Source organism: Rattus norvegicus, chromosome 3 (assembly GCF_036323735.1).
Source record: "Rattus norvegicus strain BN/NHsdMcwi chromosome 3, GRCr8, whole genome shotgun sequence".
Taxonomy (NCBI): domain Eukaryota; kingdom Metazoa; phylum Chordata; class Mammalia; order Rodentia; family Muridae; genus Rattus; species Rattus norvegicus.
The window spans coordinates 81,962,629-82,016,435 of record NC_086021.1 but is presented as its reverse complement, the minus strand read 5'-3'; the positions used below and the strand labels follow the sequence as shown (position 1 = coordinate 82,016,435).

The following is a 53,807-nucleotide window of genomic DNA, read 5'->3' as shown; positions in this document are numbered from 1 at the left end:
AAGCGCAAGGCCCTGGGTTCGGTCCCCAGCTCCGAAACAAGAACCAAAAAAAAAAAAAAAAAAAAAAAAAATGCAGAACGGGTGCTCTCCACCCATAATGTTAAGAGCAAGTGTAATAATGTAATGATCCAATATGGTAGCCCTTATAATGCCTGTCTCTGAAAATACTCGGAGACCAGGAACTTATGCCTCTCTTATATGTGGTGTTATAGACAGTAGGATATTAAAAATATCATCATAGAATCTTCCTTTGGCGTTCATGCAGGAAGACGTCAAGTGTGTACAACTGAATCATGAAGAATTTTGACACAGTGTGTACTCTCTTGGTGCAAGCTTCTGGCTTTGGGAGTTTGGCTAAACCAAAGCTACACAAACCTACACAGACTGTGCTTCTTTAAACATCATTACAAATGCATCATTCCTCTGCCATCTTCCTTCTTGTCTACTATCTATAACTTTTTAAAAAATATTTATTTTGGGCTGGAAAGATGGCTCAGCAGTGAAGAGCATTGACTGCTCTTCCAGAGGTCCTGAGTTCAAATCCCAGCAACCACATGGTGGCTCACAACCATCTGTAATAAGATCCGATGCCCTCTTCTGGTGTGTCTGAAGACAGCTACAGTGCACTGATACATAATAAATAAATAAATAAATAAATAAATAAATAAATAAATAAATAAACAAACAAACTTTTAAAAATATTCATTTTATTATATGTGTGACACACACATGCATGCATGAATAAAGGTGTCTATGAAGGCCAGAGGCTATGACTTCCTAGAGCTGGAGTTACAGACCATTGTGAGCTACCCAAAGTGGGAATACCAACATTCATTCATTCATTCATTCATTCAGCCCTGGCTGTCCTGGAACTTGCTCTGTAAACTAGACTGGCCTCAGACTCACAGATCTGCCTGCCTCTGTCTCTCAAGTGTTGAAATTAAAGGCCTGCACCACCATATGCAGACAAAATTCAACACCTCTCCTACCTTTTCTTAACTTTCTAACACGTTCTCAGTCACTGAGTCTTCTGCCAGGCACCCCCCAAAACACTGAGCATGGAGTGTAAACATGAATATGTGAGCATCCTTTCCAGCCCATCATTTCTCCTACAAGGTATTTGTTTTTATGACGTGGCTTCGCTATACAGACCAAGTTCACCTGGGACTCTCTATGCAGCCAAGCCTGGTGTCAAACTCTCAATGCCCCTTCCTCAACTTCTGGGATACTAAGATTACAGGCATGTACTACTTTACCAGCCCATACAAAGTACTTCTGAACTTGTTTAAGAGTTAAGTAGTCATCAGCTGGAGATGTGGGAGCTCGGTTATAGCACTCACCTAACATGCTTGAAGCCCTAATTCAGTCCCAGCACCATACATACTGGGAGTGGTAACACAACACCTGTAGTCCCAAACTTAGAGGTAGATGCAGGACAGTGAGGCATTCAACAGCACCCTGAGCTCTAGGGAGTTCAAGACCAGCCTGGACTCCATGAGACTGTATTTAAAAGAAAGGGAAGAAAAAGTACACATTACAGTAAATGAATACCTGTGCCACCATTGCTGTCTTCAGACGCACCAGAAGAGGGCATCAGATCCCATTACAGATGGTTGTGAGCCACCATGTGGCTGCTGGGAACTGAACTCGGGACCTCTGGAAGAGCAGACAGTGTTCCTAACCACTAAGCCATCTCTCCAGCCCTCAACTTATCTTTTAAATAATAATTTAAATATAAGTCACTGCCCATTCTACATACATGCCGAGTACTGTGTTCTGTATCTACATGATTGCTTTATGCCTTGGCCTGAATGGAATGCTGAATATTTTGAAACTGCAATTTTAAAATATTTTTACAATTATTTTAATGAAAACTAATAAATTAGCTGTCGGTATATGAAATTTTTAGATGTCTTAGATAGTAGATGAAAGCATATTTGAAGGGCTGGAGAGATGGCTCGGTGGTTAAGAGCAGTGACTGCTCTTGCAGAGGTCCTAAATTCAATTCCCAGCAACCACATGGTGGCTCACAACCATCTGTAATGGCCTCCTCTGGTGTGTCTGAAGACAGCTACAGTGTACTCCTATATAAATAAAATAAATAAATCTAAAAAAATCTGAAAAAACATAGTGGCATGTACCCATAGGACATCTAGTCCTGGGGTTCAGGTAGGTGGGTCCCTTGAGACCAGGATTTTTGAGAACAGCTTTGCTAACATAGGCATGGTCCTATTTCCCATCAAACATTTCCAAAGATAAAGCCGTGGCCTGGTTCCCTTAACTCTTAACAAAGGAACTTACTAGACAGACACAACCCATTACCACCACCAGTTACACTGTTAGCCATGCACAGAGCCCCATGCTGAGCTTGGGGGTTTTAATCTGATACCACAATTAAACATTTAGGAGTATATTAAATTATTAATAAATTTATTTTCTCCTCATACCAAACCTAGGGCACTAAAGTGACCACTTGGTGCCCATTTGTCATCTTTAACTGTTGAACTAAAAAGTGATTTTAAATATAAAATCTGTATTTAAAAAAATATGAATTATATAAGAAGCTACTTAAAATGATACAGTGATTCCCAAGTGGTTAGGGGGAAATGGACAGATTTGTGAAAGAGTGCCTGTCTTTGAGTTTTGCAATTAAGCTTTGTTTTGTATATGCAGTGTTATAGATCATAAAATCCTTGAGGAAGACAGTGGCAAAATCACCTCGTGGGAGGAAAATGTTACCTAAATGGCCTCTTGCTTCCCTGCCCTGAACCTGGGCAAGTTCACCCCTCCTTAGGCAACCTGGTGGACCCCGGCTCCTGGGATGCTAAGGACCAGCCTCTGCTAGGTCCAGGTTCCTGAGAGAGGGGTGTTTGGGAGAAAGGGCGCTATAAAAAAATTCTTAGGTCTTCCAACCAAGTCAGAAATGGTTAGAAAAATTCTAAAAGTAATTCTTGGGTTGTCTGATCTAAATCAGAAAGCCAGAAAAAGGAGCTGTGTTCGCTCTTCAGACAGTCTTCTCTGAATGGCTACTAGAGAACATTAACTAAAAGAGCTATGTCGGCTCTCTACGTAATTTAGAAAAAAAAAATTCTTGAAGAGTTGTTTTTGCTCTCCAGGGACCTTCAGAGGGCTCAGCTCTTGCTAGAGAAAATTTTAAAAACTGCTATTGCCTTTGGCTACCTCAACTCCTGCAGACCAAAAGCCCAGTTTTTTACTTACATATCAATTCAGTTATTTATTCCAGGTTCCCTTCTGATTATCCTGTGAAACAGCATCCAGTGACCCTCAGCCCCTTAATTCTTAAGGAGACAGAAAACACACACTTCCTTTTAACGTTGCAAAGGAATTCAGAGATCTGCCTGCCTCTGCTAAGCACAGACTAGCTGGGTGGGACCCAGTCCTGAAATTATCATTTCTACCACCCCTGTGTTTGGACTCCCTGTGTCCCAGGCTGACCTTGAACTCAGGAATCTGCCTGCCTTTGTGTCTTTCTGACAAGCTGGCCCATTCATGCAGCTGTCTCTGTTCCATTAGATTCGTGAAACCCCTCATATAATTCATATCGCATCCTAATTTTTGCATAGTTGAGAAATTATATATTTTTGAGCCCATGTTCTTAGAGTTCTTTTCCACAGCATTAAGGGAGGTTGAAGGTCCCAGTGTTTACCATTTTGCTGAGACATTAGTCACACCCTCACCTCCTGGATTCTTGCTGTCTCAGATTACCATGGAGTCATTAACGTTAACAGGACATTCCTTGGAGGAACGAGAGAATGTGTACAATATTATACAACAAGCCTTATGCCCACAGCAGCCATTGACACTTGTGGAGGCCCACACCTGCTGGCCCTGTCCCAGGTACAGGAACCATGTCATTCTGTTTCCACCAAGGCCATGCTGGACTCGGCACCGGGAGGTCACCACATTGAACTTAGTGTAGACAGCCATTGTAGAACCCCTGGACTCATGCGATCTTCCTGTCTCAGCCTCCCAAGTAGCTAGAACTACAGGCATGCGCCATCGCTCCCAGACCGAAGCTAGAACTACGGGCATGCGCCATTGCTCCCAGTGCCTCCTGCTTTTGAAAAAAAAAAAAATCTAAGCAAACCTAAAGAACAAAAGGAAGGCTTGTGGCACAGTAGTACACAGAATGCCAACAAAGCATATTCCTTTTCCTTTTATTTCATTCTCTTGTGCCAGATATCAAAGCAAGGAACCGCATGAAGCCTCACGTACTTCACGCCATCCACAGAACACTGAAAGCAGCCATAAACTGTCTCCCTTTTCAAGTTCCCCATTCCGCAGAGTATGCAGGGCCCTTTAGGAATGTTGTGGTTTAGTAAGTTCACTCGGATGTGAGTTCCCTCCTTGAGGGAAATGTCAGTCATGCTGAGAGGTTTGTCATAGAAGTCAGAAAAGAGATCATCCAGGTAAAGCTGGGAACGCGAGATGGCGTCCATCACTCTCCTATCTGCAAAATAGAAACCAGAAATGTGGTAGAAGTCCAAATAACTCTGCACCCCAAACTGTTTTTAAAGGCGTCAATCCAAACCGTCCATCAGGAAACAAATGGGCTTTAAACATGTTAACAGACGGTTACTATGTAGGCAGCTACCCATGCCGGTACAGGGAGAAGAATGCGTTCCCAAACACCCTTCAGTAGACTTTCTCCCTCTCCCTCTTCCTCTCCCTCCCCGTCTCCCTCTCCCTCCCCTTCTCCCCCTCCCCGTCTCCCTCTCCCTCCCCTTCTCCCCCTCCCCGTCCCCCTCCTCCCCCTCTCTTCCCCCTCCCCCTCTCTTTCCCCTCCCCCTCCCTCTGAAGATTTTATTATTTTTTTATTCACTTTTTGTCCCAATCACAGCCCTCCCTCCCTTCTCTCCTCCCTCTTCTATCATTACAAAACCCTCTCCCCATTACCCTCTCCTCTTCTCCTCAGAGGAGGGGAAGCCCCTCCCTTGAGTACCACCCCACTCCGGGGCATCTAGTCCCAGCAGGACTAAGTACATCCTCTCCCGCTGAGACCCAACCACGCAGTCCAAGGAGAACGACTCTGAGATCCCATCATACACCCATCAGAATGGCTAAGATTAAAAACTCAAGTGACTGCACTTGCTGGCGAGGATGTGCAGCCTGGACAGCGGAAGTGCAAACTTGTACAACTACTCTGGAAATCGATTTGGCGGTGTCTCAGAAACTTGGAATAGTTCTAGCCAGGACTCAGCTACTCCTAGTCAGATACCCAAAAGATGCCTGGGCATATCATAGGAATCCTTGCTCAACTATGTTCATGGCAGCTTTATTCATGACAGACAGAAACGGAAAACAACCTAGACGCCCCACCACTGAAGAATGGAGAAGGAAAATGTGGTCCATCTACCCAATGGAATACTAATCAGCTATTAAAAACCAAGACATCATGAAATTTGCAGACGCACTTCTTTCAAAGAGAATATTCCTCAGTCTGTAGAACATGGCAAAGGTTGTCGTTTCTTCCCTTTCAAATCCTCCTTTTGACACTGATGTGACACAAATGTCTACGAACAAATATGAGAAGATGTTATAACTTAACTACAGTTTATCGAGTATTTCATAGGCGATTTGAATTCTCAAGCGTGCAATTCATAGAGTTTTTTTTTAAATAAAGCTAAACTACACAATTGAGGAAAAGACATATTTGCAAGTACAAAATCCAGAGATTAAAATCATACAGTGACATGTCTCTTCCCACACTGTACCCAGCCTGTCTGGGCCTTGTATGCTTAGGAGCTCTGGTGTGCAGGCTTATGCATGTTTCCAGAACTAATTCCATAGCATACACAGTTGTTTAAACCACGTCTTAGAGATCATTGCGTGCCCAGAGGTACCCACTGGTCATGGTTTGGTCCTCCTCTGTTGTACTCATGGTCCTCTCGGTATGTTTCCAATATTTTGCTATTAGGAACTAAAGAACCTGTCCCTTGATCACTGTGCATATGTCTCAGTATACCTACAGCGGGACTTCCTGCAAATGGAAGGCCAAAAAAATGAGCTCATGGACAAGATTATGTTTCAATGACTGCCATTTTATACTCCTGCCTACAGTCAACGGAACTGCAAAAACCACCAGTTACAGTGGCTCAGGGGTGATTTTATTTAGAATACAATTTCCTTTCTCCACTTCCTAATCCCCCTTCCCCAGGACTACAGACAGAAGTTAACAAAAGAAAGTCTACAAATGTAAATTATCATGGCCAGGAGACTCTTTCGCCTGCTCCGTTTGTAGATACATCTGGAGTTGTTCTGGCTGGCGGTTAACTAACTTAAAGTCCTGTGAAAGGCAGAAAGTGAGCTGCAAAAAGCTAAAGTGAGCTGCACTGACCTACCATGCAAGATGGCAAAGTGGATTTTTATTGTTCTTTTTAAGGAAGTGTGCAGCTAGGAAGTTATATCTAAACATATAAAAATTAATTAATACCACCTGTTTGGGCACTAGACACTTCAGACATCTTACTGCCTGCAGATTTCTTATCTGCCACTCCCGAAAGCTATCTATTAGAAGTCATTGATTTTCCTTCCACAAAAGCGAAGGCATATTTTGTTAGTGGCCCTCGTTTCATTCCCAATCCATAACTGTAAGCGGGGTAGTATGGAGCCTTTGCTAAGAACCACTAAGGAGGTGCTGGGAAAGTGGGAGGGGAAAGTTTTCCTAGCTGCTTCACCCTAGTAAGACTGACCATAATATGTATATGTGTGTATGTATATATGTGTGTATGTGTGTATGTATATATGTATATGTGAATATGTGTATAGGTATATATGTGTATACATGCAAATGTGTATATGCATACATATATAGACATATGTACACACACACATATATATGTATATACACACACACACACACACACACACACACACACACACACACACACACACATACACACACACACACACACAGCCTGCTTCTATAATCATAAAATGAGATGGGAGACAGGAAGGAGAAGGGAGTCAGGGAAGGAAGGGAGGGAGGAAGAGGGGAAAGATTCACTCCTACTACATTTTAATTCATAATCGCTGGAGCTTTCAGGTGTATCTGTTACTCACCGAAGGCACCATCCAGGTAGATGAAGAGCTCAAAAACACTGAAAGCTATAGTTGTGTGGGCCGGGAAAACAATAGCCTTTTCCCTTCCTTTGGGATTCTGTTCATCCATAAAATGGAACTACAATAAACAAACATATAGTAAAAAAAAATAATAGTAGTACAAAGCATGGAGGGTAGCTTTTTGGAGAAACAAACTCTATAATCCTACCCAAACCAAACCACAGCCACCCACCCTGCCTCTGTTAAGCTTCATTATGGAGACCCAAGCACGGTCTATCAGCTTTCTCACGTGAGGATTGAAGCCTAGATTAGTCTCTCCAGAGTGCTCCTGCAGTAAACCCTTTCCTTTCAGCCTAACCCATCAGAAACCCCCAGCCTTCACCAGCTTTCCCAGTCACCAAAATGGCTACCATCAAGAAAAACATCTCAGCTTGTTAAATGACGGATGCTGATCCGAAGTTGGAGACGTCTGAATACACATTCTGAACAGAACCCTCATAATGAGGTGATGGATACAATTGAGGAACCCTTATGAAAAGGAATTTGGTGTTTTTGAAAGTCTTAGTCGTCTTACATAGACCATATGTAATATGTTCATCTCAACTGGAGAGGGCTGAATAGGTGACCCTTTCGTCCTGTATTTTTTAAGATGCAGTGCGTGTGGGGTGCTGTGCAAGCCACAGTGTATGCACGAATCAGTCCTCTCTTTCTACCATGGGTCCTGGGGAATTGAACGCAGGTTACCAGGTTTGAGCAGCAAGCTCTCTGGTCATTGAGCCATCTCAGGGACCCTTGTCTGTTATTTACAGCAAGTGGTTGTCTTTTCTCCTTTTGGGAATCCCCAACACACCACACTGTAAACCCCTACGAGGGGCAATGCACGCTGGACAGTGATCAACTCGGGATTAATGAATTAACCCGCAGCCTTAAACTTACACTGTTTCTTTACTGTGAGCACATCCCTTTTGTTAGCATTTCTTCTAGGCTCCACCCAACAGTTACCTAGCAACAGCCAGGTGTGAGCCTGGCTTGCTATAAAAGGACTTGTTTGGCCTCTTTCTCTCTCGGTCCCTCTCCCTCTCTCCCTACCCCTCCCTCTTCCTTTCTCTCTCTGTGGGCTCTTTCTCTCTCCCTGTTCACCTCTATCCCCTCTCTCTTCCAGTCTCTTCCCTTCTGTCCCTCTCTGTCCCCTTTCTTTCCCACACTCCCTTCTTAGGGCTGGTACCTCAGAGTGAGGATGCCTCAGCATGGGCCTGCTAAGGCACTCCCTCCTGCTGCCGCTTGACAAAACACATCACCTCTCTCCTAACCATTTCGAGAAATACAATACATTGTTAATTATATTCATTATGCTGTGCCACAGGCCACCAGAACTAAAATGTCCTATTCTTTCCAACAATAACATTGTTCCCATGGACTGAGCCCCTTCTGACACCCGTCTACTCCCGACTTCTGAGATGAGTTTCTCTCTCTCTTCCTTCCTTTCCTCCTTTCTTTTGGTGGGTGTATGTGTGTTTGTGTGTGCACGCGCATGCACACATGGGGGTACAATGTCACATGTGTATGGATGCATGTGGAAGCCGCAGGTCAACCGTAAGGGTTTTCCTCTGTCACTCTCTATTACTTATCTATTTATTTATTTTTGAGATAGTTTCTCACTCAACATGGAGCTCACTGACATGGTGAGGTTACCAGCAGGCCAGCAAGCCTCAGGGCTTGTCCTCTGTGCCGTCTCCTTCGTCCTGGAATCACAGGTCACACTGCCACACTGGTCGCTGCGGTTCAGATCCGCACATGTGCACATCAAGTGCCTTATAGATAGGGACATCCCACATCCCACTTTAAAAATGTAAAAGGTATACCAGCCCGCAGCTTCCCTAGTGATTCTGTGTCACATGCTCTGTTCTAATGTGTCCTCCATCACCGCCCTCTCCCTCCCACCTTCATTTCACCCCTCATGTTACGCCCTCTTCCACTCTCCTGCCACATTTATCCTGCTCCCTCTGTCTTCCTCACAATCTCTTCCTCCCCTTTCGTGGTTTTCATGACCTGCACATAAACACACGATGCACACACACACACACACACACACACACACACATCCCCCTCTAAAGCTCAATTCTACATATGAGAGAAAATATGCCATATTTGTCTGACTCTGGCTTATTTCACTGAAATCTTTCAGTTTCATCCATTTTCCTAAAGATAGCATAATTTCACTTTCCTTCCTGTCACCTAACCGTTGGCTTTAATCCTATCGAATAATCACTAGGTGTCACAGGTCGGTAAGGATAAACAATATAAATAAATATATAACAATATAAATTTTCTAGTTTTTTACTTTCTAAAGATTTATTTATTTTTATTATGTGTGTACGTGAGAGCGCCTGCATGTATTGTATGCACCATGCGTGTGCAGTGCATCGGAACCTCTGGAGCTGGAGTTTCAGCCAATCATGAGCCGCCACGCAGGAGAAACCACATCCGGGTCCTAGCAGAGCACCCAGCTCTCTAACGTTCTAGACATTTCTCCATCCCCAGCCAACCACTCCTAAAGGGGTTTAACACAAAATGAAGCCTATTTGGTTATTGATAATGTTAATTAGAAAAACCAAATATGATATTTAATATAAAATATAGATCCAGGGCTGCTGAGATGGCTCATTGAAGAAGGGCGCTTGCCTCAGTTCCGACCACCTGGTATTGTGAGGGGAAAACTGAGTCCCACGATTTGTCCTCTGACTTCAACATGCACACTGGCATGTATGTGTGTACTTGTATGCACGCACACACGCGCACACACACACACACACACACACACACAGCACTGAATAAATAAAGGCAAAAAAATAGCTAAAATCTCAACTTTTAAAAATTAAGTATGAATAGAATTTCTTAAAAATAAAATCTAAACGGGGGCAATGTGGCACATGCCTTTGATCTCAGCACTCAGGAGGCAGAGGCAGGAAGACGTCTTGAGTTCAAGGCCAGCCCAGTCTCCAGAGCAACCTCCAGGACAGTCAGGGCTACACAGAGAAACCCTTTCTCAAAAATAAATAAATAAACAAACAAACAAACAAACAAACAAACAAAAGCATACAACATCGGAACTTACAGGTTGCTGTGAATGCAACACTGAGGGACTTTTTACTTGGAGAGACTCCAGCATATACCTAAATTCACTAGGAATAGTGATTTGTCTGTATTGGAGTACACACGGTTAGAACCCGAGTTGTTTAGGTTGGTTTTCTTATTCTGAAGAACGACCACTCCAGAGTGAATCTCTACACAACCGAGGCTCTTTTTTTCCCCTGCCTTTGATGAAAGGCACAAACCTATTATGAGTATTTTTTTTAAAAAACTCCATAGTAACTGTGCAGTTAGTGAAGCCCTGGGTGTGTCTTACCCGCATGGCTTCCCCTCGAATCCCAGCATGCACTGACAGAGAGCACTGGCGTGTGGTTCTGATGCTCTCCATGACAACGCACAGCACGGCCTTCCTGCTGCTCCTTGATTGGCGGATCAAACTGTGGTCAAAGTTAATTTTTCTAGAATAAAGAAAAAGATGCAGGCATAAGACGCCCTAATACGTGCTCATACAGAATTGAAGGCACCCTTTGTGGTATTCAGGGCCCATCTTAACTGCGGGTGTGAATCGAGGTAGGAACCATGAAGCAGGAAATTAGAAGTTATAAGCAAAACCGCCTGACTAATTTGCCTCTCCCTTCTTTGTTTTGTGGAACTGGAGACTGAACCCAGGGCCCTGTGCATCCAGGCAAACACTCTATCACTGAGCCACCTCCCTGCCACCCACCCCGTCTTTATTTCCATTTTAGTTTGAGACAGAATCTCAATAATTTCCACAGATGGACTTGCAGTCACTATTTAGTGAATTTTTTTTAAATCAAACAACTGAAAATATTTATCAAGTAGTTTTTGATTAGGTAAAGGTAGTAACTAGCTGCTAACATATAGTCTTCCACATGAATATATGTATGTAATATATACATATAAACACATACATACATATACTATATATACATACATATACTATATATACATACATACACACACATATATACATATATTATATACATACATACACATTATATATGCATACATGCATATACTATATATACATACATACATACATATAATATATGTATGTCTTAAGCTTTCTTTGCAGCGTAGGTTAAATCATCTACAAGAACAGTGCAGTGTATCAGGACCGTTGTACCGACCGTGCAGTAATTTCCTTGAGTAATGTTGATATTTCCACCTCATGTTTGGTCACTACACCAAAGGAAGCTTTGACCGCGATGCAATCAGATCCAGTAACATTAATCCCAACGTCATTCACAATATGGTTGCTTCGCCTTCCATAGAGGGAAACATCTGACTCGTCTTCATAATTCAGTAACTGATAAGATGAAATACCTTAGGAGAGGAAACAATGTTTTTCAAACGTCTCAAGTTCGTCTTACACACACTTTAGGTATTATCATGTTAGCATGACTGAAAAAGATTCTTTGACCCAGATATTAATTAGACAGCATTTCAAACTATATGGAAAGTAGATTTTCAGGCAATTTTACTACAAAGAGAAATGACAGAATACTTTAGCAGGAGCTCAAATTCTCTGTTCATACAACAGAATACATATACATCAACAAAGATCTACTGCGTAGTTGAAAGAAAGGCGAATATTCGTAACCTGTGACCAGTTATCACGCCTGCTTTATAATCTAGTTTTAAAAATTTATTTCAGGGTTCAGAGGCGGTTCAGTTGGCAAAGTGCATGTTTGTAAGCAGGAAATTCAAGTTCAATTTCCCAGTACCCCTATTCAAAAACAAAACAAAACAAAACAAAACAAAACAAAAGCAAAACAGAGCTTACCTATGGTAATAATAAACTGTAAAGTAATTCAAATTACTTTCATTTATTTGGTCATGTGAAATGGGTAAGACCCAATAATTTTCTAGATTATACAGGTCAAATTCGTTTTTCTAAGCCCCTTTAGTGAAAAACAACTTATAATTGGTTTTAAAATTAAGCAATAAGCGATTTGAAACCATAAAGACTTAAGCATTGTTCTCCTTAACGATATTACTACTACATAAAAGTTGATTTTATTATTAATGTAATTAATGTGTGTATTATTAATGTAATTAATCCATACAACCCCTGCTAAGTTATTAATGATATAACCCCATCAAAAGCCACTCCCAAACATTTAAACTTACCGGCTGAAATGTCTCGGTCTCCCAGGAGAATATCTTTCAGTGTGAAGGGTGTGGATGTGAATTTGCATCTAGGAAACAGAAAACACCGCTTCTTTTTTACCACCAGACTCAGGGGTTGGTACTTGTCAGCTTCGCTGAGGCTCGGGACAGGGATTAATCTCCCTCCGTCTCCAACTTGCTTGACGAAGCTCTTGGTAGCAGCAGCGAACATATTAATATCAAGATGTCATCAGCTGCGACCCTCGGCCAACGAACCCATTTCTGAAGAAGGGAATCAGTCACCAAACTGAGCCTTGCTTGATGTTGAACACAATTAATTACACAGGCTAGAACTATAAAGTGCACGCTCACCAAGTAGTTTACCGGTGTGCAATTCACAACAGCGCCTCCCTTCATGAACTCAGGTAATGAATAATAGAGGGCCCTGTAAATGATACACAGAAAGCAAGTCTAACTTGGAATGGCAGTCTTCAGAGCTAAAATATATATAGAAAACAAACTCAAACATACTGCCAACATCCTTGAGGAGATCACAGTTGAGAGGGCTTTCCCACAAGCATTAAGCCAGCTGGAAGGAAGTCCTACAGGAAACAATGGAATTGGGCTCTAACATTAGGCCTGGATATGATCTGCAGTGGCCATCATCCAAGAGGACTTCCTTCACAAGTCTAGCAGGTGAATTTTGGCAACAGAAAAGTGCTTTTTGAACCTTCACAGTGTACAGATCCTTACACCAGCATTTCTCTCATCCTGGATTTTGTATCCTTATAAAACTATGTGTTTAATACCAAATATCAACTCACAGGCTAGAGAGAAACAATTGGATGCAGATCTCTATAGGATATTGAAGGCTTTTAGTTACTATTAAGTTACATATTAAAAACTGCTATGGAGGTCTCTGACTCTGAAACTAATGGCTCAGACCACATCCCCTGAGGAGTCCTGCCGAACTGACGTCCTTTCTGTTGCTCACTGCTATCCAATTACTCAACCTATAAAAATATTTATATAAAGTTTTGGCTTATTTTCAAGGAATTTTTGTGTACCCATTTAAATTAAATTCTAGAAACAAACCTGTACTGTGTTGTATGGCCATAGGTGGTTGATATATTTTGAGTGTCTCTGTGGTTGTTACAATATAATATTCATTAACACATAAGTGTAATAACATTATTGGATAGTAACCCAGAACTAAAAGAGAAAACAGGCTTAATCTAAGCCTCAATAGAATTCAATTTGGTTCGATTCTGGATATTTTGTTCTTGCTTCCAAGTGTATGTATGAGAATACAACCAAAACAAAATTTCATCACAGAACCAACTACTTTTGTATATCAACCTAAACATTTTATTAAAAAAAGCTTTTAGGAGTCTTTCTGTGAGAACATTTCCAGAATTCAATTCTAGAGCATCAAGTAAACACAGGAGCCATTGTGCGAGTAGTTCACAAACCTCAAAGACTCTCTGTGGTACTGTCTGACACACCCACAACACACTCTGAAGGTGCAACATTCCAGGTTGACATCCTCACTCCCCGGTGCACAGGTCATTCAGAAGAGCAATCCTGGAAACTGGAGTAAATATCCTTGCTGTCCACCTCCAGCATCTCCTTGGGGATCCTACAAGCTCCCAAAGCAGAGGTTCTAAACCTGTGAGTTGCGACCCCCTAGGGTTGCACTAGAGTAGCAAAACTACAGAAATGAAGTAGCAACGAAATAATATTACGGTTGGCGGGGGTGGGGTGTCACCACAATATGAGGAACTGTATTAAAGGGTCACAACATTAGGAAGGATGAGAACCACTACCCTAAGCCTGCAGGCCACAAGAGCCTGCCAGGCAGCAGCGAGCTCAGGGATGCAGGACTCTTAAAACTATCCTCATCCCAGGATAGCCTGCCTACCCAAGATACCCTAGCCGGCCCTCTGCGGGTCTCAAGTTTCGGGGCCAAAATCGGAAAATTTCTTAGCAATTTAGCATTCGAATTTTCAAATCTTTTAAAAAGTAGTTCAACCCTTAATCTTTCTTCCTTGCTCCTCAAACATGCTAGGCTCGTAGCCTACTACAAGCTTTCTCTCCGAGAAGGAAGCCGCCTCCCTCTAAGGACAAAGGACTGAGGCTCTGCACCACTAAAGGCGGGAGGGGAAACTCGCGGAACCAACGCGGGGTGCAGGCCGGAGTTTGGAAGAGCCAGGACCCGCATGGAGGCGGTGCCTAGATAGATGAGGGGCGGGGCCGGGCGGTCAGAAGCTTTGGAAGCGGAGCGGGGGCGCCTGCAGGAGCTGGGAAGAGCCAGGACTGGCGGAGAAGGCGGGACCAGGCCACAGGAGGGGCTGAGAAGCTCTGGTAGCCCAATTAGGGCGCAGGCCATAGCTGGAAAAGACAGACTTGGCAAGGGGGCGGGGCCCGGGGAACCGGGAAAGGGCCGAGAACTGTGGCAAAGTGGAGCAGGAGCATCCGGGGGCGGAGCATGGCAGGGAGGGGCGGGGCAGAGAGGCCCGGCAGAGAGGGGGTGTGGCCGGCTCTTCCGCGCCGAGGCCCCGCCTCTCCTTCCCTCTCCTCCTGTCCTTTTGCAGGAGGGAAGCAGGCAGCGATCCGAGGGGCGTCCAAGCGGTAGCGCGGGCACGCTCCTCTCGGGAACTGGCCGACGTGGAGAGGGAGGACCCAGATTCTCACTGCTCCGGATTGCTGTGGCCAGCCGTCCCTTCTCGCCATGTCCCACAGCAGGCATCGTGCCGAGGCCCCGCCGCTGCAGCGCGAGGACAGCGGGACCTTCAGGTCAGCGCTGGGCCGTCGAGGCCGCAGGCCCAAGACGGGTGGGCAGCGGGGCAGGGGCGGGGAGCCGGCTGTCGGGCAGCATTCTGGGTAAAGCTCTCTCCCCCCCCCGGCCTGGCTCTGGGCCCGCCCTCCGGGCCCTGGGGGTCTGCCGCGCGCCCCGCCCCTCCCGTGACCGTAGGCTACTATCCGATCGGGAGGAATTGAACAAGGGTGCCTCGCAGACCCGGGTGTAGACTTGATCGAGCCTGCAGCGTTCAAGCCCACCCGGTTTCTTTCAGCATCCCTCCCACCGCTCTCAAGTTCTCTCTACAGACCTCTCTACTCTCCTCTGTGGGCTGCAGCACCCGGGGACAGGTGCGCGCCCAGGCCTTGCAACTGACCCTGGCTTCTGGCAAGCCACAGAACCATTTGTGACTGTCAAAACTGACAAGTGGATGCTTTTGCTTCCCTTTCAGCTTTGACATGCAAAGCATACGTTTTTCTGGTTTTTGCAGTTTGGGCAAGATGATAACAGCTAAGCCTGGGAAAACACCGATTCAGGTATTGCACGAGTACGGCATGAAGACCAAGAACATTCCAGTTTATGAATGTGAAAGATCCGATGTGCAAGTACACGTGCCCACTTTCACCTTCAGAGTAACCGTTGGTGACATAACTTGCACAGGTCTGTATGCAGTTAATTCCCCATGACCATGTGGATTGGAGGTCCTGGTTTTGTGTTGCTTTTCAGTAAGGAAAGTGCCCTTTTAATTAAGACGGCTGTAGGGGCATACTCTGAAGACAAGAGACTCCAGGAGCAACTTCATTTGTTTCGCTCCCTAGTTTTGTCTCGCTAAGATAAAAGGAAACTCAGAAACTCCAAGCATACCACACACACACTTTTCCCTATACCTGGGGAGCCTGCTAAAGTTCCTCTTAAGAATTAAAAACTGGAAATATTCTTGGAGCTCCGATAGCTAAGTCCGTGGGTGCTATCGCCTTTCAAAGTTACAAAGTTACCAATGCAGAGGCTAGTAGGCATGGAGTCAGAATTTTCCGAGGTTCTCTTTTTATGCACACACCTCGAACTTTGTATTCTTGGTACCACGCTTGAGTCCGGGTCCGTGGAAAATCAGGGAAAAGTAGAAGACTCCCATACTGTATCCCTCCAAGCTGCAGTGCACAGTGGCTTCTAGTTCTAGATACTATGTAGGTATTTTGTATAAAATTGTTTTCCCCTTTTACTCATGAAGTAGCAACTTCAAAGACCTTTTAATAAGCCACATGCCCAAGGTCACACAACAATGAAGTTTTAAAGTTCAGATTCATGCCTTCTTTCAGTCTGAGCCTGAGAAAGTGTTTCCCGGAGTTGCCATTTGTAAATGTGGACACTATTTTCCTATATACCCAATTAATTGAAAACATAAAAAAATTATTAAATAGTTTAATTTGTAGATGTATAAAGAAAAAGTTAGGAAAAGCTCAAGTTCCACTGTCTGCTAGTCTGAGTATAGCATAGATTCAAATGTGGGGATCTAGGGTTGCCTCTATTCATTGAAGTCACTTGAAAAGAACTGAAGCTTTTTTAGTTTTTGCTTGTGTGAAGATAGGTGGTTAGAGGTGCACTGAAGATTTCCTTATAGAAACCCACAGGGTTAGGATTGAGTTCCTGCTGTAGCTGGTCGTTTCCGGATATTTGAGAGGAATGTTCAAGAAAAGAAAAGGCCATTCTCCTCCTCAGTGCATTTGGGTTACAGATGAACAACCTATTTCAACCATTCTGCCTTAGATCTCCTCTCCCACAACCCTGTCTTCCTGCGGTAACTTCTTGGCCTTCCCGGCTTCAATTACTATCGAAAGAGGAATTCTGAAATCTTTGTCTTCAGCCAAGAACAGAACATATCCGCCTGGGTGCTTTCTGGGCTTCTTTGCTTGAGCATATCAGGAAAAGGCGTCTCAGACTACTGTCCCAAACTCAGCCATCTTTTCACTTAAACTCAGTTTTTTTTCTTACATTCTTTTTTTTTTTTCTTTCTGGGAGGCACCACAGTCAGTTGGCCAATAGAAGCTTGAGGTTGTCTTCCTGACTCGGTCCTGTCCCCCTTTCCCCTGTCCTTGTGTCTCTGTTGCCATAAACCCCTATCTTCTGGAAAACCGTGGAGTCAGTTTCTCTCTTTCTCTTGCTGCCTGTGCTCCAGAGCAGCAGTTTTCAACCTTCCTAAGGCTGCAACCTTTTAATTCAGTTCCTCATGTTGTCCCTTAGAATTATTTTGTTACTACTTTATAACTTATGAAATTGCATACTTAATTTTGTTGCTACTTCATAGTTTTGCTACTGGTGTGAATTACAATGTAAATATCTCACCCCTGGGGGGGGGGGGTTGAGAACCTCTGGTCTAGACCATTGTTATCTTTCTCTTGGACTAAGGTTCCTATCTTATAACTGCCCTTTCAACTTGGAATCTTGTGGCATCCACTCTGTGCGACAGCTAATGTCCTTAGTTGTGAAGCAGAGACTTACTATGTAGCTCAAGCTGACCTTGATTTTTCTTTTAATCCTCCTGCCTCCGCCTCCCAAACTCTGGGCTTATAGGTATGCACCCCCATTGCCTAACTCAGAATGGTTTTCCTAGCATTCTAATTTGTCTCCCTCTTTTTTTAAAACAAAATTTATTTACAGTCCATTTAGTGATCCCCACATCGCCCAAACTTTTAAAATAAGCCCCAACTTGCTAGCATGATTTACAACCTTCTTACAATGTCAGCAAGGAGCCTCAATACCACACGGGCACTTGGTAGGAATGCAGAGCATCAGGCCCTTGCCAGATGGTGGGATTAGAGTATATGCTTCAAAAAGAAAAACTTCCCTGGCAGTCCTTGTACACACAAAGGATCGCAAAGGACAGATTTATAATGCGAGTCACCACCCCTTCTTCTGTACCCCTGCATCTCAGAATCCCTTCCATCGAGCCCACAGGCTTTATTCATTCTCAGCTCCTTGGGGCCCTGAGAACACTGTGTACTGTGTTGCAGGTCCTCTGCTCAAGGTGTTGGTTGCTTAGCTCTTCCTCACTTGATTTGTCTTCTAGTTGTCCATATCATTCCCCTTTCTCCATGAAAACTTCCTGAGTATCTCCAAAAGGAGCTAAGTGGCTTTTTGGGGGGGGGCAGTGTCTGGTGGGGGCTCAAGCTAGCCCCCAAGTCTCAATCCTCCTGCCTCAGCCTTCTGAATAGGTGCAATTGCATGGCCACAGATGGCAAGCTTCTGATCTTGTTGCCACCTTACAGCTTGAACTGAGACTGGTTATAATATGTTCTTTGTATTTCAGCTATCTGTTAGCAGACATTGGGCTCTCGGCCCTAGAGAACAAGAGATTCTTTTAGTCTTGTGCCACATCCTAAGTGTCTGTTTTAGTAGATAAGAGAGTATCGAGCCCCGTGTCCTGATACTTCAGGGTCACACTTGAAAATATTTTTCCATGAGTTTGGGGATTTGGACTCAGAAGGAGACAATGGACTTCGCCATGTACCTTATGTAGCAGCTGAAATGAAGATGATGCCAGTCTTCCTGCGTCCTCCCCTGATCTACCCATGTTAGCTATACACACTGTGGGGAGGACTTGGGATACAAGCTTTACCTTACCCTTCTCTGTCTCACTCAGTGTGTAATCTTGCCTGCTCAGCTCAAACAGGGACTCTGTAGCTTCTCTAAGGAAAGCCTGCTGGAGAAGAATTTCTTATTTGTCTAGGAATAAACGAAGAACAAAATGCTGAGTTCTGTTTCTTTAGGAGATATGATAGGGTCTGGCTTATTCCCATTTTATATAATACATATATATGGTATAGAAATAGTGTTTTATACGGGTGTACATAAACTCAAATATGTAGTACTTTTAAAATTGGCTTTATGTGTCAATTTCACGTGTTGATAGTTTTACTAATACAATTGCACGTTTTGGTGGATGGTTTCAGTATCGAGTGAGCATGCGTCTAGTGACTTTGTTTTGCATTATGAGAACAGCTGTCTCATATGAGAATGAGACGTATGAGAAACCTATACGTCTTCACAGAGACTGAGAACTTTCCTTCCGTTTTAATTCAGGTGAAGGGACGAGTAAGAAGCTGGCGAAGCACAGAGCTGCAGAGGCTGCCATAAACATTTTGAAAGCCAATGCAAGTATTTGGTGAGCTAAATTTCTTTGTATTCGCAGCTCAGAGGTTTCATGGCTGAGGTAAGATGAAAAATTTTAATATGCTCTCGAAAGCGACAGAGCAAACAATCGTTAGTATCTTCACTCTAAAATTCCATGTCTGTGACAGCCTGCCATCCCTTATAGACAATTTAAGCCTATTAATCTGGTCGTTAACTGTGGAAGGTAGGCTGTCATGAGCTAGGTTTTGCTGGATGACGGAGAGCAGTTAGTATTTGTGGCAGATATTAATATTCTTAGTATGGATAATTTTAATCACACTAAGGTGTAAAATGGGAAAAGTCAGTAAAAGTAGTACTTTCTTTTCTTTTCTTCTTCTTTTTTTTTTTTATTTGTTTTTGGTTTCTGAGACAGTTTATTAGTGTAGCCTTGGCTGTCCTAGAACCAGCTCTAAAGACCAGGCTAGCCTCCAACTCACAGAGGTCCACCTGCCTCTGCCTCCTGAATGCTGGTATTAAAAGCCTGTGCCACCACTACCTGGCCAACTTTTTTTTCTAGCCTAGCTGGCCTCAAATTCATTAAGTAGCCCAGGCTGGACTCCAGCTAACAGTTCTCCTTGAGGCTAGCATTAAAAGCATGTGTTGCTCTATTTAGCTGAAAGTACTCTTAGGCATTCTCATTTGGGAAAAAGGATCAAGGTGCATCTTTCCTGTATCAAAGCCAGGCGGATGTTAAGTGGGGCAGTATTTCCGGATAGTTCCAGATGGAAATGTCTGCTATTGTCAGTGCTTTTAGAAAGAGTATTGGTCCTGCAGCATCATGCGTCTCATAAATGGAGCCTTTGGCTTCCACTGGGCACACTGTGGAACATGGCTTGCCTTCAGCTTCTCTTACACACACCCAGAGATGCCTGGAGTTTAGTCTTGTGTGATCTTCCATAGTTGGTGTTATTGTTCTCTAACCATAGTGAGACTTAGACTTTAGGGGTGTATTTAGGCTCCATGCTGTTGCTCTCTCTTCCCCAGTCACTCTCCAGCCCTCGGGTAACTTTCAAATACCGAGTGACATACTTACTTTTAAGGTAAGTGGTTGCGCCAGGCCAGCCTTGGACCTCCCAGGTGCTTATCTCCCTGTGGTCCTGAATATCCGTGACTTACACTGGCTTTCAGTCATGCTTCCGATAGCTCAGCTTTCGAGCTCTTCCACTGGTTGGCGACCTTGCTGTTCTGTGTAGGCCAGAGGTCATGCCAGGGCGTTGGGTACATTTGTAGAAATCAGCACACAGCACGTTCTCGCTGTGTGTGGGCACTTCACTTTGTCACCATGGAACGTTCCTAGGCGTTTGTAACGGTAAGCAAGCTTCGCTGTGTATCTGTGCTTCTTGGCAGGTAAGATGAGAATCGGTAAGCTGTAGTCAGGCCTACAGCGGCCTGATTTAATACAGAGGCTTCCTCGCGCCTCCGTCCCCATTATTTGCATAGCTTCGGCATGCAGCATTGTAAGTGAAGACTTGTCTACTTCGTCAGCCTGGGTCAGACGTGCCAGTCAGAGGCGATGGTAGCAGCCGCGTCTCCTGTCATGGCGGGAGTGTCACGCCACGGCTTCAGTTGTTTAGGTGCTTGACAGCTTCTTCAAAACTAGGCACTGGTTTCCCAAGAAACAAGTCATTTCCAAGTCCCTTGAAGAAACTGTTCTCTTTCCCCGGATTATAATCCCCCTCCCACACACATGTTAAACCAGAGTCATATGGGACGTGTTCTCTCTGCAAGATACATCGAAATCTTAGAGGATTATATGGCGAGCAGATGACGGGACGGATTTTTCTTGCCTGGCTCTCTGAATGAAAATGCATTTATAACCTTTGTTACCACACCGCTCGGCTAACTTTCCTGGCTAACTGTTGTCTTCGTTTCTTTGTTTTGTTTTTGGTAAAAATCAGTTTTAATAGTAATGTACTTTATACATTCACACACACACACACACTTAAAACTTCAATCATGCATCTGTATGACTCCTACCCCTGTCTCCCTCCTTCCTCCTTGTCCAACCCTCCTCTCCATCCCAAATTTCTGATCTCTTCTTTAATTAGTATCACTCCATGTACTTTCCCTGGGACTGTTTTTAGGTTTATCTTTATGTGTGTGCGTGTTTTGTCTGCATATGCATATGTGTACTGCGTGTATGCCTAGTGCCCACACAGGACAGAAGGATGTATTTAATCCCCTGAAACTGCTGTTATGGGTGATTGTTTGCCCTCCTGACCCCATGGGGACTGGGAACCAAACCCAGGTTCTCTGTAAGAGCAGTGAGTGTTTTTAACCACCTAGCCATCTTTCCAGCCCTTAATATGTACATTTAAAGTATTATTTATTAAGCAACTGTTATGTACAAAGCACCACAAAGCTTATCTAAATAGGTACATCAGTCCTACAACCAAGTAGTACGCAGTGAGATTCAGAAGTTGGGTGAGGAGTGCACAGGTTGTGTGCAGCATTGAATAATTTATGACCAGATGACTTTTTAAAGATCCAGGCTAAATTTTTTTTCTTTTAATACAGGGTCTTGTGTAGCTCAGGCTAGCCTCAGACTTGCTGTTTTAAGGGTAACTTTAAGCTCCTGATCCTCCTACCTCTACCTCCAAGCGTGACCCCAAATAGTCAGGGACTCAGAAGATTAAGATATTATGATCTATCGAAGTAAAACAATAGGCATCTGGAAACAAGGCTTGATGCAGCCCCAGGATAATGAGTGGATTCCCAAAGAAATCGGAGTGAAGGGCTTTCAGCCCTCCTAGAAGGGCTGAGCTGGTTAAATAGAGAATGCATTATCATTTACTTAGTAGCGTGGAGGAAGTCATTTTATTTAATAACACTCTAATAATGTTTAGCTTTGCAGTTCCTGACCCCTTAATGCCTGATCCATCCAAACAGCCAAAGAACCAGCTGAATCCAATTGGCTCATTACAGGTAAGTTAGCTTTCCACACTCTGTCTACTGACCAAAGGATAAGACTTTGTACTATTGTAAGGGCTAAGGCAAACAGTTGATGTTCTAAATACATGAATGTTTTGTTTTCTTTCTTTTTTGTGTTTTTGAGACAGGATTTCTCTATGTGTTCCTGACTATCCTGGGATCTTATTAATATAGACCAGGCTGGCCTGGAACTCACAGAGATGCACCTGCCTCTGCTTCCCGAGTGCTAGGCTTAATGGTGTGTGCCACCGCACCTCAGCACTGAGGCTTTTGTTTCTAAGTTGTGATCAGTGCACTCTGTGTAGCCAGCTTGAATTATTTTCTTATTAACCTGCTTCGGATTTTCCTCTTGTTCAATATTTGCCTTTGTTTGGTGGACTGGTTACTCAATATAAGCAGACCTTGGTGCAACAGGTCTATACTTTTCTTAGTCAAAAGGCCAATAAGCAGCTGGGTAACTGTTTTTATGCATTAAGGGTATGTAGTATTTCTCACTAATCTTGTAACCTACCTCTGTCTACTTCTGTCAACACAGAATTTACACAGAACCTTAGTTGTGCAACTAAATTCAAGAGAAGAGAGGTAGCCTACTTAATTGCTTGATTCCAGCAAAAAAAGAAAAGAAAAAAACCAAATGTAGCCTGACTTTCTTATTGAATGCAGGCGTCAGCTCACCAAGGAGCAGAAAGCACCATCAATGGCACAAAACTGCTTTGGTTTGGGCATTGTGATAGAATGATATAGAATGTGGGTCTGCCTATGCAAAATAACAGGGTGTTCCTTCAGTTTCCCATTGGCCAGCACAATGGTTCTTTTCAAGCATGTGACTAGAAACAGAATCAGCACTGAGGAACATCATTTATGTGACTGAGCCATTGAATAGTTAAATTTACTATTATAACCTCATCAATTTTACAGGAATTAGCAATTCACCATGGCTGGCGGCTTCCTGAATATACCCTTTCCCAGGAAGGAGGACCCGCTCATAAGAGAGAATATACCACGATTTGCAGGCTAGAGTCATTCATGGAAACTGGTACTCGATTCTTACAATTAGAGGCACTTGCACTGTTTTTAGATGGGAAATTGCCATAGAAATTTCTGTTACATGGCTTTTTGAGTATTGATGTCTCTTTTCTACTATCTTTGACTTTCTGAGAATAGTTACATTTCTTAATTTGATGTTTTAAAAATGAGGTTGTAACGGAAAAGACAGGCAAATTATAGGCTCTGTGCCGTAAGTAGTTATCACTGGATTGGAAAACGGGGGTGAAGAATGAGAGACTATGTGGCAAATAAAAGCTGTGGTGAGTCTCTGAGAGTATTTTTTCTAATGGTAGAATATTTGTTTAGTGCATATGAGGCCCTAGTTTCAGTCTCCAGAATCATAAAATATAAAGTAGAAATAATGACATAATAAATGACAAAGATAATAGAGTTTTGTTTTCTAGTTGTAGCAAATTTTGTGTTATAAAGGACAAACTATGACAAAAACCAGTCACTTTAAAAAGTCCTAGTGAGGGTCCCTGTGTTGACTTCTCTGGCATGCTTTGGTCAATTCTAAAGTCGATCAACATAGGATGGTATGAGCTACCGGTGCAGGACAGTGATAGGGCGTAGTATATGTGAGCCCTGGGCCAGTCCCCAGTACAGATGAGAAAAGCAAAATAGAGCACATAGGGTTCTACCTTAGCTGGAGATTAGACTCGAGTAACAGGCCAGGGTTTACTCTTAAGTGTCCATGTGGCCACCACGGAAGACACTGGGCCAGAAGCAGGGCCTCCCTTCAGCTTACGTTCTTCATGAAGTCCTGGATTTAGATGATTGAGCAAACTTCCTGGTCTCCTTGACTTCTGTTTGTTTGTTGTTTGCTTGTTTTCTGTTTAGTGATGTTGGGTATTTAACACTCAGCATGTCATGTGCTAGGCAAGTGTTCTGTGACTGAGTTTATATCCATAGTTCTTTTTATGGTTTCCTTTTTGAGACGGGGTCTCCCTACTACGTATCCCTGGCTGTTGTGGAACTCACTCTGTAGACCATGCTGACCTTGAATTTACAGAGATCCAACCACCTCTCCCTCCCAAGCACAGAGATTAAAGACACGAGCTACCATGTCTAGCTATTCCCGGTTTTTAAATCTGTACAAGTATAGAAGTAGATATTTAACATGTTTTTCAATTCCAGTGTCTCCTATACCTATATTAATTTTTTTTAATTCACATAGTTGTCAGCATATAAAAGATTATAAGCAAGAAATAAATGTTAACAGGAATTATAATTCAGGTGTATTTGATAAGTCTACTTGGTCAGAATGAAATCATATATGCTTCCTGTGCTAGGTATAGAGAAAGATTGTAAGGACTGGGCTGGGGAGGTGCTTTGGCGGTAAAATGCTTGCTGCATGGACATAACTTTCATTTGAATCCTTGGCATCCATCTTATGGCCGGCTGGCACAAAGTAAGGCCAGCCAGTGCTCTGACATGGTGAGCGCCAGGTTCAGGGGCAGACCCTGCCTGGAAAACAAACAAACAAATTTAAAAAAACAAACAGAAATGGAGAACAGCAGAGGAAAATAACCAACATCAGCCTCTGGCCAGTATGCACCCTAACACGGGTGGGCTCAGACACACACACACACACCACACTCCCACACACACATCACATAACACACACACACACACACATCATACCACACACACACATACACCACACACACACACACACACACACACCATACCACACACATCACACACACACACACACACAAATACACACACCACATAACACACACACACACCATACCACACACACACATACACCACACACACACACCACACACTCACACACACCACACACACACCATACCACACACACACACACACACACACACACACACCACACACACATGCACACACACACACACACACACACAACACACACTTTTAAAAATACAATAATTAATGGTTATTTGAGGACTGGTGGTATAGCTTAGTAATAGAGCATTTACCTAGCATATGTAGGCCCCTGTCCCTGGCTTTGAATCCCAGCAATTCTGTCTGTCTGTCTGTCTGTCTGTCTGTCTCTCCCTCCCCCCCCCTCTGTGTTTCACTTTGGTAGCTAAATGCTAAATGCTGGCAGATTTAATAAAGGTGAACACAGAAGGATGTGGGAGGTGTGGTATGTTGAGATAAACACACAGTGTATGTATATTACAACAAACAGAAATGTCAGTTCGGTAAAAAGTATTGGGCCAGCGTATGAAAATCCTGAGGTATTCACTAATAAAACACAACTCTGTACACATTCCATCATTCTCAGTGGGCATTAATTTCTAAATCTACCATTTCTTTTTCTTTATTTAGGAAAGGGGGCATCAAAAAAACAAGCAAAGAGAAACGCTGCTGAGAAATTCCTCGCCAAATTTAGTAATATTTCTCCAGAGAACCACATTTCTCTAGTAAGTAATAATCAGACAGGATTTGAACGTAACCGAGTATCTACTGCAGGAGATGCCCCTTCATTGCTGTGTTGCAGCTTTGGAGTTGCGATGTTTAAAAATCGTTGCATTTTATCTATGACTCCAGGTTGCATTGCCTCCTGTATGGGAGCCAGGGTTGGGTCAGGTAAGAGGACTTGGAAGACATAGTTAATTCAGAATTTCAGGCTGGGATCTGCAAATGGGAGCTCAGCTAATTGCTCTGCAACACTCTGTGCTTAGCATGCAGGAGGTCCAAAAAAGCAAATTAGCTAACAGGGCCTCGGGTGCTGCTTTTATTCATCCATTCTCGTCCGCTCATTCGTCTGCATGTTTAATGATGGTTCGGTGAGCCTGTACTGTGTCAGGTACCGAGGGATACAGTGCACAGCCGGCTTCTGCCTCTGACTAGTTTACTCGCCGGCCATAAGAGGAGAACACTAGAGATGGAGAGTCAGATAGCGCGGGTGTATGGCAGCACAAGAACATGGAAGAAGGCATCTGGCCAAGACTGGGGTTTCAGGAAAGACTCCAGGAGGAAGTAACGTCGAAGCTGAGGCATACAGAGTGAAAGTAGGGGGAGGGAATTCGAGAAGGAAGATGGCAGGTGCAGAGTCCCCGGAGTAAAGTGCTGCATTTGGTACAGAACCACAAGTGTTTCCTAGATACATCCAGATCCCAGGGTTGGAGGGATTCTCAGAGTGAGGCCAGGCCAGCGAAGAGAGGTCATGTCTTAATTGGCTAACTACACTAAAGGGACTGCCATATAGACATACTACGGGCAATGCAAAGTTGTTAATGAGTTTTATCCTGGCAGGAAAAAAAAAACTAACTTGTTGGTTAGGAAGGAAATCACTTGTTTGGATTATAGGGAGTAAATGAATATTAGGACCAGAGAGACCACCGGAATGGTCTTCTAGAAAGTATATGCACTATAACCTAAACTAAGGTACGGCAGAAGAAATGGAGAGAAATGTGTATATTTTTAAAATTCCTTTTAGAGGAACTGGAGAGATGGTTAAGAGCACTCACTGCTCTTGCAGAGAACCAGGCTTGGTCCCCAGCACCCACATCTGGTGGCCCAACTATAATGGCATCCTTACAGAGCTGATGGTTAATTTACAGGGGGGAAAAGCAGTCTTTTCAATATATGCTAAAAAGATACTTGTAGCAGTCAAAACTCATTAAAAAACCCAAAGTATTAGAAACATGGTCAATGTCTCTGCATTGCGATACTCTCATTAAAATAAAAATAACACAGGACACCAAGTAAGAAGTTTTTGTCTGGGGCTGGGGATTTAGCTCAGTGGTAGAGCGCTTACCTAGGAAGCGCAAGGCCCTGGGTTCGGTCCCCAGCTCCGGAAAAAAAAAAAAGAAGTTTTTGTCTGACCTTGTTCTAGAAACATAGATGACAGGGAACAGACTGAAGCCGGAAACAAGAAAAGATGAGGTACACTGATTACGAGATGCAAATAATCTGATTATTTTCCTGTAAATGCCTGGAGAGATGGGAACAGTGGCACATTTGGGAGGCAGATGCAAGAGAGGCAGAAGTTCAAAGCTGCCTTTGACTACACAGCAAGTTCAAGGCAGCCCCAAACTACATGAGACCCTGTCTTAAAGACAGTCAGAGAATGTGCCAAGTATTAATTAGCACGTCTCCAAAGTATCAACTGGAGGGGTTAAGAAGAGCAGGTTAACTCATCGCTTTGGGGAGGGAGCCTGAGGGCAAGGAGAGGGCGCAGCAGGTGGTTGTCCTTTGTTCATGCTTGTGTGCTTTATTTTTCCCCTGTGGTAGATATGCGTAGATTCAGAACTGCCTGAGAGCTTGGTGATGAGCTGGCTCAGCTGATGAAGTGCTTGCCATGCAGGAGTGAGGACCTGAGGTTGGAAATCTAGCACTCATATAAAAAGCCAGGCACAATGGCCTGTGAGCCCAACCCTGGAACGCAGAGGCGGAAGGGTCCCTGCTGGTCAGCCAGCTGAGTCTGTGGGCTCCAGATTCAGGGAGAGACTGCCTCAAACAACAAGGTCGAAAGTGAGTGGGGAAGATGCCTCTGTTGACCTCTGGCCTCCACACACATACGTAAGCACGCTCTCACATGTACAACAAGCAGACATACACCATACCACACACACACACACACACACACACACACACACACACACACACAACATATTATGACCAAAGTTTTAAATTTACAAATAAAAACACATATTTTATGGAAAAGTAGAAAGTCTATCTGGAAGAAAAAAATGGTATAATGGAAAAAGTCAATAATTTTCTTATTTATAAAGCCAAGAGCTGTTCTCAATATCTGGGGTAGACTTGAATAGAAATGTTCAGGATTCATGTAGAAATACTTTGAAACCCTACTGTAGAATATAATAGAAATTAAATTAACATGGCACTGTTTCTTCTTTTCATGCAGAGACTCAGTATAGTAAACATTAAAAATGTAAGCTGTCTTACTCTAACTACCAGAATTCATTTTGGAGCGCGGTAGGACTTTAACAAGCATATCTGGAAAAAGGAAAAGCAAATGCTTGAGCACAGCACCTAACAAGCAAGAATTTGAGATGGGCTAGGGTGCTTGCCTCTCTGAGAATAATGCAAAGTATGGAACTGTAATAAAGCCGGTTACTGCTGGGAGCAGAACAAGACTCTGGAGTCCTGCAAATGCACAGCTGCCTTGTGATGGCAGCAGTGGGATTTCAGACCAGTAAGGAAAAAGAGATGGTCCAGGTATGGTGTGACAGCTGACAGACAGGTGAGAATGTGATGGTCCAGGTGTGGTATGGGCAGCTGACAGACACAGGTGAGGATGCGATGGTCAAAGTGTGGTGTGGACAACTGACAGACAGGTGAGGATGTATTGGTCCAGGTGTGGTGTGGACAGCTGACAGACACAGGTGAGGATATGATGGTCCAAGTGTGGTGTGGACAGCTGACAGACAGGTGAGGATGCGATGGGCCAGATGTGGTATGGACAGCTGACAGACACAGGTGAGGATGTGATGGTCCAGGTGTGGTGTGGACAGCTGACAGACACAGGTAAGGATGCGATGATCTGGGTGTGGTATGGACAGCTGACAGACACAGGTGAGGATGTGATGGTCCAGGTGTGGCGTGGACAACTGACAGACACAGGTGAGGATGCGATGGTCTAGGTACAGTGTAGACAGCTGACAGTCACAGGTAAGGATGCGATGGTCTGGGTGTTGTATGGACAGCTGACAGACAGGTGAGGATGCGATGGGCCAGGTGTGGTGAGGACACTGACAGACAGGCGAGGATATGATGGTCCTAGTGTGATGTGGACAGCTGACAGACACAGGTGAGGATGCGATGGTCCAGGTGTAGTGTGGACAGCTGACAGACAGGTGAGGATGCAATGGGCCAGGTGTGGTGTGGACAGCTGACAGACAGGCGAGGATATGATAGTCCAGTTGTGGTATGGACAGCTGACAGATACAGGTGAGGATGCGATGGGCCAGGTACAGTGTGGAGAGCTGACAGACAGGTGAGGATATATTGGTCCAGGTGTGGTGTGGACAGCTGACAGTCACAGGTGAGGATGCGATGGGCCAGGTACAGTGTGGACAGCTGACAGACAGGTGAGGATGTATTGGTCCAGGTGTGGTGTGGACAGCTGACAGTCACAGGTGAGGATATATTGGTCCAGGTGTGGTGTGGACAGCTGACAGACAGGTGAGGATGTATTGGTCCAGGTGTGGTGTGGACACTGACAGACAGGTGAGGATATGATGGTCCAAGTGTGGTGTGGACAGCTGACAGACACAGGTGAGGATGTGATGACCCAGTTGTGGTGTGGACAGCTGACAGACACAGGTGAGGATGGGAGGTAGTATGTTTGAATGTGTGTCCTTGTGTAGATAGATTGCATATCCCCATACTGAAGTAAATCCAAGATCAAGAATTGAACATGAATAGAACTCTTAGAAGTCACAAGCAATCTTTTGCAAAGAATCTTAGAAAGTCTTTTTAACTATACCTTAACATCTAAAATCTGAAAGATAATCAGTCCGACTAGAACCTACAATACAGCTAAAAGCTATAAATAAAATCAACATAGCTAAAACAAACAAAGAAGTCAGCTTTTGTACACGTAAAGCCAGTGCACATCAATTAAAAAAGAAGTCCAGTAGAAAAATATTCAGTGTATTCATGCCAAATAAGGTATTTTCAACCATTTAGGTTGGTGAAAGCTACACGGTTCGATAGATAACCAGCTGGTATTGGTGAGAGTGTGATAAACAACCAGGTTGGTAGGTCGTGTGTAAATTAGTTCAGAAGTCAACCTGGTAGTATTTCCTACATTACTTAGGTATGTGGCAGGGGGCAAGGTGCATATATATGGAGGTCAGAGGATACCTTGCAGGAAGAGTCACTTTGAGTCCGAGGGATCAAACTTGGACATCAGACTTGATATCAAGAGCCTTACCTGCTGAGCCGTCACTCTGGCCCAAGTTGTAAGAATTTATCAAAATAAAAGCATTTCTGTGGGCAGTGTCTCTCCTAGACATACATTATACTGGAAGGAAACAAAGCCGGGTCCTCTGGAAAAGCAGCCTGTGCTCTTAACCCCTGACCTGTCTCTCTAGCCCCCGACAACTGTGATCACTTACCCTGGTAGTGATGCTGGAAATGGCCCAATTAGGAACTGAAGTTTCCCTCGTCTCTGCCTTTTAGACGAATGTGGTCGGACATTCCCTGGGATGCACTTGGCACTCCTTGAGGAATTCCCCTGGTGAAAAGATCAACCTTCTGAAAAGGAGCCTCCTCAGTCTGCCCAACACAGACTACATCCAGCTGCTCAGTGAGATAGCCAAAGAGCAAGGCTTCAGTATAACATACTTGGATATAGGTAAGCTTTCTCATCTGCCCCGACATGTTCTCAGGGTCTCATCCACCTCTCAAATACCTACCTGACCTTGCCTTCACCTCCCAAGTGCTGGGATTATGGGAGCAAAACACCACTATGTTCCACCTCTGGATGTTCATTTAATTCAGTTTATACACCTATGTGTGTGTGTGTGTGTGTGTGTGTGTGTGTGTGTGTGTGTGTGTGTGTGTGTTTAGTGTCATGATTGTAGCATCAGAACGCTGTGATACCCCTATTCAAACCTTAATGAGATGTGGAAACCTCCCCTGTCAGAGCTGCAGGCTCTGGGAAACTAGAGCTTAGGGGCTAGAAGAACCTGCAGTGGTCTTGGCAGCCTTAAGACTGATCTGTGAGTCAAATGCAGAGTCTAAATAAACAGCAGACGATGAAGAACCTGAGGAGCGAATGTAGACAGGTGGTCAGAAAACGGCTGACGAGAGACCATTTGTAAGTGTTCATCAGTGTCTTCAGTTTGCTGAAGGATTGGAATACGTGGGTAACTGAGCCATCATGAACAGGAATAAGGGAAAAGGCAAAAACAAACACAGAATGTGGGATAAAGAGGAAGCCTGTGAGGAAGGTTTAGATATGCGCTGATGGTGCTGTTGACTTGCTTCATACCAGCTACAGAGCTGAAGAGTTCAGGAGCATCCGGAAATGGCCTTTGACCAGCTCCAGTGCAGCTACTGCCAGGGAAAACAGACAAATGAGCTGGGCACGATGGACAGCGTTTGGGAGCCTGAGGCGGGAGGATCACCATAAATTTGAGACGAACCTAGCTATAGAATGAGTTTTACACAGCCAGAGCTACAGAGTGACTTTCTCAAAAAAGGAGGAGGAGGAGGAGGAGAAAAGGAAGGAGAACAAACAAAGCCCCCACAGTGGTGTTCAACCTCATTAGTTCAAAGGGAAATGTAAGTGCAACAACAACCTCACTAGATTCACTACAGTCAAGAAAATAAATGGAAGAAAGAAAGTTTGTGAGATTTCAGTTTGGAACCTCATAGATTGGTGGTCAGATGTAAAATGGTTCAATTACCAGCAACTCATGTGACCAAGCAATTTCACTCCAAGAAATTAAAACTATTATTCAAATACCCGTAGTCGCGTGTTCATAGCACCTGAGTCCCAAGAGCCAAGAAGTGGAAACAACTCAGGTGTTCCTCAAGGAGTGAGTGGATGAGCAAACTGTCAAGGATACATTCAACGAGCTGTCACTCTGCCACACAGAGAAGCGTGGTCTAATGCCTACGGCAACACAGACAAATTGAAAAAGTATTGCGCCAAGTGAAAGAAGCCAGTCATAAAAGGCTCCGGGGTGATCCAGTGAAACAGTCAGCGCAGGCTGGTGGGTGCCAGGAGTGGGAGCGGAGGGACTTGGAAGGATAAGTGTCTGAGGGGTCCAGGTGTCCCATCAGGTTATACAAATAGTTTGGAAATGGACAGAACTGTGGGTGTAGTAAATGGCATGGAATTGTTCAGTTTCAAAATAGTTGGCTTCATGTCAGTTTTTCTATTGAGGGACAAAGTCCTTAGATGTGATAACTAGGATCACTCATTCAGTAATCCTTTTGCTATTGAGCTATGTCCTTGAAACTGAGTGACTAAATATTATGATTTAACCACTTTAAAGTTATTGTCGTGTGTGTGTGTGTGTGTGTGTGTGTGTGTGTGTGTGTGTGTGTGTGTGTGACAGCATGTGTGCGATCAGAAGACAACTTAGTGGAGTCAGTTCTCCACATGGGCTTCAGGGCCCGAGCCCGGGTCTCTAGGTTTATGCAGCAAGTGCTTTAGCCCCCTGAGCCATCTCAGCAGCCGCCATGGCCGCCCTAAGTAAACCACATTTTGTGTTTCAAACATGTACTTCTCTCCTTCACTTCACCACCTGTGGAGAGTGACTCATTGGTTGATGAGAGCATTTGTTCCCTGGGCTTCTGTGTTGTTTTTAGGACACCATAACCCAGAGTTCCCCATGTATGGTCTTTCTATGTATCCAAGTAGTCACATTTAGAGTTCCCTTGGAGATGTCATAGGAATGCAACAGTCAGCTACAGCTGACCCCAGCCCTGATATCTGATCGTGTGGGCTGATAGTCTGGTATCAGCACTTCTTTCAGGTTTCTTTAGCTGATCACGTTACAGCTGAGCATGTGGGGAGGATGGTGTGGTTGTCTTATTTTTGATTGATTTTTTTTTTGATTGATTGGTGGTTGTTTGACTTTTTTCCCCCTGTGAGTATCTTGCTTTATAGTCCAGGCTGGCCTAGAAATGGCTTTATCTCCTAGGCGAACCTAGAATTCTTTATATGGCTCAGGATGGCCTAGAATTGGAAATCCCCTTGCTTCCATCAAGTGCCATGGAATTCAGATCTGAGCTGGCACCCCCCACTCCCTGTCCGTTTTGTTTGCATAAATATTGGTGCGTGACTGAGGTAACGTACTATGGATGCTTCAAGACCAATGAAAACAAATGCTTTTCTAACGGGTTTGCTTTACACGTACCCAGCGCTAACCGTCTCGTTGGCATGTGTCATTACAGAGGAGCTGAGTGCCAACGGGCAGTATCAGTGTCTCGCAGAGCTGTCCACCAGTCCCATCACCGTGTGTCATGGCTCAGGCATCTCCTGTGGCAATGCCCAGAGTGACGCCGCTCACAATGCCCTGCAGTATCTAAAGATAATAGCAGAAAGAAAGTAGGCTCGGAGCAAGTGAGTCTTTCCAAAGCGCAAAGAAGTTTCCCTCGCACCTCTTCCCAGTAAAACATTTACCGTAATGTACGTCTGCGTGTCCTTTCCAAATCCTCTTCGGATTCCCTCAACTTCCCAGATTTAATCGTCTCCTGGTAGTTGTTATTAAGCTCTTTTTAATGGCTTCAACTTTGTATTGGTATATTGTGTTTATAAACTTTGTACCACAAGGCTGAGTGTGGCATCCATTTTACAGGGTCAGACACATAGGTTGAACCTGCATGTTTGACTGTAACAGTGAAGGGATAAGAGCACTGCTAACAACAGTCTTACTGGTGCTTAAACTGTTCTGTGCAAAGCTTTGTGAAGTGGATTCTGAAGAGCCCTTTTAGACTAGAGCGTTGAGGCTTGTGATGAATGTCATTGCTAAATTTCAGGGAACATGGTCGGTTTGCTATGTATTTGAAACCATGGAATAAAAAGCTGTTCTTATAATGGGGACTCTGCTCATTTTATTAAACAGCTACTCGCTTGATCTTAAATTTATTCTTTGTAGACAAACTTTCTTTTGAACATTTTCAGTTATATTGTCTACACACCACTAGCTTACTGCGGAGAGTGAAAGTAAAAACCCGAGGCCTAAAAAGATCTGCAAATGTATGTACTGAATAAGTACTCCATGTATGTACTGATTAAATACTGTATGAATTGATTATGCAACTTAGGCCTTTGACATAACCATTTGTAGATGAATTGGTAGTTTTAAAAAGTGTTAACAAAATACAAACAACAACACCAGAAACCCTTTCAGTTCCCTCAATTCTTTTATTTTTTTTATTTTATTTATTTATTTATTTATTTATTTATTTATTTATTTATTTATTTTTTGGTTCTTTTTTTTGGAGCTGGGGACTGAACCCAGGGCTTTGCGCTTCCTAGGCAAGCGCTCTACCATTGAGCTAAATCCCCAACCCCCTCAATTCTTTTATAAGAATATTTCAAAGACATGATTTGATTTGAAGGCTAGAAAAAATGCCAGAGAGGTGGCCCAGTGGATAAAGGTGCAACCAACACTTAAGTTGAGTCCCTGAACACATGGTGGAAGGAGAGAACTGACTCTCACAAGGTGTTCTTTGACTTCCACAGAAGTGCTGTGGCATACATATGCGCACAACCAATCAATCAATAAATAAATGTAAAAATGCACGCATTTTAAGTTACAGGGAAAGGAAACAGTGCTCTGCTATATTTAAAGATAATTGCAGAAGGAAAGTAGGCTCTTAGGAACTCAGGAACTTTTCTGCAGTGCATAAGAAGTTTCCCTCCCATCTCTTTCCCAGTAAAACATGTATGTTTGCATTTCCTCCCCAAATCTCTTCAGATTCAGTCAACTTTCCATATTTAATTTTCTCCTGGTAGTTAGATTCTTAAATGCATGGTGATTTAGTCCCTTCTGGGAGAGTTGCTAACATTCAGACCTCAACTATCAAACCTTCTTCATAATTGTCTTAACTGGAGAGAGCCACCTATTATTAGTCATCCTTTCAAGAGCAGCCTGCATTTCAAAGAGTCACCATATTGCCCCATACTAAGATACACAGGGAGCAGCTGAGGCTGCCCTGTGGGTGTTTTGTGTTGTTTGAATTTGACTGGATTTTTGAGATTGGGGGGAGGGTCCTCTCTCTATAGCCCTAGCTATCCTGGAACTCACTATGTAGGTCAAGCTGGCCTTGAACTCACAGTGGTCCGCCTGTCTGCCGCTTGAGTGCTGGAATTAAAGGCATTCCATTCCACCCAGTCAGAGTCCTTCAGGGAACCCAAGCCATGATGCTTGGAGAAGTGAATACAAGAAAAGGGAACCAGTGGGATTTTATACCTCATTCTGCTGCCTGTCTTACAAAATGTGAGCCCCACTCAATGATGGTAAGCAGAGCCCACAATCCATAGGATGCCGGAATCACACGTTTGCTGCAACTTTCACAAGTGAGCTGAGTTCCACAGTAAGCACCATGGTTGAGAAATATGGAGAGACTAGTGCTTAAGGATGGTAGGGCTGACTAGCTATGACTAAGCACTCCTGGAGCACGGGACCACATGGTAGAATGAGAGTGACTTAATTAGATTCTGTGTCTGGTTTTATGTTGAGGTCTTTGACCTACTTGGACTTGAGTTTTGTGCAGGGAGATAAATACGGATCTATGTGCATTCTTCAACCTGCAACATCCAGTTAGACCGGCACAATTTGTCAAAGATGCTTTCCTTTTTTTTTTTTCGTTGTATGGTTTTGACTTCTTTGTCAAAAATCAAGTGTCCATAGGTGTGTGAGTTTATTTCTGTCTCTTTGATTTGATTCCGTTGGTCGACTTGTCCGTTTCTATACCAATGCCATGCAGTTTTTATTCCTATTGCTTTGTAGAATAGCTTGAAATCAAGGGAGGGTGATACCTCCAGAAGTTCTTTTATTGTTCAGGATTGTTTTAGCTATACTGCGTTTTGGTTTTTCCATGCGAAGTTGAGAATTGTCCTTTCCATGTCTGTGAAGAGTTGTGTTGGAGTTTTGGTGGGAGTTGCATTGAACTTGTAGATTGCTCTTGGTAAGATGGTCATTTTCAATTTGTTGATCCTACTGATCCATTAGCATGGAAGGTCTTTCCATCTTCTGAGGTCTTCAATTTCTTTCTTCAGAGACTTGATGTTCTTGTCATATAGGTTTTTCACTTGCTAGAGTTACACCAAGATATTTTATGTATTACTTGTGGCTATTGTGTTGTTTCACTGATTTTTTTTTTCAGTTAAGTTTGTATCCAGCCAGTTTGCTGAAGGTGTTTATTAGCTTTAGGAGTTCTCTGGTATTTTGGGGGTCACTTATCTATACTGTCATGTAGGTTGATGTCAAGGCGATTCATGATTGGACAGTAGAGAGTTGGGCAGGGACAAGTTTTTGTAAGGTGGGAAAGAGGAAGAAGGAGGATCAAAATGGAGTCTACAGTGGAGGATGGTTCAGATTTAGGTGAACTGGATTGATTTTATCTTGTCTAGGTGAGCAGTTTATATCTTTATCAATTGGCAGTGAATTTATTGTGTGGATGAATTGTGGATTGAGAATTTTAAAAAAAGATTTTATTTTATTTTATTTATATGAGTACACTGTAGCTGTCTTTAGACACACCAGAAGAGGGCATCGGATCCCATTACAGATGGTTGTGAGCCACCATGTGGTTGCTGGGGATTGAACTCAGGACCTCTGGAAGAGCAGTCGGTGCTCTTAACGGCTGAGCCATCTCTCCAGCCCCGTGGATTGAGAATTTAACATATAAATCTAATTGCTAAATTACAAGTTTCTGGAACTTTGAACCAGGTCAAAGAGAATGGTGTGTAAAAGAAATGGCTGAGAGGCAGTTGGAGTGTGCAGATCTGGTTCTGTTGCCTGTGCGGAGTGAGAATGCACAGGGCCGGCAGAATGAGATGTGTGTGTGTGCCAGGCATGGTAACTACCATCTAGGGGGCTATGCGGAGAGGGCGGCTAAAAGGGAGACATTTGGGAGAGGGAGGCATGCAGAGTGGCAGAGTAGCAGCCAGAGCAAGCAGATCCAGCTCGAGGGAACTGATAGAAAACGATCTTTTTTAATTTTTATCACAACACTATCACAGCAGTGGAGGCTCTGGAGCCTGAAGTGGCCACCTCCTGTAGCCAGGCAGGACTCCCAGAGGAGGGATTAGGTCACCAAATTACCCACAAAACCCTCAACCCAAAATGTGTCCTGCCTACAAGAAGTGCAGGGACAAAGACAAAGCAGAGACTGACTCCATCTAATGACTGGCCCAACTTGTGACACATCCTATGGGCAAGAACCAATCCCTGACTCTATTAGTGGTGTTCCAGTCCAGAATTAGCCAGACACTGACCACTCAGTCACCAGTCTCAGATACGATGAAAATTGAGCACTTGATTCAGACTGATTGATTAGGATCACAAAAATGAACTTGGGAGCCTAATTGTGGCACCAGCTTTTTCTAAGGACAGGCTTTTTACAGGAAAAACCAGGTTCAAAAATGCAAAAGGAAGAAGGGAAGTGGTACGGCATTTTTTGGCTAACTAGACAAAGTATTATCAACTAACTTTCAAGCTGATTGGTCCTAGAAGTAAGAGGGGTGGTGTACAGGTAGTGAACAAGGGAACTCCAGAATATTGAGATAACAGAGCATAAGTAACCTAACCATAACTTTTTGGCTTATTAGCAACATTCTTTAGTGTTGGTTAAAGTGATAATTTCACCTTATGAGCACATGAGGATACATTCAAAATGGCTACAGTTACATCACACCATATCAAATGATACTTTGTTATGCTTGCAGACAGAATGGCTGTACCAGAATCCTTAGCCAAAAGAGAAAAGATTTCTGTTTCAAGTTGGCTGGATCCCTTTGCTTTGGACTTAAGATGAGGTATAATGGGGCAGTAGGAGAAGGCAGCCCCTCATGGAAGCCAGGAAGCAGAGAAAGGTAACAGGAAGAGACAAGGGCCAAAATGCACCCCTCAAAGACACAGCTCTGGTGACCCACTTCCTGTCTAGGCCCACCTCTTACAGGTCTGTCTCCCAATAGCCTACTTAAAAGTTTAATTTGTTAATAGATTAAATTAGTACATTTGGTCATAATCTTCATGACTTCATTGTCTCTGGGACCCTCAGAGGCATACCGAAGAAGGCTTTACTCACCCCTGATATATTTTTACAGTTCAATCAAATTGACAAAATAACTGTCATAATTGGATATCCAAATCCATGTGTGAAGGCCAGAAGGCCTCCAATGAACGCACACAGTGCAGAGACAAAGCCAAGGATCAAACTTAGGACCAAATGGTGAAAAGAGCAGATGAGGTTCAAAGAAGTTAAAACTTTGATTAGGTCTGCAGAAGTCATGACTTCTGTTGGGGGGGGGGGGGTAGTCTTGGTTTCTGTGGCAAGAGTTGTACTAATAATCGAGGCCAAGTGGGAGCTTTAGAAACTAGTTCTGTCCCCATATTAAATATAAACAAAATATAATAGATGAGAGAATAATAAAAAAAAGTAACATTGCTTTTCACAGAATATAGACAGTAATCTCTATCTCTGTATGTGTGTTATATGTGTATGCTTGTGCATACACATGTATGTACAGGTACACATGCATGTGGAGGCCACAGCTCCATGTCGTGTTGTCTTCCATTGCTCTCTGTCCCGCGCGCGACTTCCCGCTGGAAGGAAACACGCGGGTACATAGAAATCCTTACTGTGACCAACTTTATTAATCTTAGAAGAGGAAGCCCCGCCGCGCCAACATGGCGCGCTTATAAACACCCTAGTGCGGCGCATCCACACCTGATTGGTTGTTTACCCATGATCTCATAAGGCATGCCCCAGAGTGCGCAAAGACCTGGCACGAAGGCACTCTTGCACATGCGCACAGTTAACTTCCTGAAAGGGGGCCGGCTGGCGCGGCGAAGGCTGGCGCCATCTTGTAATGGCGGAGGCTATCCTGGCCTTCCACATTGACGCAGTGGAAGCCAGCGCCATCTAGTGGTGGCGAATGTTATTGCAGCCCTCTACATCTCACCCTTATAATTTATATTATTTTATAGCAGTCATGATCACCCTATCGCGTGCAATGAGGAAACCTCAGCGATGTGGAAGGGCTGATCAAAGGAACACTGAGTCTCTCTCAATCCCAGTGCAATGGATCCACAGATCCATGGGGTGCAGGAGCAGAGAACTCAGATACAGAGAGTATCCCTCTCCTCCCAGTGCAATGGATGCACAGATCCATGGGGTGCAGGAGCAGAGAACTCAGATACCGACTAATTCCTAAGCAAGATAACCAAATTCCAGGGGAGGCCCCTTGTACAATGGCCACAAGTGCTTGAGTGATAACGGCCTTGTCACGTTTCTGTTGAGATCTGAGTTTGCAAACCAACCAAGTATGAACACTGATCCACAGCATAGGGCTGCACCGGACAGAGCCACTCCCGATAAGTAGTGGGCACCTCATTTGGTCCTCCTCAGCTGTTACCACCAAGGGCCGTAGTCAAGCCACTCCTATAATAAAATTTAGAATTTCCAATTGTTAGTAACTACTCCAGAAAGTTCACCCACTGTACTTGTCTAACAATAGATTGGGGGAGGATAACTCCAGACACTGCAGACACAATATCTGCAGCAGTAATGGCTGCTACGATAGCAGCAAAAGTGTCAAGGTCTTTTCCAGGACAGTTCAGGACCAGTCATTTTTCTCTGGAACAACCAGCAGACAATGGAACCATTTCTGAGATCTGTATAACCAGGACAGAGTTCCCCAGTCCACTGTAGCTTTACGCAGGTAGCATTCCTGTAAAGCTACAGTCTGTAAAATGACCAGTTAAGGCAGCAAGAGTCACCAGGGAAAATGAAGGGGGCAGCAACGGCTGGAGTCCAGTCTTCCCCAGCAAGCAGCAGTGTACAGAGGGTCAGAGAGCAGGCCATAGTGGGACAGGACACATGCAGCGGTAACACTGACTGCAGCAATGGCAAAATCTCTGTGATGACAAAGGATGAAGGGTAATCTTCTATCTTCCTCTCAGGGCAGAGGAATGACTCCAGGGACCCGAACCAGGAGAGCTGAATCTTTATGCAACCAGGATCAGCAAGTCTCAGCAACCACTCAGGCAGCTGGCACACTCTTGTAGCATCCTGTAGAAAAAACACAAACATTCCCTCTTCCCCATATAAAATATCTGGACAGGATCATGTCAATAAGTGGATCTCTCTATTTCACCTAGGCAGAAGTATGCCTAGTTGTAGGGTGCCATAAACTTTGGCATCCAAAATTTTAAAATTGAAATAAAAGGAGCATTATTTAGCATACAGGGATAACTCCCCCTTTTTATTTATTAAGATATAGTAAAGATATTATTTATTAAGGTAAGTCCTCGAGGATTAAATTGAGGACACTGAGCACTTGTATTTATAAATTGACTTGTATACCAAATAATTGTCTCCAGCATTATTGTTTTGGATATATAAAGAATGAGATTTTTTGACTAATTGTTCCTATGTAAGGCCTATAATCTGTCTGGTATCTTGTCCTCCCTTGCTAAAGAGCCCAGGCAATCCAGTTTGAGTTCTTAAATGTCCTATAAAGGAACAGTATTTAGTGCTCTTAACCACTAAGCCATTTCTCTAGCACCTCACAAACTTTATTTACCTAAACATAAGCATTAATTAGAAATGTCGAATCTTGTAAATAACGTCTAGATTCAGTCTTACTAGAAATCCCTGAACTGGCAGGGTGAGGCTGGGAGTTGAAAGTAAGCAAATGGAGTCTTCCTCTTTTCGTGTGGGTGTGTTATCAACTCCATTACCATTTTTTGTTGGTTTTACCATTTTACCATGGTTTTGTTTAGTTGTCTGAGCCAGAGCACTGAAAGGACAGTGAGTTGTCAGACAATTTACACTGAAATCACTCACTGATTTTAAGTAGAAAACCTGTCTCTAATAAAGCATTAAGTAATTGAAATCAATTGTAAACCACAAGCCACACATTGGCTATCAGTATGTGAATTGAAAGTTTGATTTAAAAACAGTGGCTAAACTACAGAATTTAATAATCTGTGTTGAAGCAATAGAAACTCAAGAGAATAAACAAGTGATCCAATCATACCTGTAGCCTTTTCATTAGATGAACCACCTATGAATACAGTAAGCGCATTTCCTATGGGTTGTATGCACAAATATACAGGAAGTACAAAAGCATGTAAAGAGTAAAATTATCAATTTCATCTGAAAAATTTGTATATGCAATAGGCCAAATATCAGTATTTTGTAATAACCAATTAACTGTTGTTTGGAATAAGATATGTTTTACCAGGTTTCTTTTCAAAATACTTCTATGACTCCAATCCACAACTCTGTACTAACACAGCTGAAGCTTTATCTCCAATGTGCATAACAAAGACCTAAGTCCTCTGGTAGGGTGAGATACTTAGCCAATTAACATATCCTTAGAAGCTTAAAATTAGCTTCAAATATTTTTATCTGGAGTAGTGTAACAGCTACTCCCCAAATATTAAAGCTCATTTTGAGAGCAAAGGTTTGTAGTAAAAATTTCCATATACATTGAAAGATTTAAGTTCTCACTTCTTACACTGAAGAAGCAACAAAATTACCTAATATAAGGCTGTTAGCAATCCTCTAAATCTATCCTGAAATGGCAGTTGGAGTAAGTAAACTGGCTGTAATGTTCTCACAAGTTTCAAAACCTCATCAATCCTTCGTAACTCTTGTAACAATCTCTACCTGTTTGATTTTTTCTTAATTAAAAATAAGTTTGAGTTAGTCAATGTAACACTGGCAGTCCTAAATCACAATCTTCAAGTTCTCTTTGTAACACCAGAACACAGCCACAAGGTCACCTGAGTACGTGACTAGGCAGCTGTCCTTAGGGCAGTGGAATTAGCATCAAAATACAGATACAAAGTTTGACTGCCAATTCTTATATATGAACGCACGATGGTGCGGTCTCCAATACCTCAACAAAGAGACAATGTCCTAAATTCTTTTAGAAGCCTGGTTCCTAGAATAAGAATTCCATAAAAACATTACCTCAATTTAGACCTGTCTCCCTAGGTTGGCCCATGTCACACGCTATCTAGAATGACTTCATCCAGATTACCAGCTTTATGTCAACTTTCTGTTACCAATATTATACCCTTTTAACCATATCCAATAACTTGAAAGCCAATAGTCCATAACCAAGGCAAGTAGAGCATATTTATACATTTAAAACCAATGAGAAACAAAATTGAAGTGGCTACACATATCTTTAATATTTAGACCAAACACCATTTTTACCTTTTTAGCTATGATTTTAAGAGAAGCACCTTGTCACCTGTTGAGTCAAATAATAAGTCAGGGATCTCTCTAAGAGAAACAGCTATCAACTCTTGTATCGAAGAAGCTGAGAAGTTGTTGGCGCCTTTAAGATCAGCTCGTGTAGACGCTTAGCCTCTGGGCAGCTTCTCCAGCTAATCTAGACACCTGGCTCCAGGCACAGGGCTTCAATGACCTGATTGAAACTGTTTTTTATTCATTTGTTCCCTTTTGAAACCAGTTAAAACCAAGTCAAGGTGTGAACGACCGGCAGATAAAGTTTTTACCATTTTTTCTTTTGAACATGAAACATAAAACATTTAAACAACGAGAAATAAAAACCACAGACATACACTGACAGACATGGGGACATCCTGGTGCACCAGAGACAAACAATAGACAAAGAGGGAAAAAACCAGATGGTGTTCACCGCGACTATCCACTCGAGTGGAGTTGATATGGGCGATGGATTGTCTCAATTCCTGGACTAGTCCACCAACGTGTTGAAACCCAATTCCTGTAAGATACTGAGATATATTATCTGAGCAGAACGACTGACATTTGCCAATGGTATGGAAGTGAAACACAGCCCTGAATATATTTACTCACAACCCAATTACATTAACTCCATCAGGCTGTGCACGGGCACTGAGATGTCCTTTTGTTTGATTCTCCTGAATAAATTTTCAGGCGGTCTGCCTCTATCAAATCTGATCAGTATGACTCTGTAAAGCTGTCGCGTCAGCGCAGGGACGCCACAGCGTCCCCAGAGCCGGCGCCGGAGCTTAAGCACACTTCTAACAGGCACAAAGACAAAATTTTTCTCCCAAAATGCTGTGTTCCTTTTATCTCCTCCCTTCTCCTCACCCGGGGCGTTCTTTCCCCAACCTTTCGCTTCCGCATTGGAAGGGCCTGGTGCTTGAGATCGGTCAGGATCCTTTTCTCGTTGCAACTTTTCACTCCCCTCTGTTACTGACACGCTTCGTCCTTCCCCCAACACTCTCCGCTTTGCTGTTACAGCTGGGAAGTTCCCACGCGACCTCTGATGCCATTTGGCGGTAACTAGAAACTCAAAGGTCAATAGAAACAACCCGAGGGCTGCCAGAGCAACCATAGCGGCTCCTGCCGCGTCCGGCAGAGGACTGAGCTGGAACAGATCAAGGCTAAACATAGTCTCTCAGAGTCTTAACCCCACTCACTCACAGCTTCTGGACTTCTTCCGTGAAACGGAGCCTCCTCTTGGCACCGGCGATGATGTAGCTTTTTTATGTCCCGGGTTCTCGGCACCAAATGTCCCGCGTGCGACTTCCCGCTGGAAGGAAACACGCGGGTACATAGAAATCCTTACTGTGACCAACTTTATTAATCTTAGAAGAGGAAGCCCCGCCGCGCCAACATGGCGCGCTTATAAACACCCTAGTGCAGCGCATCCACACCTGATTGGTTGTTTACCCATGATCTCATAAGGCACGCCCCGGAGTGGGCAAAGACCTGGCACGAAGGCACTCTTGCACATGCGCACAGTTAACTTCCTGAAAGGGGGCCGGCTGGCGCGGCGAAGGCTGGCGCCATCTTGTAATGGCGGAGGCTATCCTGGCCTTCCACATTGGCGCAGTGGAAGCCAGCGCCATCTAGTGGTGGTGAATGTTATTGCGGCCCTCTACAGCTCTCCATTTTATTTTTTGAGAATAGGTCTCTCGCCAAACCTGGAGGTCATTGGTCTGGCCAGTGAGTTCATGGGATCTGCATGTCACTGTCACCTAGCACTGGTGTTACAGACATGTGCTGTCATGCCCCAAACACGAGAAATAAACAACAATTTTATGACAGATGCCTCATAACATTTTTCAAAGGCTCCATTGGCGATCCACCTTTTGGGGATCTGAACTCAGGTGCTCACGCATGCAAGGCAGGCACTTAATAGAGTAAGCCATCTCATCTCCTGTTAATGACAGCTCGAAAAGATTCAAGATGGTTTACATCACATATTCATTTAATCCAGTCTATATTATAAATGAATCCAAGCCACACAACCTCCTTCAGGCATCCTGCACCTAGCAGCTAGGTAATAAAGTCTTGATCTTCTGGTTTTTGTTTTTTGTTTTAAGATTTATTTCATATATGTGAGTACACTGTCACTGTCGTCAGACTCCAGAACAGGGCATCAGATCCTATTACAGATGGTTGTGAGCCACCATGTGGTTGCTGGGATTGAACTTGGGACCTCTGGAAGAACAAGCAGTCAGCGCTCTTAACCACTGAGCCATCTCTCCAGTCCGATCTTCTGGTTTTAATCTCTTTTAATTCAGAAACAGTGATCCACCTCAGAGTTGACCATGGGGGTCCCCAAGACCTCTGTAGACACTGCTGCAACCAACCCCTTCTCTCCTTTCTTATCTCACAGCCTGCTCCCTAGAAGTTGAACCTTAGATACAAAGTTATAGTGGAATGGGATAAAATGATAGATATAAATCATATAAAATTACAAATCTGGGCTATGTAGGTTTCTCTTTAGAACATATTATCCTTTTTGCTTTATTACAATTTCTAGAGAAGGGATGAGTTATGATTTTGTAGTTAATTTTTCTTCTGTAACTCTCTGTCGGCTGCGTTTTATAGATTTGTTTGTATGAATTTGCATTTACAATAGATTCCATGTGGGCCATAGCAATGCACACAGGGTAAAGGCTTGGTTGTGTAAGTCTGACAATGACTTTAGTTCAATCCCCAGATTCCACAGTGGGAGGAGAGAACCACTGATTCCCAAAACTTGTCCTCTGACTTGTACATGCATACATGGTACAGACATGCTCTCTATAAACAAACAAACAAATCTTTTATAATAAATGATTTATAAAAGAATCTTTATAACATTTTCCAAAACCCGTTGGAAATAGAATTCATCCTTGAGGGCAAGGATCACTGTGAGTAGTGCTGAATCCACACTTGTGAACTAGATCACGGTGTAACATTGGAAATGATAACGGGGTATGTACAGTGATGTCAGTTCTAAGATGGATGGATTTCACCCTTGAGGGCTCAGTGTTGTGACGGAACAGCAGCCTTTAACGTGCAGGAGTAATAGAATTTATTTCGATGCTTTGAAGTTCAGGTGACCCTGAAAAGTAAACTTTTGAAATTGATTAATGTGGTGGTTTGAATATGTTTGGCCCAGGGAGTGGCACTATTAGGAGGTGTGGCCTTGTTGGAGTAGGTGTGGCCTTGCTGTAGGAAGTGTGTCACTGTGAGGGTGGGCTTTGAGCACTTCCTCCTAGATGCCTGAGGGTGCCAGTCTTCTCCTGTTTGCCTTTGGAAGAAGATGTAGAACTCTCAGTTCCTCCAGCACTGCCTTGCTTCCTGCCATGATGATAATGGACTGAACCTCAGAACCAGTCAGCCAGTCCCAACTAAATGTAAGAGTTGCCTTGGGCATGATGTCTCTTCACAGCAGTGGAAACCCTAAGACAATTAAGAATGTCATTTACCCTGATGGGAAGAGTGGAACCATGTCACTAGACAAAAACTGGGAAGGTTGAGTGGATTCAGAAACTCTGGTAGATTCTCGTAGCTGAGAATGGTAGGTGGCTCATCTACTCCTGACTGGGTTCCTGTCCTGGAACACATGACCTTGAGACCCTGCATGAGGATCATGACAGCTAGTCACATAGCATGAACACAGAGTTCTCCATGCTAAGCAGGTTTCTAGATGAGCCCTGAAGGCCCAGCCAATAGGCTTCCCTTCCTGGACATTCCTTCCTACAAAAGGTATTTGATCTCTGGTCCACCCTGAGTAAATGGTATGCACCCATTTTCCACGATGAACAGTGGATAAACAGTTTGGACAAGCAAGGACTGTCTCTCTCATCAAGAACTGGCATGGGGGAAGCCTTCGTTGTCTCTTGCAGAAGACTCATTTGTCCCCCTGACATGGACACTCACCCCTGAACTAAACCAGGATTTCCCATCCCCATGGCCCTGGGCATTGCTGGCTTGAGGACCTCTTCTTTCCCTACCCCTCACACTTCCCAGTGGTGTCTGGGTGTCTGGGTATCAAGGCCCAGCTTTGGCCTTAGTCTGCCTTGTTTCTCATCATCATTCTCAGGTGGGGCGGGGGGGGTGGGTGTTGCATTTTAGGCTATGCTTGTAGCCAGCCTAATGCTTCCTGTTTTGTCTACCAGAGCAGTGTTCACACACACCAGAGGTGAGGTGGAATTCTGACTCACACCCTGATGACTTTACTGACTTGACAACCTACTAGGAATTATACTGATAGCAGATTATGATGATTCTAGCTTCAAGTAAAGACAGTGCCCGGAAGGCAGTTTGCTGTTGTTGGGCATAAAGTAATCCAAGATTGCATTATTTGCATTTAATTTTCCATTTTCCCTTAAAATTTCATTACATTTAACTAGTTTTGTCTTGGGTGAGAGATGGGGTGGGTACACTGCCACGGTGTATGTGTGCAGGCCAAAGGGCACCTCTGTGGAGTTGTTTTTTTTTTTTTCCTTTCAAGTGTAATTCTAGCAATAAAGAGGCGGAGACCGGAGGGTCAGAGGGTCAAGGTCACTCAATAGCTGCCTCTCCAAGTCAGCAAGGGCTACATAATGAAACCCTGTCTAAAAGGAAGGATGGGAGGAGGGAGGGAGGTTGGTTTGCATTTATTTATTTATTTATTTATTTATTTATTTACTTACTTACTTACTTACATACTTATTTTGTGTGTGTGTGTGTGTGTGTGTGTGTGTGTGTGTGTGTGTGTGTGTTTGCACTTGTGTCATGGCGTGTGTGAGGAAGTCATAGATCAACCTATGGAAGCCACTTCTTTCTTTTTACCTTGTGGTGCCCAAGGATTGAACTCCAGTCACCAGGTTGGCAGCAGACACCTTTACCCATTGAACCAAATGGGAAGTAAAATTTAAAGGTAAAGTTTCTGCACAGAAACCTCTAGACAGAGGCACCTGGGCTAGCAAAGTCAAGTCACAGGCATGGCTAGCCAGGAGCCCGAGACCTTGCAAACAACTGTCCTGGAGTGCTTTGGTGTGGCAGTGAGTCTGGGGGTCTGGGGGTGACTTTAGCGAGGCTTGCTGGGTACATCCCATGATGAAGCATGAATTCATGCACTGGTGTTTGGCCAGGAGCTGGACCCCTTACTACTCCAGCTAAACATCTTACTTTCAAGTTCTTACAAAGCTATGGCAACTTGATTGCCTCTCTAGCTCTGTAAAGCTTGAGTATCATGAGTTTTATGCTGCATGGGCAAACCTGGGAAGTCTTAGTTTTGATCATGTGGGCCCATGCCCGATGCACAATGGTAAATGGGATGCAAAGCTAAGGGCTGAAATGCAAACCGTTTGTGTTTTTGCATAGATGTGTTCCTGAAGATTGGCAAAGGCTGGCCATTAAGTTGGCCAAGGTTGCCATTTATATATTAGTTTTCTTTCTTTCTTTGTTTGTTTGTTTGTTTGTTTGTTTGTTTCTTTCTTTCTTTGTTTTCTTCCACAGGGTCTCAATATGTAGCTCTGTCTGTCCTGGGACTCACTAATTAGGTCAGACTGGCCTTAGATTCACAGAGATCTGCCTCCCAAGTGCTGGGATTAACCTCATGTGCTACCAGACTCCTCAGAAATGAACTGTCATTTCTCTTCTGCTTTTCGTTTGTTTGTTTGGTTTGGTTTTTAATGTTTTTGAACATTGTATTTACTATTTTTATGTGCATGGGTGTTTTGCATGCATGTATGTCTGTTCACCCCAGGCATACAGTGCACACAAAAACCAGAAGAGGCTGTGTTTGCAACTGGAGTTACAAGCAGTTGTGAATTACCATGTGGATCCTGGGAATTGAGCATGGGTCTTCTAGAGGAAGCCTAGTTCTCTTAACCACTGACTCATATCTCCAGCCCTGTACTTTAAAATTATCTGCCTCATTTCAAATACTTGGTGTCAGTTACGTTAAACTTAAAAAAAAAATCCTGATTCCAGCTTGTATAATAAATAAACTAATATATATATAATATAAACTAATATAATAAATAAACATGCTCCATAATAAACTAATATCTAAAAAAGAATAAACAGCCTTGGCTGGGGGAGGTAGGGAGTAGGCAGGTTCCTCAATATGTCAACAATGGAACACGCTCCTAACATGTGTGAGACTCAGCACTCAATGCCTAGCACACTAGTCCCCCAAAAGAATGAGAAGTTTAAGTATGACCTAAAGGTATCCTTCGTCCCATACATGGTTGAAAGGGCACACCATCTTATTCCAGGTATTAAATAATTCATTTAAATAGCTTCCATATGCTCATTTAGAAACTGATGCACATTCATTTATAACTCTGAACCCTGTGGTCATGCCCGCAAAGTGGTTCTAAAAGGCACCTCTATTGCCTGCCAAGGGCATCTGCACAAGGTGTTTTAGGCAGCACCATGAACCAAAAATACTGAAGAACAGTACCGAACTTTATTCCACTGTGGTGTTTACCCTTCGGTTTTTTTTTTTAATTTTTTATTATATATTTCTTTACTTACATTTCAAAGGTTATTCCCCTTCCCGGTTTCCTGTCCATAAGCCCCCATTCCCTCCCCTCCATACGGGTATTCCCCTTATACATCCCCCTTATTACCCTCCCCCATATTACCCTTTGTTTTTATGCCGCTAAAATGAAACTCCACACTCTTCTGTTTCGGTGGCATTGCACATGACAAGAGCACTTGACCACCCTGAAATAAAGTACCACGCTGTCAATAGCAGATGTTAGGTAGGACTTAGTTACTGCGTGAAGCATTGTGCATGGGTTATCACAGTTGATACCTGGGTCCTCTGGTGTTCCGATCACTCCGTTTTATAGCCTTGTCGACTCACTCTCAAGTTCCTCTTCCTGTCCAGGGCACTGTAATGATTGCTTACCCTGAGTCACTTCTGGAACATCCGTGGCAACAGCGTGCTCGGCGTCCACTCCCCTGCAAATGCCAGTTTCCTCAGCAGGACACGTTGTTAGAAAGATGAGGTAAAAGGAATGTATAAGGGCTTTGAAGCCCTTGGAGAAACCTGAGAAAGACCTGTTCTTTACAGAGTTACAAAATCAAGGTGGCTCATTGTAGTGTACACTCTTTCTGTGACTGAAGCTTGAGGTATAGGCCTAAGGGATAGACAGAATGAGCAGCAAGCATTGGCCCCAAAGACATCATCCTCAGGTTGCTGATGACATTCTCCGACCCTCTATCACTTCTGATGTGATTTGTACTGTACTATCTGATGGCGGTTTGAATAGGTTTGGCCCCTGTAAACTCATAAGTTCGAATGCTTGGCCCCTAGGGAATGGCACTATTAGGAGATGTGGTTTTATTGGAGTAGGTGTGGCCTTGTTGGAGTAGGTGTGGCCTTGGAGGAGTAGGTGTGGCCTTGGAGGAGTAGGTGTGGCCTTGGAGGAAGCGTGTCGCTATTGGGGCATGCTTTGAGGTCTCAGAAGCTCAAGTCTGGCCAGTTTTTTTTTGAGTCTCCCTTCTGTTACCTACAGATCAAGATGTAGAACCCTCAACTCCTCCAGCACCATGTCTGCCTGAAGTCTGCCATGCTCCGCGCCATGACAATAATGGACCAAGTCTCAGGAACTGTAAGCCGGCCCCAATTAAATGTTTTCCTCTGTAAGAGTTGCCATGGCCATGGTGTCTCTTCACAGCAGTGAAACCCTAATGAAGACGGTGGTCTTTTATCATAAGAGACACCCAGAGTTTCTATTGCTGTTAGTTAACAGTAAGGAATTTATATGTTCTGAAGAGAAGCTGGGAGCTCTTCAGTTGCCATTTGATTACCACTGTCTGAAAAAAATTCAGTGTAAACTACCTATGCACTTTTAAATTTTTCTACGAGAAAAGAAAGTTTACATTACCTTTAACTAATATACCAAAATATTTTGCTTCAAAATATAATCGGTGTAAAGATGTCTAGTGAAGTATTCTACACTCTGTGTTATGTCTCTTTGAAGTCCAACCCATATTTCACGCTTAACAGTATGTATGTAACTTGTGCTTTCTTTTTTTTTTTTAAAGATTTATTTTATTTATTATATATGAGTACACTGTAGCTGTCTTCAGATACACCAGAAGAGGGCATTAGATCTCTTTACAGATGGTTGTGAGCCACCATGTGGTTGCTGGGAATTGAACTCAGGACCTCTGGAAGAGCAGTCGGGTGCTCTTAACCGCTGAGCCACCTCTCCAGCCCGTAACTTGTGCTTTCTAGATTTGTGTTAACACACGGTGTGAGGCACGGACCCATTTCACGGACACCATTCCATCTGGGAATGTAAAGGGCCTCAGATAATGGTGAGCTTTACGCCTCAGTTTCTGAACTACGTTCTGGTCAGATGTTCCTTCAAGGCTTTGACATTCAAACATGCGTCTTTGTATTTTAATTGTGATCTCTAATGTACAGATCTAGACTTAATTTTCTTAATATAAATCATGTCATACGTTGTCGCATATCAAACTTCTAAAATGGTGCCCTACACACAGGATATATTCCATCTTCTCTGAGTTTTACCTTTGAGCTAATTCTAGCTAGCAAATTCTTTAGCCATGGGCACTTCTTTGGCCACTAGGGGGAGACATTCATGGTCTAAGCCCATCTCCTGAATTAATTTTGCCTAATCAACCACAAAACTCTCTCAGTCTGTGATCCCAGAGAACAGACTTGGTGGCCCATGACTTTCATACCAGCATTTGGAGGCAGATTTGTGTGAATTTGAGGCCAGTCTGATCTATATAACAAGTTCTAGGACTGTCGCAGATTTACACAGAGACCCTGTCTCAACAAAACAAAAACAAAAACCAACCAATGAGCCCAGAAATACAGTTGATAAACCGTGTGTGTGTGTGTGTGTGTGTGTGTGTGTGTGCGCGCGCGCGCGCGCGCGCGCGCACGCGCATGTGTGCAAGAGAAAGGGGAGGTGCATAGATCAGAGGACAATTTTTTGGTTGTTTCTCTGCTTTACTGTGGAGCCCAAGGATTGAACTCATGTCATCCACTTGGCACTGTGAGCTCTTTTATCCTCAGAGTAAAACTCTCTGAGGCTTGCTCATACTGCCTGGGTATGAAGAAGGCATTTTAAAAAAACTTAATGTTTAACTATGCCTGTAAATATAACTGCCCTTTCATGTTCCATATACCCTTTAATCGATTTCTGTAGCAATAAAAGATAATTAGTTGAGAGGGACCCTGTAGGTGTCCAGGCTGGGAGGTGACCCATGAAGGGAAGAGAATGAAACCTTGGTTCAGACTGACTTCATCAACCTGGATCAGACTCGTGACAACCCCCACTAAGGATGGGCTATTAACTGGGGGCGAAAGATAATGGTCTAGGGAGGGAAGAGTCTGCAGTAATCTTCTGGGGGAACTTGAGTGAGGTCTGCCTTTATAGAAAAAGGCGGGTGAGGTTTTCCCCACAGGTAGCAAAAAGGTCAACAGGTCGTTAACAGTGTCCATTCCCAACCTTCTGAGCAGGAAAACAGTAATCCCTCCTTTGAGAAGAGGCCCCTGGGTGTTTAACATTCTTGGTTCTCTAGTGCTCTGTGGGTGCAAGGACCTCTGTGCCCCCAACAATGAGCCTCATATAAACCTCTCATCAAGGTTAACTCTTCTCAAGGTGGTTACTCATCGAGAACTGAAGACTATTTTACTTCAAATGAGGTCCAGGCTTAACTTCACAAGTTAAATAAACAACTTCGCTCTGGAAGGAAGTTGATAATAGATGAGGAGACATTTCCTTTCATAAAAATGAGAAGTAAACTGTTTCCTAAATCACGTTCAGAAGTTTGACTGACAATATGTTTGTACACCAAACTATTCCTCTCTGAAGGACAGACGTTGGCCTTCTGCAGGGCACTGTAAGATCGGAAGGAAAACCCCTTATTAGCCCTTTGTAACAGCTGTCATAGGGTGATTTCAGTTCTGACTGTGCTAAGTGAGCATATCTTTACTTAGTTATAGTGATTTTTTTCCCTGAAATCCAGACCTCTGCTCCTGTTTCAGCCATCACTGCTTCATCTTGGTTTTTATATAGATGATGCTCACCCACCGTTTTCATCAAAAGATGCTAATGAGCGTACTAGCATCGACTACAGAGCAGAGGCTCAATGCACATGAGGTCCATGGTCATCCTCTTGGCTGCCCGAGCCTTAAGAGGGTCCTGTGCACTGGAGTCGAGGCACCTCCTGCCCAGAGCTCCTTCAAGAAAGGAGGACAAAGCAAACAGGTGCAAGAGCCTCACTGGGGACAAGGGGACAGGACAGACGACAGAGCAAAGCTGGTGACCTCAGAGGGAGAGAGCATGGCAGTTTTGAGTGCAGCACAGAGGGGGAGCCAAATGCCCACTCCAGCCTCAGGGAAGGCAGCGCTGGAGAACCCAGAGACGCCTTCAGACTCAGCATCAATGGAGTGGGAGGCTGGACTGTGGAGATGGGGTGGGAGCTGAACTGTGGTCAGGAGGCTCAACTCAGGGTATTAGGAGAGAGCAAAAGCTGGGAACTGCTTGAGATCTAAAACTTTTGGTTGGCAGAAGTTGTAGAAGAGACTGGGCAAGCCACTGGGTGGTGCCCCCAGGCCCTAACGTGTACTTTAAAACTTAAATGGCTGAAACTCACAAACTATGACAAGTTACCTTATGCAATTAAAAATACAAATGGTCTAGCAATATTTACCCGTGGAAGACCTATTTAAGATCAAGAGTGCAAAAAGGCAGGGAACATCAATGTGAAAGAAAGTTGTGGCAGTTTTTATGAACCATGAGCACTTGGAGAGGCAGATTTAATATCGGGCAAAACTTAACTGAGGTGAAAAGCATCAGAAGGAGCAGAGAGGAGCACAGCAAGCAGTTAGAAGTGATAATCAAGAAGCCACGGTGACTGCAGAATACATGGTTGTAATAAAAAACAGGAGCTAGTAATGGAAATTAGTAAATTCTATTTAAAGATTTCGCAGTGATTCATAGACGATCATCAAAAAGGAAGAGCAGGGAAGCCCTCCAAAGACCTAACCTTGGGCAAACCGTGTTTTCTGACTATAATGACATAGAACTAGAAAAAAGTAGCACCTTGAGTTATAAGCCCCATTAAATTAGGAAACAAAAGACAGGAAAATAGTAAAATTATAAGAAAAAGCCCAAAATATTTGTAGCAGATGATACACACACACACACACACACACACACACACACACACAGACATAGACACATACAGACACAGACACACACACACACACACAAACAAATGCACACACAAACACATGCACACATACAGGCACACATATGCACACACTAATTATGAAATTCTGTGCAGGACAAATAGCATCAAAGGGGAGACAAGGGTCTAAGAAAATTCAAGAGAAATCAGGTAAGGGACAAGTGGTTACAAACAAAGCGAGAAACCTAAGGACCATCAAGAAAGTGTAATATTGGAGGTTATTAATAAAGCCATGAACAATTCTGCTAGAGACACGCCTGGCAGGATTTGTAAAGGAAAAAAAATGTCAACAACCCCAGGGAGAGAGGGTATAAAACAGAACGCATAAGAAGCAGCAGCCGCAGGCACAGCTGACTTGAGATTTAAGCCAATATTATGAACAACCACGCAGTAATAACTTGCAGAGCCCAGATGA

The 53,807-nt window shown here is 43.6% G+C and overlaps 2 protein-coding genes and 1 long non-coding RNA gene across 7 annotated transcripts; 2 read left to right on the top strand and 1 right to left on the bottom strand.

Annotated features, from left to right (window-relative positions):
* Window positions 1-4,162: 4,162 nt before the first annotated feature.
* Pjvk (pejvakin) lies at window positions 4,163-14,330 on the bottom strand. 2 transcript variants are annotated; one of them, XM_039106435.2, is made up of 8 exons: window positions 13,779-14,330; window positions 12,679-12,751; window positions 12,328-12,588; window positions 11,325-11,520; window positions 10,490-10,631; window positions 7,084-7,201; window positions 5,436-5,534; window positions 4,163-4,471 (listed from the first exon to the last, which is right to left on the bottom strand). In XM_039106435.2, exons 3-8 carry the CDS (start codon window positions 12,536-12,538, stop codon window positions 4,179-4,181), a joined length of 1,059 nt encoding a protein of 352 aa, XP_038962363.1. In that variant the 5' UTR covers window positions 12,539-12,588; window positions 12,679-12,751; window positions 13,779-14,330; the 3' UTR covers window positions 4,163-4,178. The 2 variants fall into 2 exon arrangements, with proteins under 2 accessions (XP_038962363.1, XP_063140953.1); XM_063284883.1 differs by lacking the exons at window positions 12,679-12,751; window positions 13,779-14,330 and having other exon boundaries at window positions 12,328-12,658.
* Window positions 14,331-14,407: 77 nt separating this feature from the next.
* Window positions 14,408-33,767, top strand: Prkra (protein activator of interferon induced protein kinase EIF2AK2). 3 transcript variants are annotated; one of them, NM_001024780.1, is given in 8 exon segments: window positions 14,911-15,102; window positions 15,597-15,766; window positions 19,184-19,265; window positions 22,120-22,198; window positions 23,123-23,240; window positions 25,568-25,662; window positions 30,395-30,569; window positions 33,125-33,767. In NM_001024780.1, coding segments are annotated over 8 exon segments (942 nt in total). In that variant the 5' UTR covers window positions 14,911-15,037; the 3' UTR covers window positions 33,283-33,767.
* Window positions 25,670-30,178, top strand: LOC134486118 (uncharacterized). Of its 2 annotated transcripts, none has more exons than XR_010064841.1 (2): window positions 25,670-28,593; window positions 28,926-30,178. It is a non-coding gene; the product is annotated as an uncharacterized LOC134486118 (long non-coding RNA). The 2 variants fall into 2 exon arrangements; XR_010064840.1 differs by having other exon boundaries at window positions 28,784-30,178.
* Window positions 33,768-53,807: the final 20,040 nt, after the last annotated feature.

Bases quoted from the DNA above. Each gene is read 5' to 3' on its own strand.
- Prkra (XM_039104859.2), top strand. From the start codon at position 22,142: ATGCCTGATCCATCCAAACAGCCAAAGAACCAGCTGAATCCAATTGGC. The intron at 23,241-25,567 runs GTACTCGATTCT...TTCTTTATTTAG, and splicing joins AGAGTCATTCATGGAAACTG to GAAAGGGGGCATCAAAAAAA. The intron at 30,570-33,124 runs GTAAGCTTTCTC...GTGTCATTACAG, and splicing joins TATAACATACTTGGATATAG to AGGAGCTGAGTGCCAACGGG.
- Pjvk (XM_039106435.2), bottom strand. From the start codon at position 12,538: ATGTTCGCTGCTGCTACCAAGAGCTTCGTCAAGCAAGTTGGAGACGGA. The intron at 11,521-12,327 runs GTAAGTTTAAAT...TCCTCTCCTAAG, and splicing joins AGACCGAGACATTTCAGCCG to GTATTTCATCTTATCAGTTA. The intron at 5,535-7,083 runs GTGAGTAACAGA...ATTTGTTCGTAG, and splicing joins CTACCTGGATGGTGCCTTCG to ACATTTGTGTCACATCAGTG.